The sequence below is a fragment of the Strongylocentrotus purpuratus genome, unplaced genomic scaffold (assembly GCF_000002235.5).
Source record: "Strongylocentrotus purpuratus isolate Spur 01 unplaced genomic scaffold, Spur_5.0 spur5_scaffold_15, whole genome shotgun sequence".
Taxonomy (NCBI): domain Eukaryota; kingdom Metazoa; phylum Echinodermata; class Echinoidea; order Camarodonta; family Strongylocentrotidae; genus Strongylocentrotus; species Strongylocentrotus purpuratus.
Window position 1 is genome coordinate 23,839,716 of NW_022145600.1, and position 72,089 is coordinate 23,911,804.

The following is a 72,089-nucleotide window of genomic DNA, read 5'->3' on the forward strand; positions in this document are numbered from 1 at the left end:
GTGTTATTTTCACGTCCGTTCACGTCCGTTCAACACCAACAGAGTGTCGAAATATTTAATTACAGGTTGATGTTCCGAGTCTTGGTGTAATGGTGTTGAACTTGCGCATGCGAAAAAGTTAGTGGATTCGAGCAAAATCATTGGACGACAGTTGACATATGATATGACGTCGTATCGTGCATGCGCATGCGCGAGCTAGCCGTCAAGAATCTCTTCGGGATATCGTGGTTATGGAATTTTTAGTCAAGGTCTGAAAATTGTATTTAATCAGCGCAATCATGCCGTTAAGTGTGAAAATTTGTTCTGCAGACAGAAAAGTTAGAAAACTGTTACCACTAAATCCAACAAACAAACAAACAGGATTCTTCGAATTTAGTGTTAAATCATTGGTATTGATTTTAACAAAAATATCAGGATTAAATTCTACACACCACTGGTGTTGAAAGAAATGGTGATGGATTTTTTAACACCAAAACTAGAATTGAACTTTAACACCAAGTTGAAATAATGGTGTTAGATTTTAACACCAAAGGCGGAATTACTTCAACACCAAGAGTGGAATTGAATCGTTTAATTCCAAACCCTGGTGTTAAAGAACACCAGCTGGTGTTTTCCGATATAGATACCGGAAAAGTGTTAATGGTGTTGAATTTAACACCCTTGTTTTTCCAGTGTAGGCACTGGCGTATTGGTGTATTTGTATTTATTAACATTTATTTCCTTCTCAACAGCACAATATAAAACACAATGTATATATACATGATATATGTAACAATTTTTTCAACATAGAGTATACAGTAAATAATTCAGATACGGAAGGAGGCGAAAACCCGGAAAGCATAGCTTGAGTTGGGAACGCCCATAATAAATTAACACAGTTACCGAAAGAACATTATAGATATTATTATGAAAATTACATTGTATATAACAGAACGTTGATAGGAAAGAAAAAAATAGTGAAAGAAAGAGAGAAGAGAATTAAGTATAGGAAGGCATGTTCACTTATAAAGAGAAAGTTACATCAATTGGGCTGTACATGTGTCTGCGATTACATCATAAAGATAACGAAGTACAATTGTAAAATAGACGCTACCCCCCCCCCCCATAAAATTAAACCATGATTTTTTTCAATTCCATACAAGTGATATATATTGATATGTTCGTGATTTCACATGATTTTCAACAAAATGCGCGTTTCTCCACTTCTGTTGCAAACTGACACATTCCCAAATAGCCAGGAAGAGCAATTTTTTTTTTATAGTCACTAATGATGGGCCTTATAATGGCCACTAACAACAGTAACACTAGTAAAAATTTCTTTCCAGAAGCTACTGCCACAAGCACTGCCGGGAGATAACATGCTACCCACCACTCGGGCTGTGCATGCACATATTTGCGAACAAACGTTCCATACGTACATGGGCCCAGTCAGGCGCGTACGCAGGATTTTTTCAAGGGGGGGGGGGGGTTAACATTTATAAATCGGGTCGAAAATTTCGCAACGACTCAGCCAGCCGTTGAATAAGCGGGGGGGGGGGGGGGGATAAGAGGACACTTTTTTTTTGTCCCAAAAAAATCGCAACGGCTCAGCCAACCACTGAATAAGCGGGGGGGGGGGGGGGGGGGTAAGAGGACACTTTTTTTTTTGGTCTCGAAATTTGAAAATTTGACATTTTGCTCCGTTCGGGGGGGTGGGGGGGTAAGGTCAGCTTTTTTAGGTCAGCCATGGGAATATTTTTTAAAAAAATAAAACAAACAAATAAAAAATCCAAAGGGGGGGGGGGTAACCCCCAAACACCCCCCCCCCTGTGTACGCGCCTGCTTCCAGCAAAGGAGAAAAAGAGAAGAAAAAAAAAAGAAAATTGGAAACCTGGAAGCGCTCCCTTCGCTCGCTAGCTTGCTGCCATTTTAATTATCTAAACCCATTATTCTTATGAAAGAAATATTGAGATGTACCTGGTTCTTTTCCTTATTGATGTCATTTCCATATGATTTAAGGATGTCTTTCATTATGATCATCTCTCTTTATCGATCATTCCTTATCCCTGTCTCTATCCATACACCCTCCTCTATTTTACCTTTTTATGTTTCTACTTCCCTTCTTCAGTGTCTCTCTCTCTCCCTTTCTATCCATTTCAATTAAACAACTCCATTGTATTTTCAATCAATCATTCCAGGATGCAAACATTATGATAATGTCGAAATAAATGTATACAAAGAAATAAGGAGTGATATAGGTGAGAGAATTGCACCATGAATAAGACTTCATGACATGTAGTGGCTTGACATCAGTTTGGCAATGGCAATACGAAAAAAGTGGCAAATGGCAAAAAGGGGAAAAAGAGGAGAAGAAGAGGAAGTAGTCAAGAAGCCTAGTCTGCAAGTGTAGACTTTGTTTTGACTACATTAGAAAGGCTTAGAAACTATACAATTTCAGTATCTAATAAAGATCAAATATTTGTTGTTATTTCATTTGATAACCATCTAGTATGATATGATTTTCCATACATATATCAATCGTATTGTGTAAATGGTGGTGGTGATGGCCTCGCCCCTTAATTTCCTCCCCTTCCTCCTCCCCCTCCAACACGTCCCTGGAACCTTTGATTGAGGCATGAGGATAAAGTACATGTACAACTAACGTAGTCTGTAGCAATAGTATCTATTGTGTCACTCATGCAATTTTGTCATTAGTGTTTAAGCAAACCCGATCATTGCCAGTAGGTGTATTGTTGTGTTTATAAATCGGAAATACAGGGCATATTAAGTGATGCAGATTGTGTAGTCTACAGTTCCTGTTACTCGACGAAGGACAATAGTCTGTGCCTAATTAGCAAAAATGTTTGGGAGGGCTGACAACAAATCCACACCACCCACTCTTACATGCAGGCCCCGCTGAGCCTTTTTCAAAGTGAGGTCTAGGGGCAATTTCCCTTGGCGGAGGTATGGGCATCAGTGGCGGATCAAGGAACTTCTTATATACCGGGGGGCACAAAATGGTATGGGGTGATATAAATGTAAAACGATGAAGCGATAGGGGGGGGGGGGGGGGGGGGGGGGGGGGGGTAAGAGGACACTTTTTTCTTTTTTTTCGGTCTCGAAATTTGAAAATTTGACATTTTTCTCCGTTGGGGAGGGGGGGGGGGTAAGGTCAGCTTTTTTAGGTTAGCCATGGGAATATTTTATTTTTATTTATTTTTTATTTTTTGTATTAAATAAAAAAAAAAAAAAATCCAAAGGGGGGGGGGGGGGTTTAGGGGGGTTATGGGGGGGGGGGGGGGATGACACAAAAAAAAAAAATAACAAAGGGGGGTTTAACCCCCCCCCCCCCAAACATCCCCCTGTGTACGCGCCTGCAGACATATACACAAACGCACCAATCACCCTAGCGCACACTACAGCATATCATGTTTTGCAAATAATACGAGCACTATTGATAAACATGAGAGCTTGATTACAAACACAATACCTTTTTTGTTCTGTATACAGTGTTTGGCATTTCAAATAGCATACACAAAAGGATTGTAATTAATCATAAACCAATATGTCCTTCACTAACGTTTGGCGTCGTTTTGGTTGAAAGGATTGGATAATGGGTAACTGCATGTAAGGCCTACTACATAAAGCGCAACCATAAACCTATAGTGCGGTATGGTATGTAATCCCGTAGGATTTTTTGCCAAAATTGATTTTGTAGTTGTTGCTGTTTTGGCTTCAAAAGGGTCCCAATTTGCCAAAAATGACCCCTCAGACCCCTCCTTCATTCCTTGGGGGTTCCGTATTGGGCGCCAAAATGGCTTATATAACGCGCAATAGGGAAATTTGGTGTCTTCGGGAAAATTTGAACCCCCATCAATTTCTGATAGCTTGGATCCCAATGAATCCAAAAATGCAAAAAAAAAAAAAAAAAAAAAAAAATCAACTTTGGCACAAAAATCCTACGAGAGCTCTTTCAGTGACATACCGTACCACACTACTAGCCCTTACGCTATATCTTAGAATAGGATAAAATATAAAGACGATAATTTAATAAATTTCAGTAAAAGGCTTTGATTACATTTGCGAAAAAACTATGATAATTATAATAATAAATGTTACGTATATAGAGCCAAATCCAATCTCTTGAGTGCTCAAGGCGCATGTACGTGTATTAGTGCCCTTTTGTGAGGCATTAATCCTCATTACTGTCAATTATGACCTAAGGACGTAGGTCCCTTAGCTGATTAGCATAGTATCACACATATGATTAAGCAGTCACGCAAAACAAACATTCGCAAATTAATATTCAATAAAACCTGAGAGTGTATGCCATTATCTAGATCTATTAGAAATAAATAATTTTTAAAAATCCTTTCCTAAACTGGGGTAAAAATAAATATTCCACCATTATGACCAACAGTGTAGAAATAATTAAGAATTAAACAGAAGCGTTTTTACATGATTTTTTTAAGGAATCAGAGATTATACATATTGCGATGCCTTCAGGAAGGCTATTACAGAAAGTAAGACACGCGTGAGCAAATGATCCCCCCCCCCAAAAAAGAAAGTTTTTCGCAACTTTAGGAATCACCAGGGAACCGGAAGTGGATGAGCGTATACAGATTTCACCGGGTTTAATTTTAGATTTAAAAAATATTGTATTCGGGAGCAGAACCGGGGATGCAGTGAAATAACCACACCCTATATTGTACCTTCCATGACTACGCATCCGCCATATCAAAACCGCTGTCCCAAGGCAGAGCTTGGAAGTTTACCCTACCCTCCATCTCATATTGACTTTAGATACTCGCTCCAATCCGACCATCAATATTCAACCAATAAACATTGGGAATGCATTTTCACAGGCGACGACACCAACTGCCAGCCCAGTTGGATTATCATCGCACATGATTCTTTACAATTATCGTCATAATTGTTCGATGGCGTGCAAGCGTTAGATATCGAGTCAGGGACAAGGACGACAGGCGAATGACGTTGGAGGCGGTCTGTATATTTTTTTTATGGGATGGTTCCCTGAGCAAGATACAATGTAAACAATCTATTAATTGAGATCTTTGCATACACACAATGGGCACAGACGTTTATGAATATGGCATTTCATATCAATTTTAACGAACGTATCTGAGGTTTGAACAAAGTTATATATATCCATGATAAGTAACAAAATATGACAGATAGGAAAAATTTTAAAACGGTGAAATTATAACCAAATATTTTTGACAATGTTTTTACCTTTAAGAACCAAACAATTATAAAAAAGAAGGAAATATTTAAATGCTTACAATGATGATGTATCAGTTCATTCATTTCAATGAAGCCTCCTTGTTGATGGTTTCCCAGTAGAAGAAAGTAGATAAACGAGTGAACGGACGATTCTAGTTCAAACATTGAGTTTTATTTTTATTATTAAATGCTATTCACCGCACACCGATCTGATTACAGTTCAAGTTCAAGTTCTACGATCCGACTATGGAATTATTTGCTATTATAGCATTTGATATGAAATCTCAATCTTCATCATCGAGGATCTCAACAGTCAAATGCTTCATAAAATCTAACTTCTAAGGTATTTCAAGTTTCTTTAAAGCCCCACTGTTCTACTTGTAGCTACTTGCTCCCTCTATATAGAAAACTTCCCAAAATCGGTGCCTGTTGGTCCCCCATGATCCTCTTTTTCTTATGTTTTTTGAGAGCTGAGTTAATGAGATAGCCACCTGTCAGTGACCTCGCTGTGTGGTCTAATCCTTTCTAGCCCAGTAGTATTGACGGTCTTTAAAGAAAGAAAAGCAAAATCGGCTACGAATCGTAGTGACATCAGACCAGTAGTGGGATTTTCTACGATTTGGCTTTAATTCTGATTACAAGGTTGAATTGTACTAAAATTCCAGTTATTAGTATCCTTATCATTATTCAGAATTCGTTGGGAAGATGTATGTTTAGATTTTCATATATAATATTAATTTCAATTTCTTCGAAAATCGCAGAAAGATCGTGGCGTGTTCGTTGGGCCTTTAGCGCAGGTGATAACTCTATCGAAATGACGCCTTGGGTGCACCGTGTATTACTCGTAGGACTTGCTCATTCTATAAATAGTTTTTTTTTACACCCATGACAAAAAGGTCTCGTGACCCTGTGTCGTAGGTCCATGCCCAAAGTCAGGTAAAAGCAAACGCGTTGTTGCTAACATCCCTGAAGCAATAGACCTCGTCTGATTGGATTAATTAGTAGATACTGTCCGGCTAGGAAGATCTCGTTAAGCTTCATTAAAGGCAATGGCAAACGGTAGGGGCTCGTGTTTTAAATCAGATATCGAAATGTAGGATGGGGTTAATTGAATCAACGAGTTATCAACTCCTTGATTGAATCAACCCCCTAATATATAATGTACACAAATACAGATGAAGCATATTTACCCAGTCGGCGGGGAGGACATATTTACAAATTATACAAATGGCAATTTCGATAGATCGAAACTCGAACGCTTCTTTCTATTTCATCTAGTATCAAAAATGTGAAATGAATTTTCAATGTTAAAGTTGTAGGACTCTTGTCCAATAATTGCAAGGTTATTTGTCATGTTTGCAGAATCCACGCATCCAGGAGGAAAACGTGGCCCTTCCCTTTTGTTTTTCTATATAGTGAATAGACTATTCATGCTATTTGCCTAGCCTAAAAACATACTTTAATGACATGCATTTAAACACATTTGCCACTCTCCACCCAGGTTGATATGGTTTCCTGGCAATAGCTGGGTAATAATAATTGCAGGGCACTCAGGAAGAACGACATTGATGCGGATGGGGCTTCTGTGGGTAGAACAAAATTTGTTATTATTAATATGATTATCATCAATATCATTAACTTTATAATTATTAATGTCCTTTGGCATGACATTGATCTACATTTGCCACACTCAACCCAGGTGATGTAAACGGGTACCTGGTAGGAATTAATTCCTTGAACTACTAGAGCGCCGTAATGGCAGCCGTGCTAAAGCCAGGGTAATAATCGGGAGCGACAGGAGTGTCAAGTCTGACAGACATGAGCGCTATATAAGAACCGGGATAAGAACCCACTATTATTAGTATTATTATTAGTAGTATAAGTAGTGGAAGTAGTATTAATATAGTAGTAGTAGTAGTTAGTAGTAGTAGAAGTTTTATTATTACGTTATATTATTACTATGATTATTATTAGTATCATCATTGTTACCATAATATCATCATCATTATTGTTATGATTGTAAGCTTAGCAAGAGGCAACCATATCATTCAGAACACTATATCTCTAAATCTACCATTCGATCATAGCAACAGTACTCTGATCGTAGTTTATGAGAGTAGTTATGCAATAAATAAATAAAACACTATGTAATCATCAGCATAATAACACTTTTTCTGACAGTTCCTTCTCAGATCGACCTAGCCATTCGTAAATCGAGTGTTTTCATAACTGAATTGTCTTTATAATCATTTCGTTTGAATGGGATAGAGACGTAATTGCAAAGCTTCCTGATTTAGCCATATTGCTGCCAATTTTCCAGGGACATTTATAGTTATGACAATGTACTTATCCACCTCAGAATCCTCGTTCTTGAATAAAAGCGCACGCACACTCACTAATAATTATAATGGTTAGGAAGGCTGCATATCCCCTGTATATAGAGATATAATTGAGTTTCCTGCTTGTTCATTAAAATGTACTAACTGACAATTGTTAAAGGACGGACTTTGTTAAGATGTCCTCAACTCCGATTGAAGGAGCCTGCAGTTGTATTCTGACAATGAGGAAAATAATTATTATATTCAGAATATTTTCACTCTGGAAATCTACTCTGGTTATTCAAACAATAGAGATTCATAGATTTGATATTTGCCAAACTCATTAAACAAAGTAGAAATATAGGGGAAAAATATATTAGGGAAATTCTTATCGTTTTGATTGTCCTCTGCTGTTAGTAATCACTTGAATATCAATAATTATTCGCATATTGTGATAGAACACTCCGAATAAGATGTATAATTGCTTTATTTGTATAAAAACAAATCTTATTTATAGGATTTGGAAACCCATCATGTATTTTTTAAGTAACTTTATTTTAGGCTTTAGATAACGAGAGTCAGACTCAACTAGCACATGTGCTATTTTTGACTCTATTTTACCGTCGATCACAAACTCATTGTAAATAGTCATTTATTGTTTTACTCTTGAAGCAAATTAACTTTACTTTATATTTGTCATAATGTACATGTATATCGCTGTAGAACATGTATTTTTTAATAATTCATGGCATGCATTGATGTTATATTGACATTGTCATGGTACATTTATCCTTTTTTTTCATTGTTTTCAATGGTGGTGAATAAAATTTAAAAAAAATAAATTCAAAAACGAAGAAGAAAGTAGTATCCATTTGTTTACTTCCTTGTTGGGCTACTGGTTATACTGCTCATTCAAGATACAATACAAGATACAGGATATTTGATTCGGTCTTTTCAAACAAGTTACAAAGAAAATTGGTTTCCACTGACGTTACAATAATATCCAAGGAAATACATAATTACAAGAAACAATCTATAGAAATAGATGAAATAAGGAACCAATACTTGCTAAAGATAATGAAACGACAAAAGTGGTTATTGGTACTTCATATCATGAGTTTCAGAATAAAGCATTGGTCATTGGTATTTCAAATCATAAATAGTTTCAGTATTAATTTTTCCGACGCAGAAATTCAACCTTGAGGCTTGAACCTGTGAGTAGAATTTAGGAACAGAGTCAGGAACAAATGAATATCTGAATCGTGAAAGGCGGGTTGGGGTGGAGCGAAATCGGGTACCTAATGAAATGAATGAAGTGGATGGGTATTGTCTTTCATGATTACACAGACCTAATCAACATTTTGCTCAGTACGAGACTCAGTACGTAAAGACTGGCCTAATCGAAATATAATTTCCAAGACGAATCGAAAACACGATTTGTGACATCTCTGAGACTATTCTTGAGACATCTGAGCGGACTTTTCACCGTTTCATTTCATACCCGAAGCAAAAGGTTTCTCTGATAGTCCCATACATGCCTTTGGGAAGGACCGATACTAAATCGTTGTAGGGCGTTTTCTGTAGATGAAATGTTTTCTAAGAACATAATCTTTTCGGGATTGATTAGTCTGATAAAAGTAGATGAATACACGTTTGACGAAACCTTTCACGAAAGGTCGGCAGACATTTACACGTCCAGTAATCTTCTTTTTCTCCCCCTCTTTAAAAATTATTCGTAATAAAGCTTGTCTCGAGTAGAAGCAGGATAAAGACAATTTTGTTTTACCACATGTTGAGAAAATCGGACGATGAATAAAGAACAATCATTTTCTGAAATTTGAGACACGCCGTTGGTGCATTTTCAATTAGGCAATGCAGCCATGGCGTGTGATAGTACACTTGTTTGTGGAATAAAATATTAAAAATAGCTCGCCCAATTTACATTTGAAGGATACATGTAAACAGGCGCGTACGCAGGATTTTTTCAAGGGGGGGGGGGGGGGGGTTTAACATTTATAAATCGGGCCGAAAATTTCGCAACGACTCAGCCAGCCGCTGAATAAGGGTTGGGGGGGGGGAGGGGGGTAAGAGGACACCTTTTTTTTTAAAAGCATGTGCCATCGTCCAGGTTTAGAACGGATAGTTCTCTCTGACAAGTTTTAGTGGAATCAAGTAAGAAAATATTTAAAATGTCAGGCGAAAAAAGGACATGTCGCAAGGATTTAGGACTATGTAAGGGCGTGTTTATACAGAGACTTAGTCCGTTTGTTTTAAACGTTGTCGTGCAGTATAGTATGGACAGGGAAAAGCGTGGATTATCATCCCCGTGCTTTTTAAAGGGAAAGACCTTGCTGCGATTAAATTTAGTGGAATATGAGTATAAGAAACAAAATATCAGTGAATTATTGATAAAATGAGGTGAGTTTGCAGTTTCATATCTCAGTAAAAAGCCAACATGTCGCAAAGATCTATGGCTCTGTCGGGCGTGTTTGCACGGAGATTTATTCCTTTTCTCTGAAACGCTGTTGTGCCGTATGAACAGTGAAAGTCAATATCATCGGCGTGGTTTTTAAAGGGGAATTCCCTTGTGACAATATCATCGGCGTGGTTTTTAAAGGGGAATTCCCTTGTGACAATATCATCGGCGTGGTTTTTAAAGGGGAATTCCCTTCTGACAACAACTGAAGTGAAAAAAGCGAAAGAAAGGTTGAGTTTGATTGGAGAGAGAATGTTCAAGAGATTATATATCTCAATAATTCGATATCACTACAAACAACTCTCAAGTGTAATTTTATTTGCCATTTACTCTCGGTTTTTACGATCATTCTGTACACGACATTTTTGATAACATACTTCTCTTTAAATGCTGACTGATGTGTCTTACATCGTGTGAAAATAATGCTAGAAGCAGTTCCAGCATTTTAGTGACACCTAACACCAGTGTCCCTTCGAGATAGAAAGGGAGAACAAGTAGTCAGACACAATTTGGTTTAATATATATTTTTACAGGCGTGTCTATAACAGTTTATACAGGACAGCCTAGTATAGGATTTCCCGGCCAAATTCGCGATTTTGTCATTCGAATTCATTTACTTTGCATTTAAGTTAGCGCAGATCAGCTTTGCCATGCCAATTATCATTCAATTTTCCCGATTTTGTATTTAATTTAGGATTTTGGTCGAAGGATTTCATAGATCTGTCATTCAATTTAGAAACTGTTCAACTAGCATTCAAATTAATCGTCACTTGTCGAGGCGTCATTTTTATCATTCAAATTAAGACCTGTCATTCATATTCGAATTATGTTTATTTAAGTTTGGAATGTTAGGGGGAAGAAATGCAACACACGTTTACAGCTTTAAAAAAATGCAATTAAATGCATGATTTGCTATTGGGGTCTTTTCTGTTATTCAATTTATTAATTTTGAGGACAAAGCATATGTTTGTAGTCAGACATTAGGTAAAGAAGGGGCAAAACAAGGGATATGGCATCTCTGAACGGACATGTTCATATACCCCGGAAAAGTGGGGACACGAAAATACCTACCCCGGTCACAATATTGTACCCTTCCTCCATAATGAAATTGTGATAAATTTATGGTGAAACACAAGACAAACAACTTCCTTACATGAAAATTTACACAAATATTGAGACCATCAAGTCCGTAGATGTACAGTAAGTCTTTTTTTTTAACAATCAAACTTAAAGGCTGATGAATATCTGATAAATCTAAAAGTATATAAAGAGTATAAATGCAAGACAATAAAATAGGATGAAATACACATGATAAAACGATCTTGAAAGAAAAAGAATGAGCTATAAAAAGTGTTTAAACAACGAGAAATGTATATTGACCATTAATTTTAGTGCACAAAGTGCTAATTTGAATGCTACAAATGAATTAGAATGCTAAAAGTACACCGTCGCGATGTCAGAAAATCGTGTTGCGCTAAATCGAATGACCAAATAGCAAAAGAAGCAATTTGTTCATTAATTGGAATGAAACATACGTAGATTCTAACAAAAACTTCATAGATTTGAAATCTAGAAAAAGGAATATAAACCCGAGATATACCCGACAGCACTAAAACCGTCGAATTTGAACGCATGACAAATGAATTTGAATGACAAACTCGCGAATTTGGCCGGGAAATCCTATATTAAACGTGACAGTGGTGTATGACACAATATAGATCCAAAAATTCAATTAAATATGAATCATTAATGTGCACATACTTATAAATAACTGGTTTTCATAAAGCGTAATATCCAAAACAACATTTCTCAATAAGCTTTACAAAACGAATTAATCCTCCACAGACAATCAAACAAAATATGGAAAAAGATAATAATGATTTAGAAATTTAGATCCCTCACCTCCACAGAAAAGGAATTCTCCCATCATATATCCCCCCCCCCCCCTCTCATCGGGCTCTCATCATTAATTTTTCAAGGTCGAGGAATAGATTTAAAACTAATACCTATTCTTTTTCCACTCAAAGATGTATGATAATGATAAGAATAACACGAATAAAGAGTTGTGATAACTCCTTGGTAAGAAAAACTACTCCTAATATGATTTGGGGTGTCCATGAGTGTTATATCTTGGACGATTCAAATCGACCAATGCAATTTTACCCAGTGAAATTACATTATAATGTCAGTCTGGCTGCGATTTCTATTTCTAGCAGAGTCAATTAACTGGATCCATACGATTGTACACGGCAATAACCTTGGGATTCATAAATGACTTCTTTTTAGGATCGACCGTAATATGTTTCGATGCCAAAAATGACTTCATTTCGCAGTGCCTTTATTGGATGCACTATCTAGCGTCGATAGACCTGAATTTGTACGCGACGCACGTGATAGTGCATGACAATGGTATCCCCTTTTTGTCTTAAATTCTACGCGAGTTTTTTTTTCTCGAGATTTATAAAAAAAATCCTTCTTGTATTGTTTCGCCGAAAAATCTGTTTCAAAATGTTTTTATAATACATGTACATTTTAATTTTTTATGTGCTGTCTATTGTATAAGCATTTTGGTTATTTTGTGTCTTGCTTTTGTTCGTCTATTGTTTGACCAATTTCTTTAAATTCCTGTTTCACTTTGTTTTTACGTGTGACTGATAAAATTGATAAATGAAGAACAAAAAGTCACTTAAAGGTATTACAAAGTTTTGGTATGGGGGGGTCATGAATTTGGTTCAAATTAACATATTTGAAGCATATGCGATCCTACAATATTCATTGATCGTTGTCGCGGTTGAGATCGAGTCTAAAGTTATGAAATTGTATATAATGATCTCTTGATGTTGTATAGCTCCCTCTCAAGGTCAAGATATTAATTTAGCTATGAAACAATGTTTCTTGACTAAAATCGACCGATTAGCTAATCCCGTTTGTAAATTATATATCACAACTACATATTCTGAGATTTTCATGGTCGCAGCTACCATTGCACGGCAATAGGCGCTATTTGAAATTTATCAAAATTTTCCGGGAGCACCGGTAAATTTTTATATTCAATTTTTCTCAAAAAAAGAAGTGTTTTAGGGGCTAATTTTTTTAGTGCTTATAATACATCCACAGGGGCATCAAAATATATCAAAATTGTAAAGATTCACTATCCACCCAATTTTCAAAATTTCCCAAAACTTTGTATTACCTTTAATGAACAATGGCGTCAATTCGTGAGGAATTGGTGTCATGGGGGACCAATTATCTAGGTTACAAGACAACTGAAGGTGGATAAAATGCGATAGAGCAATTAATATGTTTGTCTTCTTCGTTAACTTTATTTTCTCTCTTTATAGTTTTCCATATTTTCACGCTTTTATTATAGATAACCCCCATGTACCGTTGTTATCTAACTGTTACTAAACGCATTTTATATTACGCAAATTAAAAGCTGTGATCTTGATCTGTTAATTTCGTCGCTCGAAGCGTTACGACCTTTAAAGCGTGCTCTTGATTAGCGTGTATTGTGTGTTACGTGTCTTGTGCAAGATTTAAAGATAAATTGAGTTCTGGTAAGAAAAATTTAAAAAAATGAATTCTCACAGAATCAAACGAAACTTACACTGAATGTTCAAGATTACATATAAATGTCATTTGCCAAATAATTCTGGTAGAAAATGTATACTGGCTGAGTAATGAGCATAGAAAGATAAGGACATCAAGGTAAGTAGGCCCGACACCATTTGTGTAGTCCCATATACATCTTTCTGTGTACAGTGCTTGTTACTTCACCAAGACTGGGCCTAATTTATTATGAACTTGATGACTCGATAACCTTGCAGTACACACAAATACTTACATACTACATGATCAACTTTTTCTGATCCATTCCACACCTTTTCTTTCACGATGCAATCACATGACCAGAACTCAACTTTATCTTTAACAAGCGATTGCCATTTACAGAAATGACTCGCAAACCAGTGAAATTTTCACTTTTGCCTATAAAATTGAATAAACATCTCGTACATCATTTAATGAAGCGGTTGTGAGAATATTTATTATTTTATTTATTTGAACATATTTCATCAGGATAACAAGGTGAGAGAGGACTGGTTTACATCCTGGTCCTGAATTTTGAAAGCTTACACTAAAACATCAAAAATAAATTGATCATACAAAATAAATTGATCATAATTATGTAGTCAGAATTGTTAAAATACTCATGAAATCATGATACAAGAAATTAGCGACCACAATCTTGAGTAGAAACCAAGTAGAAATTACATAATTTTTACTTAAATATATAAAAACACAATAATTGAATGAATATGATTTATTCTTGATATAGATAAAGTTAATATCTCTTCAGGACTTTATTGATCAATCCAAGGAGTCAAAAAGATATAACTTCGTTTATCGAGAATAAATCATAAATTATTGTTATAATCATTTTATAAAAAGAGGTAAGAAAAAAGTTATTTTAGCTTGAAGTTAAACAGTGTATACATTGTAGGCTATACCATTATCATCTTTTTTTTCTTTTTTGAGTTAAAAAAAAGCAAACTTGTTTGTGTTTATAAATCTACTATGATGGCTGAAGAAGATGCAGACGGATATAATTGCAGAAAGATAGAACAGTTTGGCATACGAAAGGATAATAAAGGAAAATAAAACAAAGAAACAAATGCCCGTCTGAAACGCTTTTTATTCTATGGTTTGCAAACACGAGGGACGTGTGGTCATTTAATTAAGTTAACCGTGATAATGAAACCTATAATGACCCGCAAAAACGCTGCATAAACCATAATGTTAAATTCACTTCCATCTCGGTATTTGTGTATGAAAACAATACAAAAATACGAGAATCTAATAGGAACATGCAATGATATGATTTTCTGTTTCCATTTATTTTTGTTTTCATTTGGCGGTGTTTTAATTAATTTGAAACATTTTAATTCGATAATGGCGTTGTTATGGTCATAATCTCGTAAATGCAAGGGTCGTGTTGAATGAAAACCCAGATTTTGTACTAGATATCTCCCAAGGCTACATTATACAGAACCCATTTAGAAGCCGAAAATATGAATATGAATCGTTAGCTTTGGGAAACCTACATAATTAGGAATTCTATTTGTAACTCGGTAGAATGTGAAGTCATTTATCAAACTGTGTATGACGTAGATATCGCTAGTAACGCACAGATTTAATTACACAACTTGAGGTACGGTTAAAGCATATTGCTCCGTTTAGTCTCATTTCACAACGCCCCCTATCGTCAGAGCATGGTCAGAGTCAGCAGCCTAACATGTTAGCCTATGGACGTTTTTTTTAAAAAAAATCGTTAAAAATTCATTGTTTGTTTAAACGAAAAGCACATCCACCCCGACGTATGTTATCACTAGCTCTTTCATTGGAGCCCTCATGTCTCATTGACTTTTGAAAGTTCACCCACCGTAATTTTTCAAAATAGGTTGCAAGCTCGTTATTGCCTATAATACACATGTAAAACAAGTCTAACTTTGGACTCAGTATGCCAAGCGATTTGAAGATTATAGGTCGAGCACACGAAACATTAAAAGCATGAATTATCATAGATAACTTCTGCCTATTTCATTATGTCCATTTCATCCAACCCCCACCGTAATTTTTCAATTTAGTAAAAGCAAACATTTAGCCGAGGTAAGCAAAAACATGAATATTCATGACACACCATGGACTATTCGGTTATTAACAGAGGGGTACAATCGGTCATCACGTCAAACTCCCCTAATTGCCACCAAGTATTTCATATAATTATATAGTTTGGTATGTTTCTTTTACTCACTCATGAATTATTAAATATCAATGATGGTTTAAAGAAATGTAAAAGAAATTTTAGTTGATATTTATTAACAAAGTAATTTATATTTAGCAAAGCAATCTCACATACAAAATTACTATCAAGTGTCGTCTGCTACGTCGATTGTCGCCTGCTTCGTTAAAGGCACATATTTATCGTTTGGACTGTAAGGTATACCAGGGAGATTTGTATTTTCCTGCAGTACAACGTATAGCAGGAAAATATTGTATATGCGGATCCTTTTAATGATTACGTAATGGAAGTGGCGAGGCGGTATGGTTTGAATAACTTAGGCAGGTGAAAGTTATTGTATTGAGAAGGAAAGTAATGTTAAGAAAGGCATAGAGAGGGAAGTGGGCGTGGTAGCCATTCTAGCTTTGCACCTACATCAGTACGAGAATACACCCGACGGCGCGGTGGCATGTACTTATAGCGCGCGAACACATCACACCCAATGGCATACACCCGGTACCCTGCAACACAGTGGAACATTCTAAGAAATTAAAAAAATTATCTACAAAATGGACCTCTTGAATCATCTGAGAAGTAACTTACCCTATTCTGATTACTTCAATGAATGTCAAGATAACAATGGCTGCTTTTCCATCCAAAAATAAAACTAGTTTGCAATTAGAAATAGTCAATTTCTCGATAATTTCACAAAATATATTTGCCGCTGCATTCAATATGACGTCATTGACAGCTGATTGGCTAGTTGGGTAGTGACGTCGAACGAGCTATGTTAGTGCTGCAGTGATAGAGCGAGCGCAAATGAGACAATCGGAGCAATATGGGTGCTTCATGATGGGGCCTTGACATCCTTTAAAGGCAATATGTATTTACTTTTTTTGTTTAAATTGTGTTTCTTTTCTGTATTGTACTGTCACTTTTCCTTTCTTTTGATTGTTTTCTTTATTTCCTTTCCTTTCCGTTCTTGTATTTTCTTTTTTTTTCTATTCTTTTCATTTCTTTTCCTTCCTCTTATTTTGTTTTATTCCCCTTTTGTTCTTCTTCTCTTGTGTTGCCAAATGAAATTACATATTACAAAATACTAGTGTACGGCTAAGCAAGTCATGTGCAGGCCCTCCCTCAACCTTCGTCCCAAACATATATATTTGTTCACCTAACAATATTCATAGTATTGTAACGAACCAGTTCGCCACAATTTAAGTTATCTTGCAGAAAACGTAGTGGGCGCAGTAAGCTTTTGGGGCGTAAGGGCTCAGAGCGCGATTACGGACGCACCATGCGTAGGGCAGCTCTCAGAGCGTCTCAGAGGCTATAAATACCAGTATTTAACGGTAATTTCGTCACCTTGACGCTGGCCAAAGTGACAATAAGCCAGGGAAAGGCAAGGGTCACTTTCATAATCGCTGATGTATGCGGCGATGGAGTCTTGGGCATGGATAATCTTCTGTTGTTAGGAGCGAAGCTTGACTTGGAGACGGCTACTCTAGAGACCAAATGGGGATCAGTTCAGTGTCGCCATGAAGGCAATACCACATCCTGCTCCCGCATTGTAACTACGGAGATGCAGACTGTACCTGTAGGACGAGAGAGCCTTATTACAGGAAAGACGTCGCCACTGAGACAGAGGACGAAACAGATGGTGATCAACTGTTCCAAGCCGCTAGAAGCCTGCGTCAAGCTGGAGGCGGATGTAAGGTGACGCAGAAAACAAAACACATCATTCCGCCAGGGGTTACGATCACCTACCAATACGAGTCACTGCACCTGCCAGATGGAACAGTATACACTCGTATTGCCAGAAAAGAAAAGAGAAAGAACAATGAGCCAATGGATGCCTAGAAGGACAGTAAACGAACTAACTGTAAAAACAAAGATGAACTTTTAATAAAGCAACAGCTTTCAGGAGGAAACAAAAAGAGGCATCCTCATTGTTTATATTCATACATGTATCTACTTTTTAAAATCATTTTTATGTCGTAGTGTAAGCTATTCATTTGTTTGTAGAACACCACACCATTATCTTTTTGGAAAATTCAAGGATGTGTCATAATGCACAAATATTCATGAAAATAATTGGCATAGAAAGCACTCGCTGTAATGGTCATATTCAGAGTTAACGTCCATAGAATGAACATGTTTTTATATGAGAACTTCATAGAAAGATATAGAGAGCTTGATTGTTATATGCATATCAAAATTGGTCTTAACGAGGACGTAACTCTCAGTATGAATAGTACAGCGATGCAAAATTTAATACGTTTTAGTAATTGTAAATATTTTTGGAAACCCCTCGTATTAATCTGAGGGTGACAATGTGAGGACACATTCCTTGAAGAAGGGGGCTGTGTAACGAACCAGTTCGCCACAATTTAAGTTATCTTGCAGAAAACGTAGCGGGCGCAGTAAGCTTTTGGGGCGTAAGGGCTCAGAGCGCGATTACGGACGCACCATGCGTAAAACAGCTCTCAGAGCGTCTCAGAGGCTATAAATACCAGTATTTAACGGTAATTTCGTCACCTTGACGCTGGCTCTCGTCTTGGTCAGATAGCGAACTCTCCGCTTTGCTCCAGCTGAGCTAAAGTAAGGAAAAAGGATTGGAAGCGAGAAATAGAGTTCCTACAAAAGGCAATCTCTGCCTTTACTACTTGTTGAGATTAATCCAGGTAATCGGTGTCGGTGTTAACTATGATAACGTGTTGGAGATGTTGACTTATGTTTGTATTATTAAAGTATACAGTTAAACAATCCATCGTTTCATAACGTGCGATTAGTTGAGTCTCCATAGACTGACGTAATATAACCCTCTCATAGGGAATACACATCCACCTATCCCAAACACCTCTCATCTCCACACCCATATACTTTGGGAAAACGGAGCTACGTCCGGGCCTCTAAACTACAAGCCAAATAGAAACCGCTCGCATTATTCAAGATGGCAAATTCTTCGTCAGATGACGGTGATAGAGGCAAGGGACAGGCCAGCCCTCCTGCATCCAGGACCCGTTCTAAGATGGAGGGCCGTAACAGTATTTAAAAAAAATCAGGACCCCGTTGCACAAAACTTACCATTGTTGGTAAATTTGCCATCAATGGTATAACTACCATGGAACCCTTAATTTTGATTGGCTGTTGAGCCCTGTTACTATGGTACGTGCCATTGATGGCAAAGTTACCATCAATGGTAAGTTTTATGCAACGTCGGGGCCTAGGTGTGTGTCTTCACCAGTAGCCACAGATCAATAGTGCAATGACATTCAAATTACGTGTTGACATCGCCAAGAATTTCATATCAGGAATTTTCGACTATAATTCTTCAGACATTCGTTAAAAAATTGGTTCTCAGTTACTCAATGTACAGTAGCGGAATATGAGTGATAATAATAATTAACATAGTGGGTTCTTGCATAGCACTCATGCCTGTCAGACTTGACACTCCTGGCGCTTTGCAATTATTACCCCGGCTTTAAGCATGGATACCATTACGGCGCTCTAGCGTCAAGGATTTCATTCCTACCAGTAACGGATTAATTGAAAGAAAATACCGTATTCCTTTCACATGTACATCATGTAATCATGTAAAGAGCGTGTATGACAAGAACCTTTTTCTTGTAATTTAATACAATTGAATAATTTTTTTTTTAGCACACGATGCATCACTGCCTCGGGCTGGATTTCGCATTGTTACATACAATCAGAAAGAAATACACAGCTCCTTGCATCAAGTAAAATCATACATTAAAATATATATTTCAGGTATGAAACTTTTCATTGTTTATAAGGGCGTAATTTCGGGTAGATATATTATTAGCTGTACTATTTCAACTGGCAAGAAGATACTGCTATTTGATTTCCAAAAACTAAGGGAATGTGAAAATATAATTTGCATTAAAGATCACAGAGCACTTTCTTACCTTCACGCGTCCTCCGTAATAAAGGGATTGTGTAACTTTGCCTCAGATTCTGAAACAAAATCCTGGACTTAGCTAGATCATGCTGCAATGGTAATTATAAACCTTCAGGTCAATCAGGAACCCCGTGACTTTAACAAGCTGATCGCCTGTCTGATTATCAAGATATTTATGATTGGAAATCGAAATCAAATTTTCCTAACGGTTTTCATAACACTACAGTCTATGGGGGAAACGAGTATGGTAAAACCGGTCACTCAAAGATTTTTACTTTTTTTTGAGGCACTTCTTGGCCATTTTGAAGCGCAATTTTGTTAGGGCTTCAATATTACACCATATCACAGACACTGATAACACATAGGGCCGTGAATCTCAGATTTAACATTGTTAAACGATGCCTTTAATGAAATTGAAAAGTGGCCAGACGGACTTAAAATGATTATTCCGAAGCCTCAAGATTCTTTCAATCAACAATAATACATTTCTGGACGGAGGTTACACGACGGGAAGATGAGCGGTTTCACCCTTCGATACGGAAAGAATCTTGTACGTGTTGGGAGCAGCTGGCAGTTTTAAAACAGGAAACTTTTAGCTCTGTTCAAGCAATTACATCGTGTGAGAAACGGCCTGGAAAACTTGGCAAAGGTTTATTTTTCTCACATAATGTATTGGTGTATACTGTCGAGTTTGGAATCGCCACTATTTATACACTGAGCTGAGCTGCTGAAAGTCTTACTGAATATTACATTGGTTATAGCCTGAGTAAACGTTTATGTGACGTATTACCCGACGTATTAATATAGGGGAGAGATTGATACTTTTAAAGTCAAGAAATTATTAACATAAGCTTCAACGTATTTCTCTCTTATTTCGTAAATTTGTTAATCCCAGCAAATCCCACAATATCGTGAACGTTATTAAGTATGATACTAATTTTTCATTGCCCCTTTTCACATTTTATCTATTCAATTTACATTTTTACCCAGTGGGCAGGTGGGCTTTTTCTAATTGATAATTCTGATAACTCCCACCCCTTTTTATCTCATTCATTTTTTACACATTGGACGTTTGATTTTCCATCTTCACTGATGTGAATCTAAATGTGCTATTACCTAGGGACTTTGGCGCCTTTTTTTCCCGCGTAAACGTGTAGTCATCTTTTATTCAAACTCCATGCCGACGATGCGGCGGCATTTTGCTGGAGATTAGAGCCCCAGATCAGCTCTTCAGAAACGGTGTTTTCTCCACTAAAAGCACTACTTTCACTTGCAATCTTCAATTGATCATGAAAGTGGTTGAATCGTGTAAATATGTCTATAAAATGCTCAGATCTCTCGACTGTTGATGAGAGGCTTCAATACATTGGATACGTATGGATGCAAATGGATACGATATCACAAATTTAAAATCTCTCCCTCATTCTTTTTTTCTCTGTCTCTTTCTATATATATGTCTGTCTATCCTCTCTCACCTCTCTCTCTCTCTCTCTCTCTCTCTCTCTCTCTCTCTATCCCTCCCTCTCTATCTCTCTCTCTCTCTCTCTCTCTCTATATATATATATATATATATTATATTCCCACTTTAATTACGATTTCCCACTTTAATCATTATTTATAATCTCTCTATCTCTCTATCTCTCTCTACCCTCTCTCTCTCTCTCTCTCTCTCTCTGCATCTATCACTCTCTCCCTCACTCACCCTTTTCAACCTCCAACTCCCTATACCTCTGTAATCTTCACTAACTCTCTCTCTCTCTTCCCAATCTGTAGACAATCGACCTGATTCAGAAGAACTATACTACAATTATGTATTCACCACACGTCTCTCTCTCACCTACTGATACTCTCGAGTGCCGGACTTGAGGAAATTGGATAGACTTCTTCAAGTGTCACCCAACAAAAGGGCAACTTCCAGCGAGTTAAACGTAAATACAAGAACTATTTAATGAAGAATTCCTATCGTATGTTTAATTTAATTAGCCTGTACTCATTTGTTTATATTTACTACCCATTGTTTTTTTTCTTCTCTGTACTTTGTATTATTATCTGAGGACACTGGAGCCCAGCCTTTGAAAGGCCAATGGCCTCTGCTGGCTCCTCCATATTCTTTGTATTATTTATATTTATATATTTGCTTATATGTATAATGTATTGTTAAATGTATTTTTATACGAGAAATGGAAATAAAATGAACTTGAACTTAAAAAATGAACTTGAGTCCAGCTCAGAAAGCAGAGGCAACACCCAGGATATCTATCTCTACGTGCTTCAACTGAGGTAACGAATTTCCCATTTGCCAGTCGTTGTTTCATGTCAAGAACGTTATTTTTTATCAATATATGTATTTATCTATTATTTTATTTTATTAGTTATTGAAATATTTATTTGTTTATTTATTCATGTATCTATTCCAATAGTTAGTTAGTTGGCTAGTTAGTCGATCCTTAATAGTTAGTTATTTAGTCAATAAGTTAGTTAGATACTTTCTGACTGAGGTAGTTTCTTAGTTATTTGTTTGTTTATTAATCTAATTTGTTTATTTTTTTTCTTCATTCATTTATTATCTATTCACCCATAAATTCATTCGTCTATTTCTTCTTGTTGGATTCATCATTAATGTCACCATTGAGAGAAAGGGTGCAAATATTTATATTATTATGTTCGAAATCAAAATTATTGTTCATTAAAATGTATTGATTACCGGCTTGTTACATAAACGTATAGGGGTTTATGGCGCCGTGGCTCAGTGGTAGAGTACTGCAGTGGCCCCGGGTTCGAAACCAAGTAGATGCGTTAGTGCCCTTTGGTAAGGCATTGATCCTCCTTACCAAGTCCCTCGGAGAGAACGTAAAGCTGTCAGTCCCCTATTCTAAATATGGCATATATAACATCATACAAATCGGGACGGATTTTTATGCCGCATGTTCGTCTAGTCCCATATACATCTTTCTGTGTACAGTGCTTGTAACTTTACCGAGACTGGGCAACATTTCTTACCATTTTGATGATTCCAGGACCTTGCAGTACACACCAATACTTATATGTTAAATGATCAACCTTTTCTTATCGATTCCACAACGTTTATTTTACAATGCAATCGCATGGCAAGAACTCAACTTTATCTTTGACATAATAATTCATCGTGAAGAATAATACACCTACCTTTCTCTCCGTATTGAATTCCGTTGAGTGTTCATGGCCAATACCAATTTTGTTCCCTCTATTCTATATTCAATTTTTTTTCACCCAACACAAGACATGGGTAACTTTCTGATCATGTCTATGATTCGAAATTCTCACAATGCAAAACTCCTCTCGTCGGCTACATAAATAACATTCCTTAATGACTTGTATTCATTTTGTTTTAAAATGCAATCGCATCGCCATGAGGGTATTCAACATTGGTATTCATGTAGCCATTTTGGCGGGTATGAGCGCTCTAATATTGGTCCCATAAGATATACACGCATCCCTTCAGTATTCTTCATTTTTGTCTACTTAGTGTTTAAGATAAGTGTTAATACTGATCTTCTGGAACAGATGCATAATTGTACCACCGCCCCCCCTTCATCTCCCAAAACAAATGCATAATATCTCCTCTAAATCTGTCTCTGGAAGAAAATTAAAGGGGAATTATTTCCAAACTAGAACTTTGATTAAAAACAGTCGCACCGCATGATTACCGAATTATTTTTTGAAATGTCAAGGAAATACGGTAATCAGCATGACCAGAAAAGCGTCACTCAGACGTACAGCGAAGGATGGATAAAGAGAGAGAGAGAGAGAGAGAGAGAGAGGGGGGGGGGGAGAAAGGGGAGGGGGGGGGGGGAGAAAGAGAGATCAATGTGTCAAATAAATCGGCTCTATCGATTTTTGTTCAATTCATACTGGAAGGAGAGTAAGTACAAATGATAAGTTTCATAATATTCTCGATAATTTGAAGAGTATAATATGATTTTTTGTTTATTTCTTTTATGCTTCAAATATTCGTTAGTAGAGATTAAAATGTATAAATATTTGTTTTTCAATAATATTGTAGTCTTCTTACTTGTTTCTTTAAAACAAATTGCAGGGACTCGTTGTAAAGCAGTCTGCTTTGACAGATTGTGATTTTTACTTTGAATATAAAACGACAACAAAACAATACAATAATAATGAGCCCCCCTCCCCTCCGAGTTATACACACGCTACGTCACAGTATGAACCGACTTACATCAGACTCTGCAGGAGAGAAAAGTGCTGAGAGAGTTCATTTAATAATAGATCATCGGAGCACGGCTCCGTCAGCCTTCAAACGTATTTTCGCTTCATAATAACGGAACTTCGTTTGCTCGCGTTGCTATGGAAAGTCTGCAAGTGTGAAAGCGTGCTTAAGCCATTTTTATGTTTTTGTTTTAATCTACGTACGGATAGGAGGAAGTAACGGATGGAGTAATGCGACAAAGAATTATAGCAATATAAAAATATGTTATAACGATAAAAATAAATCGTACTTATATGACGCATATCACAATGTGTCTCTGTGCGCTGTAAGAAAGAGTAAGAAGGAAAGGTGGATAGAGTAACATAAGAAGAGTGAGGTATGCTCAACACACTTCCTCTCTCTTAACATTGGAAAGTATTTTTGAAAATAAATGTTTTCAGACGCGCCTTAAAGTTGTCAACAGTACCCCAAATGTTTAGAATTTCCGGTAGTTTATTCCAAAGTTCGGCAGATGCAACTTGAAAAGAGCGAGACCCGTATAATTTAGTACTTATTTCTGGAATGGTGAAGAGAGACTTTTCTCGCTTTATCCGCAAATTCTACTGCCTTTTTCTTCTTTTTGGAGAGAGAAGGAAGGAATGCAGAGCTTTGCTAGGATGATTGTGCACAGCGCTCACAATAAATACACCCATACCCACACCCACACATTGAAATGCATGCAACGTGTTAACCGAACGATTTATTCGCAAATTATACTGCTTTCTTTTCTTTTTGTCCAGAGAAGAAAGGAATGCAGAGCTTTTGCTCTGTTGATTGTGCACGGCGCTCATAATATTAGGTTTTCCCGGCCAATTTCGTAAAAGCAGCAATCAATTTCATTAACGTGCATTTCTGTTTGAGCAAAATTTCTCCACTCGTTGCTCCCCTGTTTCATTTTTAAACTTGTTGCATTCAATTTCGTTTCGAGTCACCGAATTTTCTAAACATGCACATTCGAATTAATGCTTGGTTCAGTCAATTTGGAAATGCGTAAGGGTCATTCAATTTCGCCAATGTTGAGTGGGAGGTGAATTCTTTGGCATATTGCGGTTTCATTTTCGTCTATGGGCAACCTCTTTCGCAATCGGGTCATTCAAATTAAAACTAGACCTCATAATCATAGTATGAGGCTCGATGTTCATTCGGATATTCAGTATTTCATGTTCATTTATTTATTCTTTTTCTCCATGATCTTTTCTGATATGATTTCACACTTTTTTATACAATCTTCTTATTATTTTGTATGATATATTTATATTGCATTATTTTCTTTCTTTCGACATTCTTTATTTTTGTTGAAACATTACTTGATTCATATCTTCATATTTGTCATTATAAATGCTTAAGGGGTTATATTTTAAATGGTTTGTTTTTATCAATCTTGATTGAGTAGGTGATCTTTCTTTCTTTTCATTTAACATCTTTTTCTTTATTCATCATTGTATTATGTTTGCATCATGTCCATGTATATTAAACCTGAACTACCTCTGTCCAAGATCTTGTGCTTAGAAGAGAAGTCACAAATTATGCACCTTCTCTGGGGACAGTTACCTGTGTAATTACAGAACGAATACGCATGCCATTCCTCCAAGTAAACTTTGCATAAAATTATTCAAACAGAAGTATATTAAGTGACAAATTAACAACAAATTGAAAGCAATGCACAAATGTCACAAATGTATGCCTAATCACGAAATTGAATGAACGAAGACATACCGACGTCTGTCCCGCGCGAATTTGAATGGTCTTTACACGCTTTTCTAAATTGAATGCTCGTTTTGCACGTCTCCGTGACAAGAGTATGAAAGCGCATGCTACTAAATTAAATTGAATGACGCAATTAGCTTTTTGAATGTTGATCTATATAGTCATTCAATTTCGCACGAACTTGAATGAACGTAACGTTAATTTGGATGCTAAGTTTACGAAGTTGGGCGGGAAAACCTATAAATACACCCACACCACACATCGAAATGCATTCAACGTGTAACCGAACACCCTGAACACCCATTGCCACAGTTGTAACTGTTCACGACCGAGTTAAAAGCCACTTAAACTCGACACGTGCACTCTTCCATACATTAAGTCAATTCAAGATTGCCGGCTGAGATGTAAAGAAAAGATGTTTGCCGAACTAACGTCGCCATGGCAATGCCCAGGACGATAATGGTCTCGAATTGCCAACTCAATACAAAAAAAAGAGGGAAAAGCGCAATTTCTTTATTTTTCACGCTATTATTACATTTGTTTTTCTTTTTCTATTTTTACTTTGATTATACCGTAAACGATATGAATTTGGTGCGGAATAATGATATGAATATCTACAGGAGATATGAATGTGTTGTTTCCTAAGATGGAATATGAAAAACAAAAAAAGGTTATGGTTCTCTTTCGGCATACGTTTCCTTTGGATGAAAATGAATGAAGTACTTCTTTTTTTCTGTCTTTAAGGGGTTGGGGATCTTTACCTCAGATTCTAAACAAAATCCTGGATTTAGCTCATGCTGCAATCATAATTTTAAACCTTTGGGTCAGTCAGGAATCCCATGACTTTTACAAGCCGATCAAAGTTTGCATTCTAACTATTGAAATACTATTATTCATTTCAGGTGAATGAAATCATTTGTATTGAGGCACTTCACAATGACTTATGCATTAAATTTGGTTACATTACGAAAATGGCCTATTATCTGAAACGTATAGAAAACGAGATTTGAATTCGTCACTTGGTGAATAAGGTGGTCTGCCTGTTTCCCCCCCCCAAAAAAAAATGGTCTTTGGTGTTAACGGAAAGATGAAGAGAGAGAGAGAGATGGCAGTAGATATATAAAGAGAGAAGGAGGGAGACGGGGTATAGTCCTGTAAAAAAATAAATGAGCTGGACATAGGGATAAAAGAGGAATCAGAATGCATGCACTCGAAAGGAGGCAGGACAGTAAGGAAACGTGGTAGGTGTAAAATAAAAAATACTAGGGGCAAAGGGAATGCCTAGAGAAAATTAAGGAACATCCGAAGACACAATAGAGGGAGAATGAAAGCCAGAAGCGGGAAAATGGAAAAAGATAGATGCAGAGAAGAGACGGATCGAGCAAAAAAGGAGAGCGGACAGAACAAGAGAGCCAGAGGCGGGAAAGGGAGAGAGTAGAGAAAGAGAGATACAAAGACAGCTGAGCAAGAAAAGGAGAGCGGACAGAAATGAATTAAGAGAGCTATAGAGACGGGAAAGGGAGAGAGAGTAGAAAAAGAGAGATGCAGAGCAAATCACGCATGAAACTTCTCTTTATAACCCTATCAGTTTTAATACACGACAAGTGATCAGATTTCCCATAGGGTGCGTTGTACGCAAACTATTGACATTCCTCTCCCGTAGATGTAACACGCACAATTAGGTATTTTATTACATTTTTGTTAATGATTTCATATGATGTTATATTTGTCGAACAAGGTGATAATAAATAATAATAATGATCCCAACATCTGATTAAACAATAAAGGTCACCCTCCTTGTAGAGAATTTTCCCAGCTACAACATATCTACATCTGACAACAACAAAAACGGAAAAATTAATTGAGATATTGCTCGAACAAAACTGGAATGTAGAATCAGGATTTGAGCAAAAGTCACCTCCCCTAGGCATAACACGCAAATTGTGAAAATTCTGACATGTCACCTATGATTGAATTTTTTACTATGATAACATCATGATAATGCTAAATAATCTACATTAATCTTGAAGAATATTGTCTCGGTTACAACATACTCAAATATCCAAGCAGAAATAACGGCAATATCGTTCGCAAAAGACAAAACTGTAGAATCCAGATTTGAGAAAAAGTCTCCCATAGGGATTACACGCAAAAAGTAATGGATTAAGTGAAAATAGGGTAATAATAAAGTAAATAGAGTTGTTTATTACATTATTTGCGATTCTAGTGTTTAAATAATCAAAGGAGATGGTACAGTGAAAGGTCAGAACAAAAAAAAGTAAAGGCAAAAATTGTTGGAGACGCCACGACTCGAACTAGGGGCAGGGATCTCATGGTCGGAAGTCAAGTGCGTCACAGAAATACCAAAACATTTCCCATAGCGATTACACGTAAACGGAAAATGGTATTCTCAAATCCCACTTTGCAAGTAAAATATGAGCATGATCCCGGCATCTGATCAAAAAATAAAAGCACATTAGAGATAGCTTATTGTCTCAGCTAAAACATACTCGAAGCTCAGCGAAAACAAAGCTAAAACAACGGAGATATTGCTCGTGAAAGACGAAAATGTAGAATCCAGCTTTGAGAAAAAGTCATTTCCCATAGAGAATACACGCAAAATGTGAAAAATTGACATGCCTCCTTTTTATCGCAAAAATAGGCCATGATGCTTTTGTCAAAATGGAAAATTGTGGGCACTGCATTTGTAGAAAATTGTCTCAGCTAGAACATATCAAAATTTAGAAGAAAAACAATCAATATTTACAGAGATACAATCAATATTTACAGAGATACAATCAATTTTCAAGAAATATGCTTACGTCATAATAGGCAAATTGTATTTTTTTAGTTCAGAGGCCATTATGATGACGTCATGAGTTAATTGAGGGTCAAATGAGACGTAAAATCATATCTACGATTCATACTCTATCCAAATATGAAAAGAAAGTTAGGGGTCACCCGGCATCTTAAAGAGCTACAAAGAGCTAGGCCGCTATCATGTCAGGCAGTCAGTCGGCCTCGTCCTTTAAGGAGACGCGATGACTCAGTGGTAAAGCAGTGGTCTCGTATCTGGAAGGTCCCTGGTTCGAAACCAAGTCGATGTGCTAGTACCATTAAATGAGGCTTTAGAGCCGTCGGTCCTCTGGTTGTTTACTTACAAGTATGCACACCCTTTCATAGCAGTCAGGTAAAACAAACCGTTACACGAAACCAAACTAAACCAAACCTGTTATAATCTGTTGCATATTAATGAGGAAAATGTATGCGTCAATAATTTGGTTACAATTTGATGAACTCTAATTCGACATAAATTTTCTAAAAAGACAATGAATAAATGACTACTTAGTTTTCGTATAAGGTTATCACATGCCCCAAGAACATGGCACAGTGGAAGTAATTTAGAGGGTAAATTCCTGATTCAAACAATGCTAGTGTTGTGGAGTGTGCCAAATACGGATTATGTTTTGCCAAAATAATTTGGTACCATATTTTTAGGAGTATGAATAGTTGTTGATGTCATTTTTATTTGTTAAAGGATTTATCAAATCGAATCTATTTGTAGACGTACTAGATAACTGATATTTGACGGGATTCAACCATTACACCACAACAGCTGCACTAAAACATGTTTAGCTTTTGTTTCTGTAAAGTCTGGAAACTGGAAACATAAAGTAAGCTTTATCATAGCTAGGCAGGGGCGGCCGAGCGACTTTCAAAGTGGGGGGCACCAACAAAAAAGGGCACTTTCTGGAAAAAAGGGCACCTACAGTGGGAAATCTCAAAGCGAAAATATACAATTTTTAGACATTGGTATATACCCCTACATTGTGATTACATTATCAGGGATGATTTCAATATTTGTTTCTCTTCATACATCATACAAGATATCGCTTAAGCATCAAACTTTACAGTTGGGTGTGATGTCTGAATATGCATTTACGAGCGAGCGAAGCGAGCGAGAAAATTTTTAAAGATCTGTGAGGTCGCAGTGCGAAAAATTACATCTTATAAAGAGGAAAAAAGCCAATCGTGATGGGGTTATAAGCACATTCTCATAACGGAAGACTGAAAAGACCTTTGATAAGTAACATAATTATATAATCTTTAAATGCGAGCGAGCGCAGCGAGCGAACTTTGGGGGAAACTGTTGTTAGTCGCTTTAAATAAGGGGCACGTTTAATGATTACATGAAAAGGGGACAATTATCGAAAGGGATAAGACACTTATTAGAAAAGAAAAGGAGCACGTGTATAAATACAAAGGATAATTATAAGAGGTGAAAATGAGGCATTTTTTCACTTGAAAAGAGGCACTCACCAGTGATGAAAAGGAGGCGTTTACGAAAATGGGAAATAGGCATTTGTTGACGGAAAAGGGGCACCCATCAGATTTTAATAGGGTCATTTATAAGAGGTGAAAAGGGGATAGGTCCCTTATTAGAAAGGAAAAGGGGCACGTATCATTATTAAAAGGGGAATTATCAGAGTTGCAAAGGGGCACTGACCAGATATGAAAAGGGGCACTTATGAAAATGTAAAAGGTGCACTTATAATAAAGGAAAATGTGCATTTGTTGAATGAAAAGGGGGCACCGTTCAGATGTTTAAAAGGGGCAGTTATGAGAAGGGAAAGGGGAGTTATGAGAAGGGGAAGGAGCTTTCTCTTTTTAATGGGGGCACTTATCATAAGGAAAAGGGGCACTTATTAGAAAATAAGAGGGGCACATGTTAAAATGAAAGGTGCGCTCATCCGAGTTTAAAAAAGGGGTAGTTATTAAAAGGAGAAGGGGCACTTCTTACAAAGGAAAAAAGGGGAAGTTGTCAAAGTAAAAAGAGCACCTCTCAGTTTTGAATAGGGCAATCATCAGAGTATTAGTCAAAACATACTCTTTCACATGATTGGTAATAAAAGCTTCCATTTCATTTTTTGAAATTGGGGCGTTTCCAAAACTGGTCTTTATCTTTAAGGAAATCACAGGTCCGGTAAGATTCAAGATTCAATATTGGAAAAAATAAAGAAAATAATGATGTATAGGTGAATATAGCATATGAAAAGGTGAAAAGCATAAGTGACATGAATTAAGGATCGTAATCATGATTATAGATCTCGGTTAATTCGACTTTTATTATTTCAATGTATAATCATTGCACGTAAGAGACCGAAGAATGGAAGAAATAGTTCGTTTTTTATTTCAATAACAATTTGCATAGCTAGGTTGAAGAGAAGATTAATGTGGGGGAATGTACAAGATGAAGAGGAAAGGACCCACTTCGCATATAAATTGCATTTACAAACTAGCATTTAATGTAAAAAACGTAAGAAAAACAACGAAACACACCAGCAACAAATATAATGTAGGCCTAAGTGGAATCTTAAATTTTTCTTCCTAAAAAATGTATTTTTTTTGGTTAATTCTCCTTCCTAAATATTATTTGACAGCATGCCGTTTTAAGACCTTTTCAAGCGAATAAATCCAAGGCTTAGAACCGCCATCGTTGTTTAGAGTATTATGGAAATCCGCATTTAAAAACGAAAGGTTTCCCGAGTTAAAAAGTTTATGCGAATGAATTCATACACATTTCTACTAAGTTTAAACATTGGATTCATATAGAAATGGCCAAGAATGAAAATTATGTTTTCACTAACAAGATTTTTCCAACAAATAATTTTGTACAAATTAACTAAGTTTAAATATCGGATGCATAGGAACGGTCAGGAAGGTAATGTATACCCTCACCAACAAAATCTTCACAAAATGTAATCTTAGGAGCTACGATCCAGACGATCTTCAGGATACAGATCTTAGCTTCAGGGAACAACCAGAATGATCAGAAAAACACGCTTTGATGTTCACGGTATACTTTTGAAAAGTTGCATTATCTGGTGATGGTTAAACGAAAGTCTTTCGAGAAATACAGACTAAATTCCGTTTAAGATGCAGGATAATGATATTATTGATAATGCTATCAATAAAGATGGTAATGGTGACGATAACACTGCTAGTACAGTAGTACTATTACTAGTACTATTAATTAATACTACTGCTACTACTACTACTACTACTACTACTACTACTACTACTACTACTACTGCTAATGCTTCTGTTGCTGCTGATGTGATAACAATAATGATTCTTATAGTTATTGTAATAATAATATTAACCATGGGATTACTAAATAAAATGATAATTATGAAAATATAAATTATAATGATTATATGATGATAACAATAATTAATGAAAGATTTCATCATAAACATTCTGTTTTTACGAAACACTTAATGATTTTGCTACACTTCTGCTTCCAGATTTCAAAGTGCAAAGAGAGTATTAGCTTGATAAACTTGGGTCAAACTAACAATGTTCCAAACACGGATTTTTATCCGTCAGTCGTAGGACGTGTATAGTGATCTGGCTGTTCCTTACATACTGTCTCCTCCTTTTAAAGCAAGTCATTCCCTCAAAATCAATATTCTTTTGTTGCTCTGAGCGCTTTGTGATACCAACATGACCAAGATTAGTGTTGAATGGTCAAATTAAGTAGATTAAAAAGGGATTAAACAATTTGTTCACAAAAACTTTATTGAAAGAGAGAGATGAAGTGGCAGTTGTAATTGGTGTGAAATCTTCAAAAGTTATTTACAGGTTTGCATGGTGAGGTAGATAAGTCAGGAAAAACACACACAATTAAACGGGTACACCATGAGTGTAGTCCGTATAGGAGTGGGGTATTCTTGTTTAGAGTAATTAATTCATAAAGGATCCACATCCTTAATGCTTATAAGACCCCTGTTGACGTTATTCAAAGGCGCCCTGATGCCATAATATAGGGTCGGGGCACTGGACTTTCTGGTTGATGAAATAGAGAACTATTATTGTCATACAAATAATATCCATCAGTTTTATAGGATATTTTATATGGCTTTTAAGTTTCTTCAAGGAAACAGAAAATGTGGCCGCTGTGGACATGCGGCTTTTCTAGACAGGTTCTAACATATTGCTCGAGGGACATACTGTCACTAATAGGCGTCAAGTAGTCTTTCTAGAGCAGTGACCTCTGTACGACTGATTTGAGCCAGGACTTGTAAGACGAGTGCTCGATCATATTAAAAGCGAGCAGGTTTAAACATTTCTTGGTATTAGTCTTTTATTCCGTGTTACCATCTTAAGTTTTATGACGGTAGGGCTAGCGCTACCTTGCTTGACTGTCATAAAATCGAATGGTTACTTGCTTTGGTATATTTTGTGTTATCGGGTGGAATAAGGATTGGGTGGTGTAAAATAAAATGATATAAGGGGACTACATTTGGTAGGGAAACTGCCATGGATCGTAAACCGCGGAGCACAGAGCCATAGGAGCCCATGGTGGCACCACCCCCCTGCAATCCCAGATGTATCCGCATAACCTATTCGGGAAGCGAGATGCCTGAATAACTCCATATAATAGAGTATCGAAGTGTGACGTCATATTGGCCAAGTTGTCAAGGGTGCTGGTTCCAAACAATTTTGTGCTAAACAATGGCGTGGTGATCACACCAGCACGAAACATTGGATTTTCCCTGCTCCAGCCCGTTGCTTGAATGACTTCACGATGAACCTCATCCACAGACTCTGTTGTTTAGAACCAGTTGGTTGACGAGCGAATATGACTTTCACATTTCGGTACTCTGTAAGCATTGAGCAGCGAGGTTGCTGATTCGGAAAGGCAATGCGTAATACACTGTTGCTCATATAGTGGGAATATTTTTGTTTTACCCGAATTTATGGAATTATTTTAAAAATAATTTTAAAATAATAGATCTAAATAATAGTATACATTCTCAGATTGTATTGAATAATAATTTGTCAATGTGTGTTTTGCGTGACTGCTAAAGCATGTGTATGCTACTATGCTTATCAACTAGGGGACCTACGCCCTTAAGGCATAAATAACAGTAATGAGGATTAATGTCCCACAAAAGGGCACTAATATAGCACATCGACACGGTTTTGATCCTGGGGCCTCACAGTTACGAGGCCATTGCTTTGTCACTGAACCATGACTGTACAGAGCGGGGGCTAGGGTAGGGGGCAGTTTCCATAAATAAAAAAAATAAAAAAGTGCCCCTTTTCCTGTGTAATAAGTGTCCATTTTCCATTCTTATAAGTGCCCTTTTTAATCGCTAGGAGGTGCCCTTTTTCACTTTTGATGAGTGCTCCCTTCTGTATTCGGATAAGAACACCTTATATTTTCACACGTGTCCCTTTTCCTTAATAATAAGTGCCACTTTTCATAATGATAAGTGGCCCCATTAACAAAAGTCCCTTCCCCTCTTTTAAATTCCCCTGGTATTCCTCTGGTAAATGACCCTTTTTTGGAGGTACGAGAAGATACTCCTTTTCATTTCAGATATGTGCCCCCTTCACCTTCGATTCTTGCCCCTATTCAAATTTGAGACCTACTCGTTTTATTTTGACAAGTGCCCCTTCCCTCCTAATAAGTGCTCTTTTTAAAAAAAATCTCTGACGAGTGTCACTCTTCACTTCTGGTAACTACCCCTTTTATTTTTGACACGTGAATCTTTTCCTTTCTAATATATGCTGTTTTCCTTCTTGTAATAATAATATTTCAGTTCTTGTATAGCGCATAATACGTTATGAAATAAAATCTCTATGCGCTTCCAAAGAGCTTTGAAATTTATTACCCTACCTTTTGCTCCGGCAGCCTTATCAGCGCACAGTGCACTTCAAGGAATAATCCTACCAGGTACCCATTTACCTCACCTGGGTGAGACAATCAAACAGACAATTATCTAATAGAGATTCATGCGAAACAAAAGTAGAATTATTTATATAAAATATTATATTGTGCATGGTTACTGACATAAAGCTTCCGTAAAAAAAGTTAGAAACATAGATACTGATAATATAATCGACACCATTGTCTCATTTGCAGCCAACATCAAATTATGTAGAACTTTGCAGGACTTATGAATATGTCATGTATGATGTCCTATCTGTGAAATTTAAACGTTAGCAGTGTCCTAATATTCAAATTATGCAAGGGACCCTTTACTTCCTAGACTTCACTGTCAGACACTATTGAGTGACTGACTGGCATCTCTTTTTCTTTGGTAATAACATACATGAAATGAGATGTAATGTGGTACTTGAGCATTAGGCCTATTTGTCTACATCAATAACCCACTTCTTGTAATAGCCAAAAGTAAACTGATTGAATCTTTACGCAGCACAAAACATACGGCCATTCAGTACAAGGGTCTAAAAATCAGACCGATACTTACTGGATTGCAATCACTTAAGTAGATTCGAAAACTAATGGTCGTTATTTCCCCCACTTACAGACATTTTCAAGCCTTTCTAAATTTCTAGAGTTCTAAATTAGTATTATCTTTCAAATGCCGTTGGAATTTAACCTTTTGTTTGGCCTGCGAATTGGACATAGTACCTTTAACAGTATAAAGCTGGATAAGGTAGGCCCTATGAATAAAAATACGTTATAATGGCATAAAGATTTTAAAATAACTTTACAAGTCAAAAGCCGATATTAAATATAGATTTTTTTTTATAATAAATGACATAATTTTCAAGCCTAGAGCTATATCCGCCTCATCATCCACACTTGTATTCTAATATTTATATGCATTTATTGTGATGAAAAAACAAGAAAGATATTAAAAATATTAATCGTCTCTTATATATTTACCCATGGCAGCCACATCAGTTTTTTACACTGCTCTTCTTGCAAGCCCTTCAATTATCACTACCGAAGTTTTGCAGGTACTCATTTACACCGTGCATGGTGGAGTGTGCCAAATATGGATTTATGTTTTGCCAAAATTACCTTGGTACAATATTTTTAGAAGTATGAATTCTTATGGATGTCATTTTTATTTGTTGAAGGATTTATCAAATCGAATCTATTTGTAGACTTACTAGATAACTGATATTTGACGGGATTCGAACTCTCAACCCTTGGACTGAGAGTCGGGTGAATCAACCATTACACCACAACACCTGCACTAAAACATGCTTAGATTTTGTCTCTGTAAAGTCTGGAAACTGGAAACATAAAGTAAGCTTTATCATAGCTAGGCCGTTAAAAGTTATTTCACTGCCTCGATCGTCAATTCTACGTTTGATTATTACTGAATGGTCGTCGATATCGATGTTTAAGGTACTTATAGTCTATTGAAGAAAAAAAATCGCGCTATTTCTCTCAAGTTTTATCGTCAAATATCCGTTATCTAGTAAGTCTACAAATAGATTCGATCTGAAAAATCCTTCAACAATACAAATTACATCAACAACAATTCATACTCCTATAAAATATGATTCTTACTTTTACATGTACATTTATAACAAGTGAGAATAACTGATAAAATCGTGATGGAATCTTCAATGATAACATTTAAAGAGATATTGGTCGAATATTATTGGTACATGATTTTGAATGAAATGGAAATAATATCTATAATGTCGTGATATAAAAACGCGATAATGTCGTTCTATTGAAATGAATAGAAGACGGCAGCAATCGTCGAGAAGAGAACGGCAACCATAGACGGTGCCAGTACGACCGCGTCTCCGGCAGCGGGCGATGTTGTCGGCGACGATGTCGGGCCAACGACCAGCTGGTCGGAATCGCATCCCAGCCACGCGGTAGCCGTGTTGATGGGATAGCCCTGATCAACAGTAACGGCTCTGTCGTTAAAGCGGTAATACTCAGAGCCTTTGAAGAAGTAAGTGCGGGCGTTGGTCCACTGGAACGCCGCATCTACTCCGTCGCTTGGGAGCCCGTCCCACTGGCTGAGCGGTTGAGGGTAGTACGAGAGGACTCCATAACCAGGGTAGTAGCGGTAATACTCGTCTCCTGTGGGATACAGAGAGCAAAGAACAATAGACTACTAAATGTCGTAAACCCATTTGTTGATGATATTTTATTAAATTAGAGAATAATGCTTTGATAACTGTGATAACCTCGAAAATCGTCATGATTATTCAGGTTAATGGAATTAAAACATTAAAGCTACAAGGAACCCGATGTAGCCATTTTTCTTTATTCGCATTTAAATCAGATCACCCACAGCATTAACATATTGAACCATAATAGATAATGTTGAATGGAAGGGCGTGGGAAGGGGGAGGTGCCGGATCAAATCACTAAGTAGCTAACAAATTAAACAGGCCACAGCAACAACAACAAACGGTCCGCAGCCTTTTTTTCTTTAAATTGCCTCGAATTTGCGTCGAATTTGCTGACAAAACGATAACTACCCCTTCCCCCTTCTCGTCCCACTTCCCCTCCCCCTTCCACCCTCCCCTCCCCCTTCCATCCTTCCCCGGCTACGCCCCTGGATCGAACTTGATCGTACCTTTTGTGAAATATATCTGGCCATTACGGCTCCAAATGAAAGCCGAAGAAATGTCATTCGGCAGTCCGCGCCAGTCGGACAAGGGTCTCGGAAAACCCCTATCCATTCTCTGGTTACGGAACCTCCAGTATTGACTTCCCTGTGATGCAGAAAAAAGAAAAAAAGAAGTAATAACATTATGAATGTAATAATCATTATGAATGAATCAGATGAATAACGGGCAAAGACTGACGAACAAGTGACCGATATTTTGGAGTGATAAGGTCGCTTCCGCGTGACCAGAATAAGGTGCGTGTGAAGTAGAAAGACTTGGTGAGAAGGATAAGACCAGAGAGAGAGAGAGAGAGAGAGAGATGAATGAGAATGACTGTCTGAAACACAGAGGAAAAGGAGGAGAGAGACTAAGGCTGCGTTCATGCTTAAAATTTGAAGGCAGAATGAGCGATCTGAAACGCTCATCGTAAACGCTCATCGTAAACGCTCATCGTGATCGCAGTTCCACGATGTAGTGTTCATGCTTACTTCTCTGGCTCCCCAGGCAATTCTCCGTGTGTGGCCTTAATTGGTCTTCCAGCTGGATTCGCAAACCTTCACTGTGCATGCTACGTAGACCCACTAGAGGTCAGTGCGTTGACCCCATTTAAACGCGTTTACAAATTGTAAACGCATCTTTTTGTGAGTTTACGATCGGCGACAGGCGCGCCGGAAGCAGTTTGGGATTGGGGGGGCAAACATTCCAGGGGGCTCACCTTCCAGGGGCAGTGACGTAATGAGAAATAACGTTCGGTAGGGGGGGGGGGCAGACGAAAAATCTGCATCACCACCAGTCTTGCACATAACATGCAAGTCCCGCGGAACGCTTTTCAAAGTGGAGTAATAACGATCAGGTAGAGCGTAAATTGGCGTGGGGCTCAGGGTCTGAGCACCGGCAGGGGGTCAAGGGACTGAGCCCCCAGAAGCTCTGGGGTTTTAGGTATTTAATTACGGTTAGATGAGCATCCAGGGCCCTCTTTAAGGCCATTGACGTGTTCCAGGGGGGGGGGGGGCCTAGATGCTCAGAGGTTTCAATATCTTACTATGGTCAGATGAGCATCTAGGGGCCACCTTAGGGCCCTTGGTTGGGTCCAGGGGGCAGAGCCCCCGGAAGCTCAGGGGTTTTAGGTATTTAATTACGAGATGAGCATCCAGGGGCCCGCCTCAGGACCCTTGGTGGGGTCCAGGGGGCAGAGCCCCCGGAAGCTCAGGGGTTTTGGGTATTTAATTACGGTCAGATGAGCATCCAGGGGCCCGCCTTAGGGCCCTTGGTGGGGTCCAGGGGGCAGAGCCCCCGGAAGCTCAGGAGTTTTAGGTATTTAATTACAGTCAGATGTGCATCCAGGGGCCCGCATTAGGGCCCTTGGTGGGGTCCAGGGGGCAGAGCCCCCGGAAGCTCAGGGGTTTTGGGTATTTAATTACGGTCAGATGAGCATCCAGGGGCCCGCCTTAGGGCCCTTGGTGAGGTCCAGGGGGCAGAGCCCCCGGAAGCTCAGGGGTTTGAGGTATTTAATTACGGTCAGATGAGCATCCAGGGGCCCGTTTTAGGGCTCTCGGTGGGTTCCAGGGGGCATAACCCCCGGAAGCTCGGGGTTTTTGGTATTTAATTACGGTCAGATGAGCATCCAGGGGGCAGAGCCCCCGGAAGCTCAGGGGTTTTAGGTATTTAATTACGGTTAGATTGCATCCAGGGGACCGCCTTAGGGCCCTTGGTAGGGCTCGGGGGCGGAGCCCCCGTAAGCTCTGACGTTTTAGGCATTTAATTACGGTCAGATGATCATTTTTTCTACCTTATTTGTAACATTGGCAGGTCACTAATTTTTTCTCTCCGTCTTTCTTTCTTTTTCTCTTTAACATACTTTTTCAAAAAGTGAGGGGGGGGGGGGGGGCTCGAGCCCAGCCACTTTGCAAACCTTTACATGAAGGTTTCTAAATAAGCGTATTTTTCGCCCGACTGTAATTTGGGAATTTCTTATTTTCCAACAAACGCATAAAAAGGTATGACTTACAAAAAAATGGAGAAAAAAAATACCAGAAAATCATGTCATAACAGTAATATTTGTAAATCACTGGTATCGAATAAGAAAATACACCCCCCCCCTCCCCCATCAGTACGCCAGCGTTCAGGGGCTCATGTCTTCTCACCCCTATAACAAAAAAAACAGACACGCTTTCCCATTCTCGCACAATATTTCCACAATATGCGCGTTTCGCTATTATAAAGACCTCCATTGATATATACCGTATAGGTGGAATGCGCAATGTTAATGAAATTGAATTCATGTGAACTTTCCTTTTCTTTGAATGGAATTTTATATGTGATTTAATTCAGGTTTTTATTATTGTTATGTTCTTTTGGGTTAAAAATACAAACCATATTTACTCCTTAACTGCCTTCTTTTTTTTTTTTTGGAGGGGGGGGGGGGGCGTTTTGGGGGGGCAAAAATGCGTTTTGCCCCCCACTTTTTTGATTGGGGGGGCAACTGCCCCCCCCCCCCCCTGCCCCCCCACTTCCGGCGCCTATGATCGGCGATCGTGATCGCCGTTTTTCGGTGATTCTACAAAAGTGAGCTAAGACGCAACCGTGTTTTAAACTAAACGCGTAACAGATGCCTGATTCTGGCCGTCAAAATCAAGCATGAACGCGCCCTAAGAGGGCGGTTGGGTGGGTATATTGGTAGAGGGAAAGAGAGGAAGAGAGAGAGAGAGAGAGAGAGAGATAGAGAGAAAGGGTCGCAATAAAGAGAATGCGATGGGGATTAGGGGAAATCCCACCTTCCTGTACCTTTCGATTGTATTTCCACTCACCTTGAAGAAATACGTTTTACCGTTAGGAGGGTAAAAAAGAGCCGCATCCAGAGCAGTTGGAAGACCGGGAAACTCAACACCAATCACCTTCGGATAACCGTCGGGAATCGAACCATCCGTTAAACGACGGTACAAGTGCGTTGCTGCAAATGTAACATAAATCATAGCATTGATGTAGTTTGAGGTATGAAGTTTGATGTTTATTTGCACAAACTGAAGAGTCGGTTACCAAACAATACACGTTGAAATAACTTGTATCACGTTTAAAGATACTATGTCCCTTTTGCAGCCAACATCAAATTCTGTAGAAATTTGCATGAATTATGAATATGTCATGTATGTTCTATATGTAAAAATTTAAACGTTAGCAGTGTATAATATATTCAAATTATGAGAAGAAACCTGTTTACTCGCTAGACTTCACTGTCAGACACTATTGAGTGTCTGAATGGATTTTTTTCTTCTTTGGTAATAACATAAATAAAATGAGCTGTAAAGGGTACATGAGCATTTGTCAGCATCAGTAACCCACTTCTTGTAATGGCCAAAATTAAACTGAATGAATCTTTGCACAGCATAAAACGTACGACCATTCGGTACAGTGGTCTGAAAATCAGACTATTACTTACTGGCTCTATAGCTCCTAAGTCGATTCGACAACTAATAGTCGTTATATCCCCACTTAAAGACATTTTCAAGCCCCCCCCCCCTTTTTTTTTATAGGGAAGTTCTAAATTAGTATTTTTTTGAAATGCCGTTGGAATTTAACTTTTTCATTTTTGGGGCCTGCAAATGGGACAGTACCTTTAACATTCGGTAAAAAAAGGTGAAATGTTAGGAGCTTCAATATAAAACAGAGCTTGAACATGATATAGAACATGCAATATTCCTTTATTTCGAGAAAGAGAGAGAGAGAGAGATGGAGAGAGAGAGAGAGAGGGGGCGATAGAAATAGAACAACACGTGCTCCAGTGGCAAATTTTCTACATTAACTGAATTCCTAACTTCAACCCTTAATCAAACACTACGCCTATACCTAACCATAACCCTATATTTCATTGACGAAGGAAGCCCGTACGAAATGTCCATAAGCGAATTAATTAATGTTGCATTACCTTATAGGCCGACTATAACTTTATTTGAAATAGCAATCAATCTCACGACAATGACTTCAAGAATTTGTAACAGTTTTACGTTGTCATAAAAGCGCACTAAAAATTAAGTTCTCTAATGAATTTCTATATTAACGAACAGTTTAAGCAGCTCAGAAGAGACAATATTCTGTGAATTTCAAGCAAATTAGACGAAGTCATGGAAAATAATCAGTTTTCGAAGAAACGTAATCTTACCATTGCCCAAATAGGTGGAGCCATCCAGCGTTCTTGTTGCCATGGTAATTGAAGTCATACACTTGTCCACTGGCGTAGGGGGCGTGTCTTCGGGTTCTCCAACATTCTCGCCTATCAAATATAGAAAATACATGATCATAATAATACATTGGACGTAGAACCCTCCCCCATAATTAGTGCAATGAAAGGTATATCTGATTACACATCCTCTATCCAATAACGCATCACTACAACAAAAACAAAAAAAAAACAAAAAAAATGTTTTTTGACATACCGATCATGAGCACGTACAAGCCGTTTTTTATGACGATCACGGAGAGATCTATGAGGGATAATGAACTTTTCTTAATGACGTTTTCCTTGCAGTTCATGCTGTGATATAAATTCTATATAAATGGACGAAACGGTTGCACCAGGGAATGACGCTTCATGAGTAGCACGCAGGGGGTGGGGGCGGATTTAATATATTTTTTCCCATGCAAGTGGCCAAAGAACCATGGATCAACCACCGAAAAATATATGAATAAAAATAGTCAATGTTTACCATAGTGGGCTTGAATACCGGCGATGTCATCACTATTTAGCTGGAAGTTGGGTACGTAGCCTGTGTAATACGGATACATCACAGCGCCCTCAATCTGGGAATGGCCCAGTCCAAGACTGTGCCCGAACTCGTGCACGGCGACCCATTCCATATTGATTCCTGTAAGTTTTCAAGAGAATACTTAAACATTATGCGATTTATTATAATCATGAAAATAATAATAATAATAATAAGAAGAAGAATAATAATAAAAAAAATAATAAGAATAATAATTATAGCAAAATTAATAATAATAATAATAATAATAATAATAATGATAATAATAATAATAATAATAATAATAATAATAATAATATAATAATAATAATATCGACGAGCAGAAGAAGAATCGGAAGGGGAATAAGAAAAAGGAGGAGAATAATGAGAATAGCGCATAATCATAATATTATGATTTATATCCTGCATCAAAAATTTGTTGGCTTTTGATTGGTTGAGAGCTTGTCACATGACCAGAAATATTTGAACTATTTTTAGAAAGTACTATATCAGAGTACTATTTGGGATTACTATTTGGGAGTTGGAAAAAAAATGATTTTTTTTTTTTTTGATTGACTTTGTTTTTTCCTTTCAAATCTTAATTTAATTTAACATTTAAATCTCTAAAAATTGACATTTTTTTTCCCAATTTTTTTTTCCCAATTTTTTTTAATTTTTTATAAAATACATTTTTGATGTAGGATATAAAACAAATATACCACGCCTTCTATTCGAGGTACTGGTTAAAACTAGGGGTATCGGGCCCCTGAAAAAGATTGCTCTTCAAATGCCCTCATATTCAAAACATGATAAGTAACATCTCATGGGACCGCACTTTCATGCCCCATGTTTGTGTACTCCCATATACACAATTATGTGTGTGTAGTTTCTGTGACTTTTAGTAAGACTGGGTAAATTTTTCATCATTTTGATGATTGTGACATACTCAGTAGGCATATATACCAATATGTAGGCTATCTGCTATAATTTCTTTCACAATGCAATCGCATGACCTAGGGGCGTTTCACAAAGATTCTAAGTTGGAATTAAAAAATGATGGAGAGCCATTTGTAGCCTTATAATGAAATATACTCAAAAGCAAAAATTCACGCATTTTAGACTTTTCATAAATTCCACATCACGAACATGAAATTTCCCATGATAATAGAAAATATGAATGATTTGAATCAACATTTTATGCCTTTTAAAATAACTCTTACAAAATATTTTCAAGGATGCTAATGGCTTTCCATAATTGTTAAGTTCAACTTAGAGATAAGTCCACCCCCCCCCCCCCAGAACTCAACTATAACTTTGAATTAAAGCATTTTCTCTAGACCTTTGTCATTTGCTTTATCTTTTCCACTTGTCAATGTTATCATGTTATGGGTAGGCGGAGGACGACATATTAAGATTAGGACCGTAACGTAAGAAAGATTCTAAATATATGATTAGATACGGCCTTATCCTCTAGGCAGGCTTTATATATAGTCAAGGCCCATTTGAGAATAACAAAATGTTTGTGTGGTTTCATAAAGTTGGGAACCTATGCATCTGATGATTCCAAAACTTCATAGGGCCCAATTATATGATCAATTATTCAAGACCGATGCTTGACAATTTCATTAGGCGTACCCGACACAAGCTTTTGCTTAATGGGATTTCAAGCCTTCTTCCTAGAGTAACTATCTTCACCAAAATTAGTTATGTCATTTCATATACATTGTATTATTTGAATATTTTATTAGTATGAACAAATATAAGAAAAGAAATGTTACTTAATTTTCTGTACAGAACAAATTGGAGAGGAGTTCGCAAGAAACGTCACAGAGTTGCCAATTTGTGTTTGATTGATCCGACAACTTCGTATTTTTCTCAAACTTTTACTGACTGTTTCTCTCATTTTTCTGCTTCTATTAAAACGAACTTAACATCAGGGTGGACTTCCCTGTAAACATGGATTAAAAAAGAAATTGGTCACGTACCTCTAGAACTAGCGTCCGTGTAATCTTCATCTTCGTCGAAGTGTGCATCGCCGCCAATTGCATTGGAGGAGGGGTAATACGCATGCGCAAGAACACCACCTGGTCCGTCGAATGGACCGTCGTCCCCGTGGCTGCCTGCAGCAAAGCTGATCAAGATATCTGCGTCTCCTGACGTTACCAGCGTGAATGTAAGACGAGATACATCAGCCCATTTCTTCGGAGTAAAATAAAGGAAGAAGAAAAAAGGAGTAAATCATCATGACTATACTGTGTCGAACTGGTAGTGAGGTGATGCCTCTTGTCTGAATATCAACAGCCGTCAACATGTATTCAGTCTCTAAAATTTGCAACGAGTAAACTTTTAAAACCATGAACAAATGGAACAGTACAATTAATAAATTAAAAAGCAGAAGGAGGCGTAAACTGGGAAAGCAAAAACTTGTGTTATGAACGCACATTGCACTTAAGGACAGGTTTCTGTAAAAAACTTAAAATAGAGTTATGCAAGAATATTGAAATCGCAAACTAATAAGTACTACTATGTATATATAGCCTTCTATACGAAGAGGTGTTTACGATATCGTCACTATCACAGACTAACAAAACTATGATATCAACAATAAGAAGCAACTTGCATCTCATTTAAAAACCGACTGACAATAATAATCTAGTAATGAATATGTTAATTTGTAACGAAATGTACAAGATAAGATATAAAACTAAAATAGACCACATCCCTCCCCGAAATAGCCCAATATGGAGATGGTTGCTCAAAAAGCGGTCATTAACCACTACCCTCCTCCCCCTCGCCTTTAACGCGAAAGAAAAAAAAAAAGAACTGATGAATATGAAAAAACAATTGATTATTGCAAACATGTCATTCATGAAGGATAAGGATATTATTCAGACTGAGATGATTTTGTTTAACGTATAAATATACGCCCTTTGACCTGATTTGCATCCCAGTAGACCGACCGCGAGACCAAAAATTTCGGTCACGTAAACCTGTAGACAGGCTGCTAGACCAAAACATTGCTCTCAAGGACTGTTGTATGTCGGTCCTGTTAGCTGTCGGTCGAGCCAACCCTCCTAAAAGAATTTAATCTCTTAATTTGAAAAATAGACAAATCCTGTTCTGCATTCATAATTCTATATTGCTGTCCCCCGCTTACTTTTTGTTGTTATCAAGAAGACTTTGTTGGCTTAAAGATCTTCCTTTTTTGTTGTTCTTTTTTTTGGGGGGGGAGGGGGGGGGGGGGAGGGGGTACTTGATCCCCCAAATCCCCCTCCCCCCCCCCCCCCCCTCTAGAACCACTTCTGGAGCAGATCTTACCTCGATAGACTCGGTAATGATACGGTCAACCTCGTCAGCAGGCAGGTCTGGGGTCCGGTTGATGATCTTATACGTGAGTTCTGTCTTGGACCACCTGCTGCCTAAGGCATATCGTTTCTTCCTCATCATGTCGGCAGGGGAGTTCATGTCCACCATTCCACAACGAGGTGTGTTCATCATCACCAGTGTCTCATCGTCTAGGACTCCTGGGAAAAAATAAACAGAGAAAATGATTGAGCAAGGTGGTCTCTAGATCTGCATGGCACTTATACTGTGTGGTCGTTGATATACTGTACTTGTAATAGTAATGGCACTCAGGCGCGGATCCAGGATTTCTTAGGGGGGGGGGGCCCAAATTTGAAATTATGCGAGCCACATATTGGTATGTAATGGTGTCACCGGCAGTGGCGAAATGAACAAAAACGTTTAGGGACGGGGGTGGGGGGGGGGGGGGTAGTAGACAAAAAAAACCCGCACCACCCCCTCTTACATACAGGCCCCGCTGAGCGTTTCTTTAAGTAGGTTGGGGGATTTACGATCAGGTAGAGCGTTGCGTCAATTGGCGTGGAGTCTAGGGGACGAAGCCCCTGCGGGGGTCAAGGGGTGGAGCCTCCAGAAGCTCAGGAGGTATAGGAATTTAATTACGGTCATATGAGCATATTTCGATACCTTATTTGTGACACTGTCAGGACACGAATTGGCTGGGGTCCAGGGGCGGAACCCCCAGAAGCTTGGGGGTTTTGGGCAATAAATTACGGTCAGATGAGTATACTTTGATACCTTATTTGTGACATTGTCAGTACACAAATTGGTGTGGGGTCCAGGGGGCGGAGCCCCCGGAAGCTCGGGAGTTTTGGGCAATAACTACGCAGACGAGCATATTTTGATACCTTATTTGTTACACTGGCTGGACACGAATTGGTGTGGGGTCCAGGGGCGGAGCCCCGGAAGCTCAGGGGTTTTGGGCAAAAAATAACAGTCAGATGAGCATATTTTGATACCTTATTTGTGACACTGGCAGGTCACTATTCTTTTTTTCATTCTTTATGAATTTGTCATTTTCGACGCATAAAAAAGTAAAATTTACTAAACAGTGAGAAATTCTCGGAAAATTATGTACATTCAGCAACTTGTGTAAATCACCGGTATCGAATTAGATATAACACGTTTGAATTATATTTGGGGGGGGGCATCTGTCATCCCCCAAAGCCCCCCCCCCCCGATCTACACCTTGTTGGCGGGAAAATCGTAACCGATCTCCCCTATATACCTTTCTTCTTTCTTTTTTTCTTTCCCTTTTTCTCATCTTTTCCTTTCCTTTACCTTTCTTCTCTCTGTTTTAGGTTTGCTGGGGGAGGCAAGGGCCTTTCGCCCCCTTCCCCGATCCACACGTTGTTGGCGGGATTAATCGCAAATGCTCTCCCCCTTTTTTACCCTTTTCTTTTCTGTTTCCTCTTTTTTGTTCCTCTTTAGCTCTCCTCCTTCCCTTTCCCTTCCTCCCCCCTTTTTTTTTTTTTTTTTTTTTTTTTGGGGGGGGGGGGGGTTTAGGAGAGGCAAGGGCCTTTTGACCCGCCCGAACTACAACCTGTTCGGCGGCAAAAATGCAACTGATATCCCTCTTCTTTTCTTTTTTCCTACCTCTTTTTTAATTCCATTTATCTCCTCTTTTCCTTTAACAGCTGGGAGGCAAGGCCCTTTTGACCCCCCCCCCCGATTATCCTTCCCCTTTTCTTTTCTTCTTCCTCTTCTTTCTTTCCCTTTCTCTCCTCTTTCCCTTCTTTTTCTTCTCTCTCTCTCTCTCTCTCTCTCTTTTTTGATTGGGGGGGGGGGGCAAGGCCTGCTCGGCCCCCTGGATCCGCGCCTGATGGCACTAGGCGAATTTCAATTCTGTGAAATGAAAATGTTTCTCGCTGTGCTCCCTGAAAAGAATGAGTTTTGAACTGTAATTCAACGAGGGTGTCAGTTCAGGGTGTGAATACTGAATTTATGCTACAAAAATCACGTAGCGGTGTGGGCTCCGTGAGGGCTATCATGGAAGCTCCTCCCCCTCCGTTAGGCCAACAAAAAAAAAATCATTAGGTTGTCTTTGATTGCCTTCTCGAGTTGGGTTGGGCGGGCGGATTTTTTTTTCTCTTTCTTTTTTTTTTCTTTCTCCCCCCCCCCCTATTTAAAAAAAAAAAAATATATATATATATATATTTTTTTTTTTCCATAAAAAAAAAATCATTGGGATGTCAAGCATTTAAACAGACAAAGTCAATCAAACACTTGAATATGGTAAAAGACTAGTTTAATTTAAGATGAATATCAAGCTTTGAAATACAGTACCTTTTAAATCCCCACTGTACCACTTATAACTACTTGCGCCCTCTATATAGCAAACAATGCCTAATCGGTGACCATTGGTCCCCCATGATCCTCTTTATCTTATGTTAACTGAGAGCTGATTTGATGAGATAACTACCTGTCCATTGACCTTGCAGGCTGGTCTAATCCCTCCTGTAAACTAGTACAGGTGGGCTTAAAATGAGTTAAAGAATGCTCAGGACTTGATTTCAATGAACGGCATTTTGACATAGAACAAAAATAATGGCAAGTTTAATAAATACATAATCGCGTACTGAAAGGACCAAACTGGCAACGGGACGGATTTTGATCCTTGAAAATGCATAAAACGGTATATTTGGCGCTTAAGATTCCTCCCTCCGAAGAAAAAAAATGAATTAAAACAACAACAACAAAAACACCAAAATAATATACGAGCGGCCCGAAAATGACGAGCGGGCGGTCGAGGACAACTAAATTATTATTATTATTAATATTATTATTTTTTATTTTTTGTATTTATTTATTTATTTATTTTATTTATTTATTTATTTATTTATTTTTTTTTTTGGGGGGGGGGGGGGGGGGGGCGAGATTAGAATTGCAGAAGAATTACTTTGCACATACCTGTCATTGTTATATTTGCAAATCTTTGGAAATACTCGAGGGCTCTCCTCCTCTCTTCAGTATTCGGCATGCCACCTGTCATGTCCAGATATCCATACTTATTGAGATACGCCTGTAGATCAACAAAGGTGAAACAAGAAGATTAAACCAGAAGATGAATAAAGATATTTAAACAATAATTCAAATTTGAATTCACGTTTATTAAATATATTCCAAAAATGTATAGCCTGTATGATCATATCTCCAATTTTGTTTGACAAAAAAAAAATTTTAAAAAATAGTGTAACAAAGATAAAAGAGTGTAAATGTCAAAATTACAATAAACGGTGGAAATCCCAAATTTAAATAGTACCACAGGCCTCTCCAGGAAATAATACACAGATAATAATGAATTACATTTCACGTAATATATTTTTTTTTACAGGAGATCTTACCTTTCATGGAGGAACAGAAAAAATGACAATAGTCAGATAGTTAGCATTTTATATAAATGACGAAGAAGATCAATGTTATATATTCATATCCCGTGGAAGAATCCCCCAAACGCCCCCATCCTCAAAAAATGAAGTTCACAAATTAAAGGTTGTCGCTTAAAATTCGATTTACACTCTTCCCCCCCCCCCTCTCCCCCGCCCCTCTCCCCCTTCCAGTCCCATTCCCTCCGTTCCCCGAGCAGTCACGTATGCCTGAGTTAGTATAACTATACTAATGATCACAAGGCGATAGCCAGTAGTGTTTGGACTGTTCCGAATTCCCCATTTATATTATTACAAGTTCATGTTTAAAAGTCCTATAGATTTGCCATTTATTAGAAAGGAATGACCATTAAAGGGCCACTCTTACCCAACTAACATAGCCTTTCAAAACATAAATACACCTCTACTTTTTAATATTCCAGCCTCTGATTTTTTAGAAAATCACTAAATTGACCAAAAAATGATAATAACCATCCATTTTTCACACTTCTCACGCTTCTCGAAAAAAGGTAATACGGTCACGTTACATTGATGACGCATTTGATGTCATTGCGGGCATGTCCGATTCGACCTACAACTAAGGATCTTACTTTAGAAATGACAAAATTGCCAAAAAAGTACTGGGATTATCAAGTGCATATTATTTTTTCGGATAAATGTCTTTTTTGTTCCAACTAATATGATCATAATTTGGCTTTTTAAAGAAATGTTAATGCCTTAATCACCCTCCTTTTCACTGGAGAGGCGCCTGCAGTGACGTCATAAACAGCTGTGCAATACAGCTCCGAAACGGGTTATTTTTCTGAGCGTTCTGGGTCGTCATTTTTAAAGCTAGATTCCAGAATAATTGATGATTTTTAAGAGAAATCATTTTCATGTTCGGAATCTCCGTCAAAAATTATCGTACAAAGTCATGTCCTTTTTAATTTTTTAGCCCGTTTTGGTTAGAGTGGCCCTTTAAGAAAGATTACTTATTAATACAAAAGAAAAATGCCTTGTCCTAAGCACCCTCTACGTCACCATAAAAACATAAGTTAAATATAAATATGGGAGACAAGAAAAGTTAACTTCAAGGGCAGGCGGTTTTTGAGTACAGGTTCCTTTAGTATAGGTTTTAACGAGAAACGATCTTCTAGAGAAAAATAAAAATGGCTTTTTATGCAGGTGGCCACTAGATCAGGGTTCACTGTATTATTGAAGGGGTCTGGTAAACAGAAGAAACATTGTAATGTTTAGACGCGCTTTTAAAGAAATCCAGGCACTCGTGCATATGGGCCTATAAATACGTTTATTCTTGACATACAGATTTTGGTCATTGGATTATGAGGAATAATTTTTGTTAAAAATGAAAGACTGGCACATAAATTATAAGACTTTTAGGTAATTTCAAATTTTTCAAATTCATAGTTATCATGTGCCTTCCATCTCACGTACAATAAAACATCATGTATAGACGTCTATTTGGTTACCACATATATGACGATGTTGTTTGTATGTAACTGTCATATACGGTGAGGTGATATGTGTGGGCAGGGGGGGGGGGGCGATCTGAATAAAACATTAATTCCGTTTATCCAAACATTATAGGAGGGCAATAAATGAGTAAATAAGGTGGATTTCCTTTTTCCTGTACTATATTTGACACAAATTGTTTTTTGTAACTTCCTTGAAACCACTTTTGTTTTTACTTCCTTTTTTGTGTGATCACACTATGTATATTTTGTCATTGTACACTTCTTAACGTATCATTTTTATGCCTAATTCTAGTTTTACATGATTTTTGTAATTGTTCAACAAATGGAAAATGAATATCTATTGTATGAAAGATGAATCAATAAATTCAATTCAAATGCCAATATGTCTATCGATCGTTCATTTTATTTGCTTAGTTCTTGGTTTTATTATATTTCTTTTATGTATATTTTTATAATAATATCATTAGTTTGATTGTAGTTTGCTGCTTTCGTCAAAAATGGTTCCACCTTTTTTGTTTACAACCCAGGATCTACCTTTAATCTACAAATGGGATGTGAACTTTTAAAATGGGGCGTATTCAACGCAGTAAATGTGATTATGACTCTAGTACACTCCAAAGGAGTAAACTAAAGTTGAATCCTGTTTATGTTATACCCTCTTTTTCTGTGGATGTTTATTTCAGTTGCCATGTAATCTATTCTTGCTGTCGTCGCCAGATTTATCAAACTTCGGTATTTTACCCCCTTCTCTGTTTTGTCCTAGTGTTCCATCATGCGAGCGATCACTTCCTTGTACTTTTCGAGGTTGATTAAGCTATTATAAAACGTGAACGCCCTCCTTTCATTCGCAATTTAAAAGATGAAAGAAAGCCCTTTTGTGACTTAGTAAATCCCAATTCTTAGTTGGAAATCCGCTGCGTCACAAGACAACTCACTACAAAATAAAAAGGTACTTTGCGACTGACGTAAGCTGCGAGATTAAGCTCGTAAGATATCAGCCATCCTTTTATGCGTATTCCCAAAGTATTTTTCAAAGTAAATACGACAATCCTTTTGGGTTTTTCTTTCTGCCTCAACATCAAAGTAAAAGTACTTTCCCATCTGTTCCAACGTAAAAAACGACTAAAAACACGTCCTACACTGTACGTCACAATCTACTGGCCGGACTACCAATTTGAGATTTTTCATGCATTACTCATGTTCATTAATAAGATTGCATGTGCTATTGATAATATGTCCCATACTATTGGTATTTTCCTGGACTTCTCCAAGGTCTTCGACACAGTTCACCGTGACATTCTTTTATATAAATTATCCCATTATGTGATCAGAGTGAAAGCCTTGGAGTGGTTCAGGAATTACCTCACAGACAGAATGCAATATGTTAATTTAAATGATCATGACTCATGTCTACGACAAATAACTTGTGGTGTCCCGCAAGGATCTCTCCTTGGTCCGCTCTTGTTTCTACATTACATTAATGATTTCCAAACTTCTTCCCCCATTTTGTCATTCATACTTTTTGCCGATGATTCCAATATTTTCTTTACTCATCCAAATCCCAATATTATTGCTGACGTTGTAAACAATGAATTACTATCTGTTTTGGAATGGATTAATGCCAATAAGTTATCTCTTAATGTTACTAAAACGAACTATATGCTTTCCAGTAACTCCATAACATCACTACCTGGTAACATTTCCATTAATGACACAAACATGTTATTTGTTGAACACACACAATTTCCTGGTCTTGTTATAGACTGTAAACTTAATTGGAAAATGCACGTTGGAAATTTGTGTAAACTTTTATCACGAAAGACTGGCGTCATCAACAGACTTAACTGACACTTTAATTTTCCCTTATTTAAATTACGGTATTCTAGCTTGGGGCAACTACTCCAAGACTCAACTGGATAGTTTATTGGTCATTCAAAAAAAGAGCCCTGAGAATAATTCACAATGTTGGTTTCCGGTCACATTCAAACATCTTATTTTTCAACAATATATATTTCTCTATAATTTGGGTATTTTCATGTATCAACTTACAACAAATGAATTGCGTGATTCTGTTGCTTCTCTTTTCACTAAGAAATTGGATATTCATTCATACCCTACCAGGAAAAGGAATGATTTTCACATCCCCCGTTACGCACGACATTTTCTTAAAAACAATAGTGTATACTGGTCCATATTTCTGGAACAATCTTCATCCTGATTTACTTCACCCTTCTTCTATTCATCAATTTAAATATAAACTCAAGTTACATATGTTGAATGCATACAATAATAATGATGATTAGACATGTCATGTATAATGTCCTTTTTTCTTATAGCGTGTACCATTTTACAATTCATTTGAAATTTTAGGCGTTCTTTTGCCTGAGTGACATAAGAGAATTTTAACAGGAAAGGAATGAATAATTTATGACTTCTAGTGTTCAGTTTTTGTAAACGTTCAAGTGTTGCAAACATGTGGTGGAATAAGGTGCATACTCTGCTATTTATTGACTCGTTACTTCTCTTCGTTTTAGTGTATTTCTTTTTCTGCTTCCCCCCCCCCCCATTTTTTTTGGTTTTGTCCTCAACAAAAAAATGTTAGTGTCCTTTTACCCCCCCCCCCCCCATAATTCAGCGGCTGGCTGAGTCGTTGCGATTTTTCTGTGACCAAAAAAAGAAAGAAGTGTCCTCTAACCCCCCCCCCCCCCCGCTCATTCAGCGGCTGGCTGAGTCTTTGCGATGTGACCAAATACAAAAAAAGTGTCCTCTTACCCCGTCCCTGAATAGATTGACAGAATTGCAAATTACGTACCATGGCTTCTTCTTCTGTTTCGACTGTGCTGTTCTGTGCAAGGCAACAGGTCACCATACAAAAACTCCAGAGAGCTAGCAAGATCAACCGTGAAGACATTTTGCCTTCTCTAACGAAGATCTTGGTAGTTAGAAAGTCCAGCAAACAAGCTCTTTTCTCAACTAAAGACTGCAAACGCTTCCTGATGAGTTGAAATTGTAACCGGTAGCACGGACCATATGCTTTGGCTAAGGGGTTGTCTGCTTTGGTCTCGTTTTCAAAGTTTTCTTTACCTTTTAAAGACTGCTGTGTATAAACCTCGCAACTTGAAGAAGTCTCTGAGTCTATATAAGGAAGAAATTGCGTGATAGGGTGGTCATATGTCGTTTGCACACGGCACTCTAGTTTTTTATGCCATGCTCCATAGCGCAAGTGCAGTGTGAAATATCAAAGTTATAAGATTGAAGTTTTCTTGTTGTTCTTGTTGTTTGGTGTTTATTTATACACATTGCTAACTTTAGCTTGACTTGTACAAATTAGCTAAGTTCAAACATCAGATAAAAAGGAATGGCCAATAATTATAATTATACTTTCACTAACAACTTTCTTCCCAAAATGTTATCTTAGGAACTACGACCATGACGATCTTCAGAAGGTAGCTTCTGGGAACAACCAGAATGATCAGGAACACACTTGAATATTCAGGGTATAAATTTGAAAATATGCAACATCTGGTGATGAGGATTAAATGAAAGTCTTTCGATAAATACAGAATTAATCCCGTTAAATTCGCAAAAGAATGATAAACATAATATCAACATAATGATTTTATTAGTAATTATAATAATGTTAACTTTTTTATATTAAAGCCATTAAAACAAATATACATGTTTAGCGTCCCCGACCACTTCCATTTTTTCTCCATTTTTAAATAATTTTTAGCAAAAGAAAATCTATTTCTGATTTAATACAAAATATTAAAAAATGCCGACGGCCATCTTGAAAAAATAGCCCCACTGTCAGGGAAAATGTATCGAGTGGCCATTTTGAGCGGCCATTTTAAGAAAGAAAAAAAAAGCCTCCTCATTTCTTATTTTCTTTAAAAGGCAGGACGCTAAACATGTTTTTTTTTAATTTGGCCTAATATGTTCTGGATGTTCTTGTTCGCTTTCTTTTCTACTGCCCTCATAATTTATTTATACATGTAGAAATAGATTTTTGCTGCTGCTGCGAGAAGTGTACTTCTCTTTTTTCCTTGTTTATATTCATGTTCGATGGTGATTTTCTTAAATTATTAATCATAATAATTGTAATAATAATAACATTTGAAGTAGTAAAAATAATGATAATTATGATAAACCTAAATTGAAATGATTATGCTTATGTTGATAACACTAAATGATGGAAAAAATTATTATAAACATTTTGTTTTTATGTAACACATAACAAATTCGCTATACGCTTCTGCCCCGCTTCTAGATTGTAAATGGCTTTGAAAGTATTAACTTGATTAAACTCGGGTCAAACCAAACAATGTCAAAGTTCCGAATAAGGCATTTCATCCTTCAGACATAATTATTACGTGTACAGTGACGGGATCTGGCTTTTCCTTACGTACTGTCTCCTCCTTTCAAAGCATTCTCACAAAATCAATATTCTTTTGTTGCTCTGAGCGCTTTGCGATACCAATATGATCGCCTTAAACGGTTCCCATGTAGATTAAAATGGATTAAACAATGACTTGATTACTCACAATAACCGAGTATTGAAAGAGTGGTAATTAAGGTGGCAGTTTTCCAAGATTACGGGTATTGTGTAATCGTATTATTCATAAAGGACCACATCCTTGATGCTTATAAGAGACGATTAAGCCTCAAATAGAAAGAAGTCTAGTATAACATCTAATGCTTGTAAGCCTTCATGATCGACGAAGTGACGTCATTCAAGGGCGCCCTGATGTCATAGTATATGGTACAATATAGGTTCGAGGCATGGACTTTGTGATTGATGAAATAGAGAATTATTAGTGTCATAAAAATGATGTAAAACAGTTTCATAGGATGATTTACATACAGTCAAATATGTCTTTTAGGTTTTCTCTAAGGGAAACAGAAAAACTGGCCGCTGTGGACATGCGGCTTTTATAAACAGGTTCTAACACTTTGCTCCAGGGACATGGCGCTGATAGGCGTCAAGTAGTCTTTCTAGAGCGGCGGCCACTTAAGACTGATTTGAGTCATTTTGTAAAACGAACCCATCAGCCCAAATTCACAAAGGAGGTTTGTCTACAAACCTAGGTTTATGAACGTCAACGTGTTTTTTTTTTTACAAACCTGGTTTGTAAAAACACGTCGAAACCTCCTTTGTGAATTAGGGCCACTAAGAGCGAGGAGGTTCAAACATCTCTTGCTTGTAGTCTTTGATTCCGTTTTACCAGCTTATGTTTTATGATGGCAGGGCTAGCGCTATCTTGCTTGACTATGCTTGGCCGGTATATTTTGTGTTTTCGAGTGGCGTTATATGAAAATATACAAAGGGGCTGAATTTGGTTGGGAAACTGCCATGGATTACGAACCAGGGTTTTATCAGGGACATCTAAATATGATCGCATTTCTCATGTTCTCAGAAAGCTGCACTGGTTGCCAATCCGCAAGCGCATAGAATTCAATCTTTCTCCTCATATGGAAAGCTGTAAATGGATTGTCACTAATTTGAAATTATTTACAAAACCTTATGCCTTATACACTGCAGCTCGTAGTCTAAGATAATCACACCAGCATCTCATCTCCAAGACGCGAGTAGCCTTCGGTGAAAGGAAACTTATTTACCATTTACCATTTAATTTGAGAATCATAACTTCCCTAGAGACCTTTAAATCCAAGCTTAAATCTTATCTTTTTTTTAACAATACTTGTACTTGGCACTATGACACTCATCCAAACTCTCTCATTCTTTTTATTTTTCTTGCTCGGAATAGAATTGACTAGATAGACGAAGCTATTAAATGCCTATTATTTTGTATTACTATAACCGCGGAGCCCGGAGCCCTGAGAAGCACAAGCCCCTGGAAATTCCGGATGTACCTGTATAACCTATTCGGGGAGCGGGATGCCTGAATTAATTATTAATAGTCTTTATATACCTCACTTAAAAAATCCAGCCATCTGATTGGTCGAAATTGCAGTCATAAACTTTAACTATTCCTGTAAAATTCCCGGTAAAATTCTAGTTACCATGGTTACCGGGAAAATAATTCAGTCTTGGTGAAATACCCGTAGGTTCACATGTTAAAACTGGTTTGAGCGATCGAGGATACCGTACGTGTGCGAAGAATTGGTCGATAATTTCAGGACGGCAACCGAAGGCAAAAATGGCTGAAGAAACTCTCCCAAGATTTCAACTTCTTGATGAAGATCAAATGCAAGACTTGCTGACAGTAAGAACACCCAAAAGGGTACATTAAATTCTCCATTATTTTTTTCTTCAAAATAGATCTAGTAGGCCTAGATTCTAGTAAGTAGGTCTAGTAGTGCTAAAATCCTTCTCGTAGAGATTGCACATATCCTTATGCATTGGCCATTGTGCACTCATGCTAAATTGGTCGATGTTTTAATTACCAGAGATTCAAACTAATATTGCTCGTGATCCTGAAGGTGATACTCAATAAGTGAGGTGTCATATGAAAGCGCAAGTTTTTCTCCATATTCCCCACAGGGACGGCCCAGCCCCAAAATTGTAAAAATATCTTGCTTAGACTAGAATCTAGATCTAGTCTACTTTCAAAGAAGTACCATGCCCCGAGCCGGGCTTCTACTGCGGGGAATTTCGGAGGCCAGGCACCAGTTTCACATTTATTACAAAATGTTAAATTACCAGCAAAATTTTAGTGTCCATTATAAAATTTATGTGGGGATTGTATTTGGAATAGTGCATTAGTTTGTTTCTCAAATTTGGTACTCCGCCCTTCCTATAATTTTTGTGCCAGAGTTGGTAAATTAGATCCTGACAAAAACAAAATATTTTAGGATAATGCATGCGCTAATTTGTGCATGTTTTAATGTCCCGTTATTTAATCCATGATTTACAATCTTCGATAACTTTAAGTTTGCTAATGCTTGTTTTTTTTGTTGTATTTTTGCAGTTAAAAAAAGGATGAAATTATACAAATTTTCGTTCACTTGCTCTACTCATTACCAGGGGCGTCGCCAAAGGGGGGGGGGTGTGGGGTGCGACACCCCCCCCCACCTGTCAGGATATTGTCGGTAAAATTGCGCTGCCGTCGGGAAAAAGAGAAAAGGGGGAGGGAAAAAAAGAGAGGGAAAAAAGAGAGGGAAAAAAAGAGAGGAAGGGAAAGAAAAGAAAAAAAGAAAAGGAAAAGGAAAGAAAGAAAGGAAAAGAAAGGAAAGAAAGGAAAAGAGAGGAAAGAAAAGAGAAGAAAGAAAGAAAGAGAAAAAAGAAAAAGAGGGGGGAGAGGAAAGAAAGGAAAAGAAAGAAAAGAAAGAAAAGGAAAAAAAGAAGAAAAAGAGTGACAGGGAAACAAAAGAAACGGGGGATGAAAGAGAGGAGAGAGAGGGAGGTAAGAGTCTGAGAGAGGAGGAGTGGGAGTAAAAGAGAAAAGGGGGTTGTTGGGTGGAGTCGTCTCGTCGAGGGAGCAAGAAAGACACGGGTAAATATGTTGCTGTGTCGGGTCAGCTGTGTCGGTATTCTTGCTCGATCCTCATCAATGCATAAGTTTGAAGTCGGTGAGATGTTTATTGTCGGTCGGCCGACAAGTTTTTTTCCTTACGAACTGCGACTTCTTATCCGCTGTGACGACTTCGAGAGTGACTACAACTACAATACTTGTATTTTCTCGAAGTTTCACTTTCCTATAATATCAGCTAAAGAAATCAGAGGTTTAAAATTTTCGGGGAAACTAAATTCAAACAAGGTTTAAGAGTCAACAACGGTACGACGAATCATTTTCCTTTCTTTATATTGTGATGAAACGCCAAAAATTCCGCGCTTCGCGCGGAAGGGGAAACTTCATTTAGACGAATCGAGAACGGTACAACGAATCGTCTTCTTTCTCTAATAATTTAGGAAACGTCAAAGCTTCCGCGCTTCGCCCGAAAGTGGGAAACTGAATTCAGACAAATAGGTCTTACTAAAAGTCGAAAACGTTACAACGAATCGTGTTCTTTCTCTAATAATTTGAGGAAACATCAAAGCTTTCGCGCTTCGCGCGAGAGGGGTCAACTGAATTCAGATGAATAGGGCTTAATGAGATTCGAAAACGGTACGAGGAATCGTCTTCCTTTCTCTATATTGTGATAAAACGCCAAAAATTCCGCGCTTCGCGCGGAAGGGGAAACTTCATTTAGACGAGTCGAGAACGGAACGACGAATCGTCTTCTTTCTCTAATAATTTAAGGAAACGTCAAAGCTTCCGCGCTTCGCGCGAGAGGGGGAAACTGAATTCAGACAAAATTAATAGGGCTTAATTAAAGTCGAAAACGGTACAACGAATCGTGTTCTTTCTCTAATGATATGAGGAAACGTCAAAGCTTTCGCGCTTCGCGCGAGAGGGGGAAACTGAATTCAGATGAATAGGGCTTATTAAGAGTCGAAAACGATACGACGAATCGTCTTCTTTCTCTAATAATTTAATGAAACGTCAAAACTTCCGCGCTTCGCGCGAGAGGGGGAAACTGAATTCAGATGAATAGGGCTTAATGAGATTCGAAAACGGTACGAGGAATCGTCTTCCTTTCTCTATATTGTGATAAAACGCCAAAAATTCCGCGCTTCGCGCGGAAGGGGAAACTTCATTTAGACGAGTCGAGAACGGAACGACGAATCGTCTTCTTTCTCTAATAATTTAAGGAAACGTCAAAGCTTCCGCGCTTCGCGCGAGAGGGGGAAACTGAATTCAGACAAAATTAATAGGGCTTAATTAAAGTCGAAAACGGTACAACGAATCGTGTTCTTTCTCTAATGATATGAGGAAACGTCAAAGCTTTCGCGCTTCGCGCGAGAGGGGGAAACTGAATTCAGATGAATAGGGCTTATTAAGAGTCGAAAACGATACGACGAATCGTCTTCTTTCTCTAATAATTTAATGAAACGTCAAAACTTCCGCGCTTCGCGCGAGAGGGGAAACTGAATTCAGATGAATAGGGCTTAATGAGATTCGAAAACGGTACGAGGAATCGTCTTCCTTTCTCTATATTGTGATAAAACGCCAAAAATTCCGCGCTTCGCGCGGAAGGGGAAACTTCATTTAGACGAGTCGAGAACGGAACGACGAATCGTCTTCTTTCTCTAATAATTTAAGGAAACGTCAAAGCTTCCGCGCTTCGCGCGAGAGGGGAAACTGAATTCAGACAAAATTAATAGGGCTTAATTAAAGTCGAAAACGGTACAACGAATCGTGTTCTTTCTCTAATGATATGAGGAAACGTCAAAGCTTTCGCGCTTCGCGCGAGAAGGGGAAACTGAATTCAGATGAATAGGGCTTATTAAGAGTCGAAAACGATACGACGAATCGTCTTCTTTCTCTAATAATTTAATGAAACGTCAAAACTTCCGCGCTTCGCGCGAGAGGGGGAAACTGAATTCAGATGAATAGGGCTTAATGAGATTCGAAAACGGTACGAGGAATCGTCTTCCTTTCTCTATATTGTGATAAAACGCCAAAAATTCCGCGCTTCGCGCGGAAGGGGAAACTTCATTTAGACGAGTCGAGAACGGAACGACGAATCGTCTTCTTTCTCTAATAATTTAAGGAAACGTCAAAGCTTCCGCGCTTCGCGCGAGAGGGGGAACTGAATTCAGACAAAATTAATAGGGCTTAATTAAAGTCGAAAACGGTACAACGAATCGTGTTCTTTCTCTAATGATATGAGGAAACGTCAAAGCTTTCGCGCTTCGCGCGAGAGGGGAAACTGAATTCAGATGAATAGGGCTTATTAAGAGTCGAAAACGATACGACGAATCGTCTTCTTTCTCTAATAATTTAATGAAACGTCAAAACTTCCGCGCTTCGCGCGAGAGGGGGAAACTGAATTCAGATGAATAGGGCTTAATGAGATTCGAAAACGGTACGAGGAATCGTCTTCCTTTCTCTATATTGTGATAAAACGCCAAAAATTCCGCGCTTCGCGCGGAAGGGGAAACTTCATTTAGACGAGTCGAGAACGGAACGACGAATCGTCTTCTTTCTCTAATAATTTAAGGAAACGTCAAAGCTTCCGCGCTTCGCGCGAGAGGGGGAAACTGAATTCAGACAAAATTAATAGGGCTTAATTAAAGTCGAAAACGGTACAACGAATCGTGTTCTTTCTCTAATGATATGAGGAAACGTCAAAGCTTTCGCGCTTCGCGCGAGAGGGGGAAACTGAATTCAGATGAATAGGGCTTATTAAGAGTCGAAAACGATACGACGAATCGTCTTCTTTCTCTAATAATTTAATGAAACGTCAAAACTTCCGCGCTTCGCGCGAGAGGGGGAAACTGAATTCAGATGAATAGGGCTTATTAAGAGTCGAAAACGATACGACGAATCGTCTGCTTTTTCTTATAATTTATTGAAACGTCAAAGCTTCCGCGCTTTCCGCGGGGGGGGGGGGAATACTGAATTTAGAAAGGATAAACAGTCGAGAATGTACAGCAAATCGTCTTCTTTTTTTATAATAATTTAATGAAACGTCAAAGCTTTCGCGCTTCGCGCGGGAGGGGGGGAACTTCATTTAGCCTAGGATTACCAGTCGAAAACGGTACAATTAATTGTCTTCTTTTCCTAATAATTTAAGGAAACGTCTAAGCTTCCGCGCTTCGCGCGGGGGGCTCATCACCCACACCCCCTTATGAGCACGCTTTTAAGTGATTCTCTTGCTCACTACCGCCCCTCCCTAAAATAAAATCCTAGCTCCGCGCCTGCATTAAAATATATAGCTATGATGCTGACTACACTTAAGAAATAATTCGTATATTAATGTCGTCGTGGAAAATGACCATTTTGCGCATATGCAAGTACTATAGATAGTCCATAGGAAAAACAATTTAGCCTTCGGCCCCAGGTTTATAGGGTTGACTTTGTAGATATTGGAAATTTAATTTTGTCGGTAATTGATGGCTACTTTTGTCGGTAATCGTTGGCCTCTACACCCCCCCCCCCCTACTGAAAAAGGTCTAGCGACGCCCCTGCTCATTACACATTCAAGAATCCATGAGAAATCATTGAAAGGGACAGCGAACAGTTGCTGGGATACCATTTTCTGATGTAGGAATTATAAATCCTGAAATTTCATGCGCTCTTTTATCTTACCACCTGGTCAACAGTTGCAGATTAGCGCATAACTTCGGCGGCTTGGAGCATGGGGTCAAAGGAAAGCGGCTTGATTTTACTCCTTTCTTTCGCCTCTCTGCTTTAGCTTTAGTTGGTTTGTTTGTTTTACCTGACTGCTGAGAAATGAACTAGGGGACTGAAGGCTTTAAATCCTCTCCAAAGGACTTGGTAATGAGGATTAATGCTTTACCAAAGTGCACTAGCGCACTGATTTTGCTTCGAACCCGGGACCCCCTGTTACAAGACTACTGCTCAACCACTGAACCATTGCGTTTCCTGCTACTTGTCATAAAAGTATTTCGAATTATGAGGGCCTTTTAAGTGCCATCCCACTCTGGGGATAATTTTAATTTTATACTTTTCCACACTAAAGTAAAAAGAATGACAAATCTAAAAAAAAATGTTATTCACCTTCTCTTTAGACAGACTGTAAGGTTACATTAATTATAGCCCGTGTCTGTATATAATAAAATAAAACAAATTATATTTAAAGAAATTTCTTTTTCCCCCTTTTTTTAGGGGGGGGGGGGAAGGGGGAGTTGAAAACCATTGCTAGTAGGTATATGCATTTAATACAAAATTATGTAATTTATAAAAATGCTTTGAATTTGAGTTTCACTTAAAATTAAAATCCATTTTCTTGTTACAGAATATGAGTATATTATTGTAATATTCAGGCGCGTACGAAGGATTTTTTCGAAGGGGAGGGGGGTAGAAGAAAGAGCATATTTTCTTTGGTCCCGAAAATTTTGCCGATCGATATTTCGTTTCGTTAGGGGGGGGGGGGGGTTAAGGTCATCTCTTTTGGGTCACCTATTACCACTATTTTTTGTGTGATTAAAAAAAAATTGGGGGGGGGAGGGTTCCTCCAAAATACACACACCAAAAAAATTGAGGGAGAGTTCGACCCCAAAACCACCTCCTTCTGCAACCGCTTGATGATATTGTAGGGTTTATGCTTACTGGAATAAAAATGGAACAAAAATTAATAATTTGGTCTAAAACGCTTTATAATGGTGGTATTCGGAGGACTCGGGGTATAGTGGTTCATTCACTTGACTCTTAATTTAAGGTTTGAGGGTTTGAAACCCAGCCCGGCGTTAACGTCGTTTGCGAAGACTTTCATCCATATTTGCCACTCTCTACCCAGGTGTAGATGGATACTTGACCATTTCTCCGGTAATAATGAGTGCAGGGTCCTCGGAAAGAACAGGGATTGTCGAGGCATCCCTAGGTAAACAAATTATCATTATTATTATTAATTCTATGTGAGGGTGTGTGTGTGTGCTTGGGTGTGGGTGTTCCTATTCTTCTTTCTTTCTTTTTTTTTAGGAGTGGTGTTAATATCAGACTAGACATGAAACACCAGAGTAAAATGTCAACACCATCTAGAACTCGCAAAAAAAAGAAGGATAAAGGAAAACTCAAATTTAATCTATTGACTTAACGTGAAAATTGTTGGTTTAGGTAGATGTAATATATATATATATAGGTAAATATATAGAGTTATTAATCATTAATACTCTTTATCAAACAGACAATTATCTAATAGAGATTCATGGTCAAATGATATTCAAAACAAAAGTCGAAGTATTTATATAAAATATTTTATTGTGCATGGTTATTGACTTACAGCTCCCGTACAAGTAGGTTAGAAACACAATCATCCCCGCTGGATTAGGTAGGCCCTATAAATAAAAATACGTTTCATTGGCCTAAAGATATTCAAATAGTTTTACAAGTCACCAGCCGATATCAAATAAAGTTTTTTTTATAATAATTGACATAATCTTCAGACCAAGTGCCATCTCTGCCTCACCACTCACATTCGTACTCTAATATATATATATGCATTCATTGTGATGAAATAACAAAAAGATATTAAAAATATTAATTGTCTCTATTATTTACCCATGGTAGCCTCTCCATTTTCTTACACTGCTCTCCCTGCCAGCCCTTACATTATCACTACCAAAGTATTGCCAGGTCCTCATTTACACCGCGGTGGAGTATGCCAAATGTGGATTAATGTTTTACCAAGATACCTTGGTACCAGGCTGGGGTTGAGAGTTCGAATCCCAGCCTGGTACCAAGGTATCTTGGCCAAACATTGATCCTCGTTTACCACACTCCACCAAGTGAATCAACAACTACATCACGACACCTCCACTAAAACCTATATTGGTTTTGTATCTGTAAAGTCTGGAAATTGGAAACATAAAATAAGCTTTATCACACCTAGGCCTCTCACTGCCTCCATCGTCACTTCTAGATTTGATTATTACTGAATAGTCGTCGATATCGATGTTTCAAGTACTATATGTCATCATGATGGAAAAAGAAATCGCGCTATTTCTCGAAAAGCTTATCGTCAAATATCCGTTATCTAGTAAGCCTACAAATAGATTCGATCTGATAAATCCTCCAACAGTTAAATTATATCGACAATAAAACTTACTCCTAAAAATGTTAATCCTACTTTTACATGTAGGCGTAGATTTATAACGAGTGAGAATAAATGAAACAAATCGTGATGAATCTTCAATGATAATATTTAAAGAGATAGTAGTCTAATATTTATGGGTACAGGATATTGAAAGACATGGTAGTAATATCTATAATGTACGTCGTATAAGAAAGCGATAATGTCATTCTATTGAAATGAATAGAAGAGGGCAGCAATCGTCGAGAAGAGAACGGCAACCATAGATGGTGTCTTCACGATCGCGTCACCTCCGGCAGCGGGCGATGTTGTCGGCGACGATGTCGGGCCGATGACCAGCTCAGCCACCCGATAGCCGTGTTGATGGGATAGCCCTCATCAACAGCCGTGGTGTTGTCGTTAAAGCGGTAATACTCAGAGCCTTTGAAGAAGTAAATGCGGTCGTTGGCCCACTGGAACGCCGCATCTACGGAGTCGCTAGGGAACCCGTTCCAGTGGCTTAGCGGCTGAGGCTTGCGGCTGACTTGTAAATCAATGTTGTAGAGGTAATACTGGTCTCCTATGGGATACAGAGAGCAAAGTACAAATAAATAAATATATAAAATATATAAATAATACAAATACGAAATGTCGTAAACACATTTGTAGATGATATTTTATCAAAAGAGAGAATAATGCAGTGATAACCTCAACAATCGTCATGATTATTTAGGTTAATTGAATTCAAACATTAAAGTTACAAGGAACCCGATGTAGTCATTTTTCTTTATATCTTTCAAATCAGATCAGCCACAGCAACGTAACGAACCATATAGATAATGTTGAATGGAAGGGCAAGGGGGAGGTGCCAGATCGAATAACCAACTAGCTAAAAGATTTAACAAGCCAAAACAACAATAACAACAAACGGCTCAGATGTTCAAATTTTGCCGACAGGGAAGATCTCCAGATTTGTAGACAAATGTTTACATTTTCTCCAAGCCAACTATTTTTTAAAGGATTACCTGCAGCTGTTAGAACGTCGAATATGCCGGAAAACATAACTACCCCTTCACCCCCTTTCCCCTCCACCGGCTACGCCCCTGAATCAAACTTGATCGTACCTTTGGTGAAATAGAAGTTACGGCTCCACATGAAAGCCGAAGAAATGTCATTCGGCACTCCGCGCCAGTTTGATATGGATTTTGGATAACCCCTATCCATTCTCTGGTTAAGGAACCTCCAGTATTGACTTCCCTGTGATGCAGAAAAAAGACAAAAGAAGAAATAACATCACAATAATGTCCTCATTGTGATGATTGAATCAGATGAATAACAGGCAAAGACTTACGAACAATTATTGACCGATATTTTTGAGGGATAAGGTCGCAATCACGTGATCGGGAAAAGGTGCGTTAGACGTAGAAAGTGTTGGTGGGAAGGAGAAGAATACTACGGAAGCGTTAAAGTGCCATTCTACTTGACGACATGACGAGATATTCCATCTTGTCAAGTTGACTTAATATTCATATCATGTCGACATGTAAAGATATTTAACTTACCATGTCGACTTATCAACTTTTATTAGTCGACATGGCGAAATAAATTATCTTGCCAAGTCGACTTCACAAAAAGTTCATGTTGTCATGGCGACATAAGTTCTCTTACCAAGTCGACTTCTAAAAAAATACATGTCGTCATGGCGAAATAAATCATCTTGCCAAGTCGACTTCACAAAAAGTTCATGTCGTCATGGCGACATGTATTATCTTGCCAAGTCGACTTCACAAAAAAGTTCATCTCGTAATAGCGACATAAATTATCTCACCAAGTCGACTTCCCAAAAAGTATATGTCGTCATGGCGAGATATGTAGTGTGACGACTATTTCATGCAGCGCGCGTATGACGGGCGGATCGTGCCATAAAGATGACAACTATACAACTATACATCCATCGAATGGATGTAAGTTTTTAACCAATCAGAACGCAGGAAACTATACAACTATACGACTATGACGGGCGATCCAATATTATTTAGTACTAGTAGGCCTATAAGATCAATTTCTATTTTTATTTATTCCATCATTGCTATGCTATGTTCAGCATTCAATGGCTTTAGAGGCATAAGTGTCGGTTGAATTCAGACATTTTCGCCGCCATGGCTGTATAGTTTCCTGCATTATGATTGGTTAAAACCGTACAGCCATACAACTATACAGACATTCTCGCCGCCATGGCTGTATAGTTTCCTGCATTGTGATTGGTTAAAACCGTACAGCCATACAACTATACAGACATTCTCGCCACCATGGCTGTATAGTTTCCTGCATTGTGATTGGTTAAATCCGTACAGCCATAGAGCTTAATGGATGTATGGTTGTTCGCAATTATGGCATTTCGGCCCGCAAACGTATATACATGCGTTCTATAGCTGTATGGTTGCATAGTTGTATAGTTGTACAGTTCCCTGCGTTCTGATTGGTTAAAACCTTACATCCATTCGATGGATGTATAGTTGTATAGTTGTCATCTTTATGGCACGATCCGCCCGTCATACGCGCGCTGCATGAAATAGTCGTCACACTACATATCTCGCCATGACGACATATACTTTTTGTGAAGTCGACTTGGCAAGATGATTTATTTCGCCATGACGACATGTATTTTTCAGAAGTCGACTTGGTAAGATAACTTATGTCGCCATGACAACATGAACTTTTTGTGAAGTCGACTTGGCAAGATAATTTATTTCGCCATGTCGACTAATAAAAGTTGATAAGTCGACATGGTAAGTTAAATATCTTTACATGTCGACATGATATGGATATTAAGTCGACTTGACAAGATGAAATATCTCGTCATGTCGTCAAGTAGAATGGCACTTTAACGCTTCCGTAGAATACAGAGAGAAAAATGAATGAGAATGACTGTCTGAGAGACTAAGGAAGAGGAAGGGAGACTTAGAGGGCGGTTGGGTTGGTATATTGGTGGAGGAAAAGAGAGAGAGAGAGAGAAAGAGAGAGAGGGCGAGAAGAAGGGTTGGGAAAGAAAGAGGGAAAGGGATGGGTGATTTGGGGACCCCCTTCTCTACCTTTCATTCGTATTTCCACTCACCTTGAAGAAATACGTTCTACCGCTAGGAGGGTAATAAAGAGCCGCATCCAGAGCAGTTGGAAGACCGGGAAACTCAACACCAATCACCTTCGGATAACCGTCGGGAACCACACCATCCGTTCGACGACGATACAAGTGCGTTGCTGCAAATGTAACATAAATCATAGCTTTAATGTAGTTTGAAGTATGAAGTTTGATGTTTATTTGTACAAACTGAAGAGTCGATTACGAAACAATACAAGTAGATATAACTTATATCAGCTTTAATATTCGATAAATGAGTAAAATTAAAATTTTCGACTGTAGTTTAGATACGACAGTTAAGAATAAAGAGGAAAAAAGGAAAATGTGAGGAGCTACAATGTAAAACAGAGCTCGAACATGATATAGAACATGCAATATTTGTTTATTTTGAGAAAGAGAGAGAGAGAGAGAGGGGGGGGGGGGGGGGGGGGGGGGGGGGGGGGGGGGGGGGGGGGGGGGGGGGGGGGGGGGGGGGGGGGGGGGGGGGGGGGGGGAGGGAATGTAGAAATAAACACACGTGCTCCATGCAGTGGCAATAGCTAAGCATCACACTTTTTTGAACAAAACATCCCGGACCATCCCGGATCACCCCAGACCATGGTCCGGGATGGTCCGGAGTGGTCCGTGCTCGTCCGTGCTGGTCCGGCTTTATATGGGACTGGGGCTTAAATTGTCTACATTAAGTACATTCCTAACTTAATTGATCCCTTAATCAAACACTATACGCTATAACTAACCATAACCTTATATATATTTGACAAAGGAAGCCCCGACTAAATGTCTATGAGCAAGTTAATTAATATTGCATTACCTTTTTGTTTCATCTGATGAAATCAGCGAATGGTAATGTAAATGATTTAAATGAGTAACAAATAAACGTTTAAAAAGTTTTTTAACCCTTTTTATGGGAATGCCATTACGTACGACATATCAAAGCAGTTTATAGGCCTGCAGACACCCAATGACTGATCTTGGCCGTTCGCTACATTGTTCAATCTTTTATATTTTTAGATTTGGTGTCGGTTTCATCAGGGTATCTATTACGTGACTTAAGGAATAAAGTGTTAGATAATATTGATACTTTGTTTGACCACTTATACTCTAATACAACCTACATTAGTAGGAACGCATATCTATTTGGTAGCTTACATGGTTATAAAAAGAATGTATAGGCCTATTATAACTTTATTTTAAATAGGAACCAAACTCCCGACAATGACTTCAAGAGTTTTTAACAGTTTTACGTTATATAAAAGTGCATTACTTCTAAGTAATCGTGAACAAAATGCAATGCTTTCATGAATTTTAATATTATAATGAAAAATTTAACATGCAGAAGAGACATTATTCAATATTACGTGACTTTATTACATTTCAGGCAAATTAGACGACGTCATGTAGAAATAATTAGTTTTGGAAGAAACGTTATCTTACCATTGCCCAAATAGGTGGAGCCATCTAGCGTTCTTGTTGCCAGGGTAATTGAAGTCATACACTTGTCCACTGGCGTAGAGGGCGTGTCTTCAGGCGTAGAGGACGTGTCTTCAGGTGTAGAGGCGTGTCTTCAGGTTCTCCAACATTCTCGCCTGTTAAATAAAGAAAATACATGATCATTAGAATACATTGGACGTAGACCCCTCCCCCATAATTAGCCTAATGAAGGTTTATTACTGATTACACATTCTCCTTCCAATAACGCATATATAATCAGAATTGTTAATAATTGCCATGTCGTAGTGATGATAATTAGGTTGCGATTGATTTCAATGAATCGAAACTGATGATAAGACAGGGCTTATTTTCTTCACAATGTGTCCAATATTCAATGAATCAAGACGTTCAAATGTTCGCACATTTTTGACATGCTGATCATGAGCACGTACAAGCCGTTTTTTTTTTATTACGATCGCGGAGAGATCTATGACGGATAATGCACTTTTTAATGACGTTTTCCTTGCAGTTCATACTGTGATATAAATTCTATATAAATGGACGACACGGTTTGCGCCAGGGAATGACGCTTCATGTGCAGTATGAAGGAATCCCCTTCAGAAAATAAAATGTGCTCCAAAAGCAGTCACGGTTTTGCCGAGAACTTTGGAGTAAATAAAAACAATGTGATATTTCCTTTCTTCTCTTTTTTTTTTTGGGGGGGGGGAGAGGGGCGGATTTAATATTTTTTCCTATGCAAGAAATTAATAATAACGACAGTAATAATAAACTGTGCTCCCAACAGCAGTTTTCTGAGAATTTTGGAGTAAACAAGAACATTGTGATAACCTTAATTCTTCTCTTTGGGGGGGAGGGGCGGATTTAATATTTTTCCCCATGCAAGTGGCCAAAGAACCATGGATCAGCCACCGACAAATAAATGAATAAAAATAGTCAATGTTTACCATAGTGGCTTGAATACCGGCGATGTCATCACTAGTAAGTTGGAATTTGGGTACGTAGCCTGTGTAATACGGGTACATCACAGCGCCCTCAATCTGGGAATGGCCCAGTCCAAGACTGTGCCCGAACTCGTGCACGGCGACCCATTCCAAATTTATTCCTGAAAGGATTCAAGAGAATACTTCATCATGATGGTGAATTAGTGATAATAATAATAATAGTAATAATCATAATGATCATAGCAAAATTAATAAAAGTAAAAACATAATAACAACACGAAGAATCATAAGAAGGGGAATAAGAATAAGGAGGAGAAGAAGAAGAAGAATATGCCGAGTTTTAATAGCGCATAATAATATTATGATATAACGGCTCTATGCGCTTGTAAGGGGCTTGTAAGGAACATGATGAATGAACCAAAATAATGACAATGACGTAGCTAGAGAGGGCTCGGAGGACACGTGCCTCCCAGCGAAAAAAAAGGGGGAAAAGGAAAGAACAGAGAGAAATGAAAAAGGGAGAAGGGGAAAAGGTCGAGAAAAGATACCGACAGCTACAGGACCCCCTTTCGTACCCTCTAATAAATGGTCTAGCAGATTTGGATTTCATTTTTCGAGAAAGACCAGTGCATCCCCTCTCGATGCTAGTGCCCCATCAGCTCACACACGCTACGCCACTGAGCCCCAATGTAAATGATTATATAATCAATCCAGAGAGACTAATGTGTTCATGGAGAGCCTTTAAACAGAAATTGATATGTCTTGTGGACAATCCCCAGACATAGGCTGTTCTTCCTCTTTTTTCTTGTTCTTATAATCATCATTTTTGTTTGCTGTCATTACTTATATTATCGTTTGATGTCGTATTCCTTGAAATAAATGAATAAATGTTCGGAATCCTATATACATGTCTTTAAAGGGATCTCAAAGCCGATACTAAGCGCGTAGCCAGGATTTCATATTAGGGGGGGGCGGTAGTGAGCACGCGAAGCGTGCGAATCACTTACAGAGCGCGCGTAGCGCGCTCCCTAGGGGGTGGGTGCAGGGAGGGGGGAGTTTTCCCCCTCCCGGAAGCTTTAAATTATTAGAGAAAGAAGACGATTCGTTGGACCGTCCTCGACTGTTAATTGTATTGTTGTATTGTATTGGTTTATTGAGATAAAAATCATTGGACATGCAGCTAAAAGCTGAAATTGTTCAATTTACAGAGTAAAAAGTACATGGTATAACATTGCATTGATAACACATTGAAATATATAGAACACTTATCAAATATTGTGTATATTTAAATACGATTTACAGTTTCATTGATAAATATAAAATTGTCATTCGTTTTACATGAGATAGAAAATTGATGATTAACAATTTACAGGTTTATTGCAACAGTGATACGTAGGTGGGATAACATTTAGATGTTTATACAGATAAAATACGATAAAGATAAGATATTGAAGCTAAGTTTCAATATTGGTTGCAAGGTGATGTTCCTGTATTAAGCGAAATTGGCAAATTAATATTACATCAGAGAGTATAAAGTGAAGAAACCTTGAATGAATTAAATATAGTAATTATAAAGATGTAATGTTGACATCGACAAAGATAAATATTAACAAAGTGATGGTCCTGAATTCAGCGAAATTGGCAAATTGATATTACATCAGAGAGTATAAAGTGAAGAAACCTTGAACGAATTAAATATAGTAATGATAAAGATGAAATGTTGACATCGACAAAGATAAATATTAACAAGTAAATAGGCTACTTCACATTGATTGAAAAATTCTCAAGTTCTGTTATTAATTGATATTGCACATAGAAGAAGAGATACGAAAGTAGCAATCAGTAGATGAAAATGCATGTGGGAAAATAATCAAATACATTGTTTTGATGACTCGATCTTTGTTAGTTTTTAGTTCAAAGATTCAAGGTGAATTAAGCAGTCTAACAATAGTGGGTATCGTTGAGGAATAATACCGGGTAGTCCGACAGAGGGGGGTGTTGAGAAGATGTGAAGAGCGTAGGCGACGAGAGGACATATCACTACGTAAGGGAGGGAGAAGATCACGGTGCCGGGGAGATTTCAACAGACTACGGGCAAAGGAATCCAGTAGTTGTTCATGACGCTCCGACATACGACAGATGGAGAGGTGCTCTAGAGCATGGTCGTAAGAGACATACTGGTCCTTCATAATGATGCGGCAGACACGTTTCTGGATTTTCTCAATATCATTGTACTGATTTGCAGTGATGCTTGGGGACCAAAGGGGAGATGAATACTCCAAAAGAGGACGTATGTAGGATGAGTAGATGTTGACTAGGTCACAAATTGGGACGGATGCCTTTCGAAGACGACTTATCATAAATACTCGCTTTCCCGCTCTTGATACTATGTCACCAACTTGTTTGTCCCACTTGAGATTGGATTGTAAGTGCACGCCCAGTATTTTCTGGGATTCCGTTGTTTTCAGAGGCTCATCATTGAGACGCAAACAAGGAGTGTTGATGTTACGTTTCGTGAAGTTGACAGACATGGCATTGCTCTTGGTGGTATTGAATTTCATGTCATTGTCTTTACTCCAATTTTCTAATTCGTTTAGATGGTCCTGTAGTTTCGGTGGTGCCGATGTCGTGCGAATCTCGAGAAGGCTTAGGTCGTCAACATATTTCCAATGATGCTCGATATCATGTGCGGCATCATTCACCAGAGCTAGGAACATCAACGGGCCTAGTTTTGTTCCCTGCGGAACTCCGCACGTTAAATGCCTTTCCTCGGAGATACAAGAGCCAACTCTAACAGCCTGGGTGCGATCAGTTAAGAAGCTGGTCGCGGTCTGAAGAACTGCTTCATTGACACCATACGTGAAGAGTTTGCGAATCACTATATTGTGGTTGACACGATCGAATGCTTTAGAAAAATCTATCGTGCAAAGGGACGCACAGTAGCCAGGCCTATCTAATCCCTTGAGGATTGTATCCAC

General features: G+C 38.0%; 1 protein-coding gene and 1 long non-coding RNA gene across 2 annotated transcripts; both read right to left on the reverse strand.

Annotated features, from left to right (window-relative positions):
• Positions 1–16,783: 16,783 nt before the first annotated feature.
• Positions 16,784–19,915, reverse strand: LOC115924101. The gene is made up of 2 exons (XR_004064183.1): positions 18,332–19,915; positions 16,784–17,158 (listed from the first exon to the last, which is right to left on the reverse strand). It is a non-coding gene; the product is annotated as an uncharacterized LOC115924101 (long non-coding RNA).
• Positions 19,916–34,495: 14,580 nt separating this feature from the next.
• LOC115924102 (interstitial collagenase-like) lies at positions 34,496–53,170 on the reverse strand. Its single transcript, XM_030985864.1, has 9 exons — positions 52,850–53,170; positions 48,087–48,198; positions 45,135–45,340; positions 43,802–44,015; positions 41,781–41,939; positions 41,237–41,347; positions 39,888–40,030; positions 37,047–37,185; positions 34,496–36,544 (listed from the first exon to the last, which is right to left on the reverse strand). Exons 1-9 carry the CDS (start codon positions 52,946–52,948, stop codon positions 36,180–36,182), a joined length of 1,548 nt encoding a protein of 515 aa, XP_030841724.1. The 5' UTR covers positions 52,949–53,170; the 3' UTR covers positions 34,496–36,179.
• Between the last annotated feature and the right edge of the window lie 18,919 nt (positions 53,171–72,089).

Excerpts from the sequence above, each read along its gene's own strand:
- LOC115924102 (XM_030985864.1), bottom strand. The coding sequence starts at position 52,948 with ATGTCTTCACGGTTGATCTTGCTAGCTCTCTGGAGTTTTTGTATGGTG. Across the intron at positions 41,940-43,801 it reads CACGGACGCTAGTTCTAGAG|GAATCAATATGGAATGGGTC; the intron begins GTACGTGACCAA and ends GAAAACTTACAG. Across the intron at positions 37,186-39,887 it reads GTAAAACGTATTTCTTCAAG|GGAAGTCAATACTGGAGGTT; the intron begins GTGAGTGGAAAT and ends TCTGCATCACAG.